The 71,606-nt window shown below is 46.3% G+C and overlaps 2 protein-coding genes and 1 pseudogene across 4 annotated transcripts; 1 reads left to right on the top strand and 2 right to left on the bottom strand.

Annotated features, from left to right (window-relative positions):
- Positions 1-25,162: 25,162 nt before the first annotated feature.
- On the bottom strand, positions 25,163-56,558 carry LOC146206101 (uncharacterized; annotated as a pseudogene). Its single transcript, XR_014708413.1, has 8 exons — positions 56,298-56,558; positions 53,333-53,506; positions 49,425-49,527; positions 29,655-29,738; positions 29,335-29,570; positions 29,060-29,231; positions 28,855-29,003; positions 25,163-28,606 (listed from the first exon to the last, which is right to left on the bottom strand). The product of XR_014708413.1 is annotated as an uncharacterized LOC146206101 (transcript).
- Positions 56,532-67,258, bottom strand: LOC146206099 (uncharacterized). 2 transcript variants are annotated; one of them, XM_084590746.1, is made up of 5 exons: positions 66,787-67,249; positions 65,458-65,529; positions 64,839-64,947; positions 63,923-64,182; positions 56,532-56,658 (listed from the first exon to the last, which is right to left on the bottom strand). In XM_084590746.1, the coding sequence occupies exons 1-4, from the start codon at positions 67,066-67,068 to the stop codon at positions 63,986-63,988; spliced, it is 660 nt and encodes a 219-aa protein (XP_084446872.1). In that variant the 5' UTR covers positions 67,069-67,249; the 3' UTR covers positions 56,532-56,658; positions 63,923-63,985. The 2 variants fall into 2 exon arrangements, with proteins under 2 accessions (XP_084446872.1, XP_084446873.1); XM_084590747.1 differs by lacking the exons at positions 56,532-56,658; positions 63,923-64,182 and adding an exon at positions 64,193-64,766 and having other exon boundaries at positions 66,787-67,258.
- Positions 57,713-61,782, top strand: LOC146206100 (uncharacterized). Its single transcript, XM_084608505.1, has one exon. It carries the CDS (start codon positions 57,907-57,909, stop codon positions 61,780-61,782), a length of 3,876 nt encoding a protein of 1,291 aa, XP_084464631.1. The 5' UTR covers positions 57,713-57,906.
- Positions 67,259-71,606: the final 4,348 nt, after the last annotated feature.

Genomic DNA, 71,606 nt, shown 5'->3' with positions numbered 1-71,606 from the left:
TGCCAGGTTGTCTATCACCTAACAGGGCAGCCTACGACCGTATGCTAATGAGTATATCTGAGATAACAGACATGAATTAAGGAATTAGTAATTATGTTTGTAGCAAAGGGCATGTAAATTAACGGGAATCCACAGTGGGATCTGCAGACAAGAACCTTTAATGCTGGCACACCATACCCCTACAGGTGGAGATTTGGAGTCTCCCCAATTTTTTTCTGCTCAAAGCTTGTCATTTCCTTCGTTCTTCCAGATGAGGAAGATGTGAAAATGATAGTATCGAAAATTCCAGAGACCATCGTTAACAAGGATGCTGATCCCAACAGCGTAAAAAGGAACTTCAGAAAAGATGGGTGACTAGTAATGCTGGCAACAGTTGAAGCTAAGTGGAAAGGCATGAAATTGAAATGCAACATATGCAGAGATATGTTGCGAGACGACCAGTCTGTGGTGTGCGACATCTGTCTCCGTTAGTTTCATCAAGTGATTGGCCAAAGCAGATGGGGCTTGTGGTTTTGTGATAAGTGCAGTGTAGTAGCATAGATGCAACCTTGCCCATTAATAATTGGAGTGGAGTAAGTGCATTGTTTTGTTTTTGTAAGATGTTCATGGTTTCCATGCAAACATTATGAGAAATTTTTTTCTAGAGAATGTTTGCTGAAATGTGAATATAATGTGCAATAAAACTAGTGTTTTCTTGCTATTTACTTTTCCTTGTATACATTAGTTCTGTGAAGAAAACCACCAGCTAGAAGGAAATGTAATGGCATGCATTTTGATACTTGGCCCCGTTGTGCTGGCTCAGTAGTTAGAGTGCTTGGCTACTGAACCGAAAGATGCAGATTTGGTTCCAGCCACAGCAGGGCCATTTCAATAGAGGCGAAACAATAGGCCGTCATGCACCGTGCGGTGTCAGTGCATGTAAAAGAACCCCAGGTGGTCGGAATTATACCGGAGCCCTCAACTATTGTGTTCCTCATAGCCGTAGTTATTTTGGGATGCTAAACCAGATATATATCACATCATACTCTGAGTAAGATGCTATTCATGGTCAGTTAATCATACACTAAATGATCAATTTTTTTCTGCATGGTACAGCAGCTGTTGTACAATTTTACTTTAGCCTTCATGAAGAATATCACACTTGCTCCACATGGCCTTCTGTTGACCCTTGATATGCGTCACAATCACACACCCGACTATGTATTTGTCTTCCTTGCATGCACCTATGCATGCAAGGAAGGGGCCGTTACTATCCATTTGTCAGAACTGAAATGCACGATCCACATCATTCCTGTAATTCAACTGCCTGCTATTTGAACTTTCCAGCATTGATGCAAGTTTCAAAGAACTGCAATTAGCAAATTAATCCAAGCAGGAAACCATGCCAAGAACTGCTTCGGTTTCATCTTTAACAACTGTTTGAGAACTAAAATTAGCCAAATGTTGCAAAACATAGATGAGAGGTTACAAAATCTAAAATCAATGCAGCCTACCTGTGGCATGTAGGGTTTCACATCCTAGAGTGACATATGTAGCTATGAAAAATACCGTAGTGGAGAGCTCCAGACTAAATTGACTGCCCGGGCTTTGTACTTTGCGTTGACATCTTGCAGGAAACAGAAGCATTTGCATTTCACCTGCACCAAAGTGTGACTGCCATCACTGGCATTAAACATCACGACCTTGGGGCAAGTAGCCGAACGTGCCACTAAGATGTCGCAGCGTCTACGTACATGCTATACACGTCAACCTTTCTAGCATTAAAGCTGTCACATGCATGGCAGATATTCATGTTCAGCTTTGGACTGACAAGTTTAAAAGTGTACTATTTGTTTTTGTCTAGCATGAAAAACAAAGGAAACTAAGGAAAAACGAAAAAAAAAAATGAACATATGTTGAAAAAGCACTGACATGCACGTGCAACATCGCCGATCATAAACGGACACACTGATGTCCGTCCGGACATCGGCGCACTCATCACAGCACTCTTCGTAGTCTCACACAGCACTCTAGTAGGCAGTAATCCGTACATCACAGCATCTCACGGCAAGCACAAACCACACCTCCAACAAACACGAATGACGCGATGCTTGGGCTAGAAACACTCCGGCGGCACCCAGCTTTTTTAGCGCCGCTTGTATATGTACTACGTAGAACTTGCAGCACCAAACCTCAATGCGAGCAGAAAGCGATGCGTTACGTGACGCATCTCATCACAGATGGAAGGGACGAAATTTTGAAGAATCAAAACTACATAACGACCGTCATAGACGTTAATCCACATGATAACGAGGACCAAATGAGCGGGCGTGCGGGCCGCGGGCTGGCCGTCAACACCGCGATTACATGCGCTTGCGCTCTGGTCGTGCTTGCCACCCTGCCGCGGTCCAACTCACGCAAACTCACGTAAACCTATCATCATGCCATCACGTAGTATATCACCCATTCTAGGCACTATTCTTGCCACTGTACTATTCTTTGTAATTTCACATTTCACGCATGCAGTATGTAGAACATACTTCTTGCACCTCCGCACACCTCATACCAACTTCGATTTGGCTACATATGGCTACCATGTTGTTGCCAAGGGACCTAAAAACGTTGGTTGTTGCTACAACCACATCTGTGAATCTCGGATCCGTCCGGCTTTCCTGACGGATCCCAAGGCCCATATCGGAGAAAAATGCGTTGGGTCCGTCGGAAGAACCCTACCGATCGGGTCCGTCCGCCGTACCTCTGAAAAATGTTTCCCGGATCCGTCCGTCGTATCCCGAAGAAAAACGCACCGGATCCGTCGGACGTACCTTTAAGACCATCGATCGGGTCCGTCCGACGTACCTTTAGCCACAGCCATAACACAAACACTGCAAGCTGAATTACAGTTTAGGACGACGGCTAGGCGACTATGAAGAGCTGAGACCTTGTCAAGGTCGCATCGTTAACTCAAGGCGAAACCGACATGCGGATCGCTGTGGTGCAAAATGTGGTAGTTTGGCAGCGCAACAGTGACGAAAACCAGGAGCATGAGAAGGAAGGGCGTCCAGGACGGGACGCCCGGTCCTGGTTGTGTGCTCGTCGCCTTTATTTTGTCGCTCTGCTTCGTGAGTGTGTCTTAACCCTGACCGAAAAGCGTTAACGGCTTCGTGGAACACACTTTGTGTTCTGGGATAGAAAAACTTCAGTTCCCACCCCCAATTTTGGCGCTTGTCTTTCTTCTTATTATTTCTTTCTTACGCTTTTACCGGCCTCTCTTCTGTTCACGTTCAGCAGAATTTATTGAGACCACATGTTGCTATTTTCCCGACTGCGGCCTCTAGTTGCGGCGCTGCCGCTGCACCCAGAAATCTCCCGGTTCCCTCCTTTTTGGGTCTTTCTTAGTTAGCTGACCCTCGGTTTGCTGTGTACGATCCCTGCCATCCACCTTCCTTTTCTTCTCCTCCTCCCTTCCTTCCCGCTCTTGCGCCCCCCCCCCCCCCCCCCGACACGCCCGCTTTGGTTCTTTCCAACTCCACATGACTCTTCAGGCATCCGACCGTATCGGCTGTCGCATAGGTTCCCGGCCTGCGCACCCTTCTTTAACATGCGTTCGGACTCCCCTGCTTTTTTCAAACGATGTCCATACTAACGAGACAAAAATACATGGGCCGAATAGGCTGTGTGCATTCATCCCCTGTCAATTGTTCAGAGAGCGAGTTTCTATATTAACGAGGCATAAACACATTGAAAAATCTTCGCCCCCAGAAAACTGTCCATAATTCGGGTCCTCCATATTAACGGATGTCATATTAACGGGGACAAATTTTCCATAATAGCCACTCATGAAACGTGACTTGTGAAGACTAAATCCCCAACGAAACAAACAAAAGAGGAAAAGACAGCAAAACACCAATTAATCATAAAACTCGACCAACGCCGAATAAACCTTCAGAAAATTTCGAAGAGGAATGCTGTTTATCTTATGAGGTCCCAACCGGCCACTCCTGGGCGTTTGTTATAATTCTGTGATCCCGTGGCGTATTGCAAGAATTAGCGAAATTGCTTCTTCGAACACCACGCTGACATCAAAAAATTACAAGGGTCGGAACTGCTAGGAAAGAGGGTTAAACGTGAACCACTTTGCTGTCGCGAACATCGGCTCGCCCGTCAAATTTCGCCGGAGCAAAATGTCCAACTCCCACCCACCTAAAATAAAAAAACACACGATATAAATACTTGTACGTCCGAACTGAGTACTGGATGCCATTTCGCCAACAATTCTGAGACGAGCTTCTTTGTGGTATTCACTTGTTTTCCTTTGAAGACTGAACTAATAAATTGCACGGTGGTGTCTCCGAAGCTGCTTCGCCGCATGCACCGTACGTGAATCTAGAGAAACCGTTCCCCGTTAGTGTCGTATAGTTACAGCATATAAACGTAAAATAAAGACAAGAACGACAGAAAGGAGGCGAGCAAGCAGCCCGGAGGGACCGCGCCCCTGCAGTGCACGCGCTCCTCCCTTCGCTGTCCGTCTCCATGGCATCTGGTTTTGCCCATGCAGTGAATGCCGAACTGTCACCAATACACACCAAAAGGCAGTGGAGTATGTGTGCCAGCTCCGCTTTCAGAGACTAGATCGCGCTTTCCAATACTTGTAAAAGAAAAAGAAAAAAAAAACTAAATGACCTCGCCGGTAAGTGGAAAGGAGGGTTGTGCTATGGGCCTCTGAAAAGATGCCAAAGAAAGAGCCTAATAATGTGAGGGAAGAAGCCTGTTCTCTTTTCTGCAGTGTACGAACTTAATTGACATACAAGAAAATATATATAAAGAAATACCATGTTGACGAAAGTAATAACAAATGTCGCACACTAAAAACAGAAGAGAACTGCGCTTCCCAGAGCGTATAGAAGGTTTGAGAAATCGCCTTAGTACTGCACTCCTCAGTGCTAGCATGTAATTGGCTTCATTCACGTATATATTAATTGATTTTTAAAGAAAAAAACAAATGTCTGAAAAAATTATTCCGACATCTGGCCACAAAAATTTTCATCCGATTGATTTATCCGTCTCGAGCAGACGGGAGTACAAAAGAGACACGCTCAGTTCGCCACACCAATTCGTCCGTCTAGACACCAAAATGTCGAGCCGGAAACCATCTCAATACTTTTTAGCTGATAAAAAACATGTAGGAGAACGCTTTTCTCTTTTTTTTTCTGCGCCTGAATAAGAAATTTCAAGAGAAACAAAGGGCCTTAGCGGAGCGAAATCTTTTTTTTTTTTTTTTTTCATTGGGCTTTACTGTATGCAAGTCCCATATAATTTTTTTTGCCTCTTCTATCTCGGCAAATAGTTAACATGCGCAGGCTTCTTTCCTGTATACCAGCAGCGCCTTATAAGCTGTGCCGTCCGTTTCATCCTCTTGCATGTTTTACCGCTATATTGGGTATGTAAGGAACGCTAGCACCTTCATCCCATTGCAGTTGTTCGGGGCCACCAGTGGATCTGTTAGAAGAAACAAGCAGCACAAGATCAAAGAGAGGTTGTTCTGGAGAATACAAGAATATGAATTTACAGGACCGGAATATAGAACGATGACGTACAATTCGAAAGGGAGGACTTCGATAAAATGCCCAGATGGTATTGTGCCGGTTTTTCTAGTTTGTTTATGTTTTTTTTATCTGTCAGTATCATCAGTTCAGTTCAGGCGTTCAGTCGTGTCCGACTCTTCGTGACCCTATGGACCATGTCACGCCACGCTTCCCGGTCTCTCACTATCTTCTTAACATCGCATAACTTCATCTGCAGTGCCTCGAGGATGCCATCTAACCATCGCGTTCGCTGCCTACCCCTTCTCCGGCGACCCTCAACCTTTCCCAACATCAAATCTTTCTCCAGCGACTCCTCTCTTCTCATCAGATGACCAAAGTAGCTGAGCTTTAACTTTAGAATTTGACCCTCCAATGAGCAGTCAGGGTTTATGGTCGACAATATCGACTGATTTGATCTTCTGGCAGTCCAAGGAACTCTCAAGAGTCTTCGCCAGCACCACAATTGAAACGCGTCAATTCTTCGGCGGTCAGCCTTTTTCACAGTCCAACTCTCGCATCCATACATCACAACTGGAAAGACCATAGCACGAGTTATACGGATCTTGGTTGGCAGACTAATGTCTCTGCTCTTTACTAGGCGGTCAAGGCTAACCATTGCTCTCTTTCCCAGAAGCAAGCGTCTCCTAATTTCATGGCTGCAGTCTCCTTCCGAGGTAATCTTGGAGCCCAAGAACAGAAAATCTGTCACAGCTTCCACTTCTTGTCCATTGATGCTCCAGAACTTGATAGGGAAAGACGCCATGATCTTTGCCTTTTTAATGTTCAGTTTAAGCACAAACTTCTCACTCTCTTCTTGTACGCGCATCAGAAGTCTCTTGAGTTCCACTTCACTTTCTGCCATTAAAGTGGTATCATCCGCATATCTAAGGTTGTTGATACGTTTTCCAGCAATCTTCACTCCAGCTGAAGACTCGTCCAGACCGGCCTTCCTCATGATGCACTCTGCATATAGGTTAAATAGGCAGGGCGACAGTATGCAGCCTTGCCTCACCCCTTTCTCAATCGGAAACCAATCAGTAAGACCATGCCCAGTTCTGACTGTGGCCTCTTGCCCTTCATACAGGTTCCTGAGGAGACAGATGAGGTGAATTGGAACTCCCATATCTCTTGGAGAGCTTGCCACAATCTGCTGTGATCTACGCAGTCAAACGCTTTCGCATAATCAATAAAGCAGAAGTAAATGGGTTTCTGGAACTCTCTTGCTTTTTCCATGATCCAGCGAAGGTTGCCAATTTGGTCTCTAGTTCCTCTGCCCTTGCGAAACCCAGCTTGCACGTCCGGAAGCTCCCGATCCACATACTGCTGCAGCCTACCTTGGAGGATTTTCAACATCACCTTGCTAGCATGCGAAATAAGCGCGATCGTGCGGTAGTTGGAACAATCTTTGGCACTGCCTTTCTTTGGAATGGGGATGTAAACTGACCTCCTCCAATCCTGTGGCCACTGCAGGGTTGTCCAAATCTTCTGACATAATGTATGCAGAGTGTTAACAGCGTCGTGGTTGAGGTTTTGAAGCAACTCAGCTGGAATACCATCAATTCCGCTAGCTTTGTTCTTAGCAAGGCTGGCTAAGGCCCCTTCAACTTCACTCTTCAGGATGCCCGGCTCGAGATCAGTAATCACTACCGTCTTATGTTGGGTTTGCACATTCGGGTCCTTCTTGTACAGTTCTTCTGTGTATTCCTGCCACCTCTTCTTTATCTCTGAGGCTTCAGTGAGGTCCTTGCCTCGTTTCTCCTTTATCACGCCCAGCTTAGCACAGAAGCTTCCTTTGATATCTTTGATTGTCTTATACAGAACTCTTGTGTTCCTTAATTGGTTGTTGTCCTCAACTGCTTGGCACTGTATGTTCAGGAAGGCATTCTTATCTCTCCTTGCTATTTTCTGAAAATCCGCAGAGAACCTTGTATCTTTCTCTTTCCCCCATAACTTTTGCCATCCTCCTTTCCTCAGCTATTTGCAAAGCCTCTTCAGATAACCAGTTTGCTTTTTTGCATTTCTTTTTGCTTTGGAACTACCTTAGTAGCAACTTCTTGTATTATATCACGATCATCAGTCCACATCTCTTCGGGCTCTTTGTCCTCTAGATCTAATTCTTGAAATCGATTCCTCACTTCCACAGCATATTCTAATGGAATTTGATCCAGATCATACCTGAAAGGCCTTCTAGTTTTCTGCGTTTTCCTCAATCGAAGCTTAATTTTGGCAACAAGAAGCTGATGATCGGTGCCACAATCGGCCCCAGGCCTTGTTTTTACTGCTTGTATAGCGCTTCTCCATCTCTGCCGGCAAATAATATAATCGATCTGATTCCTGTACAGACCATCCGGTGAAATCCATGTGTACAGGCGCCTCTTGTGCTGCTGAAAATGAGTATTCGCTATGGTCAGGTTGTTTTCTTGACAAAACTCTACTAGCCTCTGCCCAGCTTCATTTGGCTCGCCAAGACCGAACTTGCCTGTAATTCCGGATATTTCTTCACTCCCGACCTTAGCATTCCAATCTCCTATGAGAAAAACGACGTCTGATGATGGGGTGAGGTCTAAAAGGCATTGTAGGTCCGCATAAAATCTCTCAACGTCAGCTTCCTCAGCAGTAGTGGTCTGTGCATAGACTTGGATAACGGTTATGTTCAAAGGGTGACCTTGGATCCGAAGTGACATCATTCGGTCGTTTTTGGGGTTGTACCCTATCACTGCTTTGCCCATTCTTCTGTTTACTATGAGAGCGACCCCATTCCTTCTCTTGGATTCGTGCCCACAATAAAAGACATAATGGTCGCCGGAGTTGAATTCTCCCATTCCGGTCCACTTGAGCTCGCTGATACCTAAGATATCAATGTTCAATCTATCCATTTCTCGCTTGACGATATCCAGTTTACCTTGCGTCATAGATCTTACATTCCATGTTGCTATGTGATATATCTCCTTACAACATCGGACTTTCCAGTCGCTTCCCGACACATCCACAACTGAGCGTCCTTTTCCGTGTAATGTACAGCGGGGTCCTTTATCGAATGTAAGGCAGCAGCCGTGACGTTAGCGCCTGGAAACGGGCATGCATGCGACAAACAGTTCTGCTCGCGCCGTCTGCGCAAAGACAGTTTGCTTCGCTTTTTAGTTTGCTTGTTTCTTTGCGGCATCCGAAAAAAAAAGCACCGCGGGTCAACGTGAGTTACATGCTTTGCGCTCTCGTGGGTGTTTGAGCCTGGGGCAAGCATCGGCACAAACAAGCCAGAGGAAACGGGGGTGGCGGGCGAGGGGCATGAGGAGTTCGTGAAGTAAAAAAAAATATTTCCTTCCAAGAAGACCAGAGGGAAGCGTCCTCGGGCTGCGGACATTACGGTGGAATGCCGAAAGCTGGGAAGGGGCTGCGGCATCCGGTCGTCCGAACGGGGTGTAACCAAACACCCGAGCTCCGCGTCAAAAGGGGCGCTCTTCGAAGAAAGCCACGGCAACAGTAAAAAGCCTGGACCTCACAATTTCGACCTCACACAATGACGACCTCACTCAACCTCAAACTCACGCGTGAGGTTGAGGTCCAATTTCGTGACCTCACTCAAAAAATTTCGAGCTGTCACCGACCTCACCTCACTTCGTGAGGTTGAGGTCATTTTGAGGTTGAGGTCGACCTCATGAGGTTGCCTACCTCTGGTCCCTGGTTCTATTTGCGGATACTGTCTCAAGTGTTTCTTTTTTTTCTTTTTAGGCAATGAAAGTACCGATACAACAATTTTTCAAAAGTATCGATAGCAAGAGTTATGGGGCATGTTTGAATTTTTATCGGAAATGTGTGTACTTTGAAGATATTATTCGCATGATATGCAGATACTATTGCGGCTAAAAACAAACAATGACAGCTTCTCTGGGCACCGACATGCTTACCAGCCAATTGTCGCAGGGTTGCTTCACATTGATCAAAGCAGCGTAGCAACGAGGTTCACTGCAGCAGCAAGAATTGTGAGCACGCCCTCGCACTCCTGCATCTACGGCGCAGCAGCGCCGGGCAGTCGACGGTCACATGGTACTGTTAAAACATTGGCCAGGTGTACACTGCCTACGGTGGTGTCCATTTCGTAGCAGAGGCAATGCCTGCCTAAAGTATATCCTCTTCACTTAATTGACGAGCAAAGAAGCATTCTAGTTTCCCTTGCTGAGAACGGGGAATGCAGCCCCTCCACTCCATCCACTATCTTCTTGCCAACATCGAACACTTTCTTTCCGCTCATCAAAGAGAGAGAGATATATATTTTAATGGCAACAGGAGATGTCTGCCTGGTGGTAAGCCTAGCATGCTACTCCTGATGAGGGTTGAGGGATGAGGGTGACAGATTGTGGGAGGGGAAGGGGAAATAAATGAGAAAAAAAAGAGAATCGGTGTCGCACACTTTCACACGCACATAAGGACACACAGATGAGTTTTAAAGGGTATTGATCAACCCTGTGTCCTTAAGAAAAGTTAACTTTCATACGCACATAATCACACACAGATGAGTTTTAAAGGGTATTAATCAACCCTGTGTCCTTCAGAAAAGTTAGTAAGGCCTTGGTAGCTCGCGCAGCAGACGATCCGTCGCACCAAGGACCCAGGACATGTTCAAGGCGCAAGGCTGTTTCTTTAGGTAAGCTTAAATTATTGCGCAGTGTCCTGCGATGTGCAGTAAACCGTTGACAGGAGGTTACCAAATGTTCAAAATTTTCACACACATCACATGTAGAGCACAGAGGCCTGCTCGCTATGCCTATTTTATGTAGGAAGTAGTTTGTGTATGACACGTTTAAGCGGATTCTGTGTAGACAGTTTCGATGCCACCTGTTCAAATTGTGAGGAATTCGAAAGACGCAAGTGGGATCTATTCGGTGTAGATGTCGATATTGATGGTTCGGGTCACACCACAGAGAGCGTTGCAATCGCCACGATTCAGTTGCGACAAGTCTTGCTGCATCTCTTCGTGAGAATGGTATTGAAATTGTCCTTGTGGAATCTTTTAGTTCTTTTGCAGCGGCGTCTGCGAGGTCGTTGCCCGCGATGCCGCAGTGAGCAGGTAACCACTGTAGCACAATGCTGTGACTCAGGTCATAGGCCTGTGTGTGCAGCTTATTTATGTCAATGACGAGCTCTTCCTGAATTCTTGATGATTTAAGCAATTGTAGTGCAGCGCGACAATCGCTGAAGATAACCCATGCTGCAGGGCGTTGTTGTAGAATATATATAATTGCTTCTCTCAGAGCTGTTAACTCAGTAGCCACAGCTGAAGTGCGATGACTGAGTGTTGCCGAGATTGTGGTGTGCATTGATGGTATCCACACGCCGATGGATGAAGAAATAGCTGTGACAGAGCCATCAGTATAGATGTGGCAATGATGACTGTAGCGTGCACAGATGTGCTCAAGGGCGAAGTATTTAAGTGCGGGTCCTGGGGTGTGGGCTTTTCTTTTGATGCCAGGTATAGTTGTCGAAATTTGCCATGAAGCAAACCTCCATGGTGGGAAAGATGACAGTACTGCACGTTGATATTGCGCAGGCAGTAGATTGGAGAGTGATGTCATGCTTTGCTCTGAAAACGGGTGGGTAGGTTCACGTGCAAAGCGCAGCTGGGCGCGAAGCAGCTCCTGCGGTATCAGCACGGTTACAGATAGACGTCTGCTCTCCGCCAGAGTGCCCACTGTAGAAGTGTTTTTTGGAAGACCAAGGCACACTCTCAAAGCTTTGGCCTGCATGGCTTCAAGTAGTTTAATGCTTGACTGCGAGAGGCCTTGAAGAACAGGGAGGCTATAACGCAGAAGACCTTCACAAAGTACTCCATAAAGCCGTAATAAGGAATCGGTAGAGCAGCCTCTTCTGGTCGTTGAGAGCATACGGAATATAGATACGTATGAAGAGAGTTTGGTCTTAAGTTGTTGAACGTGTGGTGACCATGAAAGGGACCTATCAAAGGTCACACCTAGAAATTTTTGATGGTTGACATACGATATAGGAGTCCAGCAACTTTCAGTACATAACGGGAGAGATCACGTCGTGAAAATGAAATTGCTGCGCACTTTTCTGGAGATATAACAAGACCTCGCTTGTTTAAAAATAATGCAATGCCAACTATTGCTTTTTGTAGCCGAGCATGCACAATGCGCCTGTTTCTTCCGGAGCACCATATGCAGATGTCATCTGCGTAGAGGGAGATTTGAACAGTAGGTGGCAAGGACCTGTCCAAACCAAGAAGAGATATATTGAAGAGGGTTGGACTTAAAATCCCTCCCTGAGGAACGCCACGAGACACATGATGTAAGGACGTGTCACCTTGATCCGTTGACATGTAAATGGTCCTATCCCGAAGATAGTCAGAAAGCCAGTTATACATTCGTCCAGCAATGCCAATTGAACGCAAGGCTGAATGAATCACCTCGTGCGTGACATTATCAAATGCTCCTTTAACGTCAAGAAAAACAGCAATAATTAGAGACCGCTCAGCTTTGCTGCGCCTGACACAGTTCGCAAGAGCAATAACATTATCAATACTGCTTCGGCCTTTTCGGAAGCCAGACATTGATGGAGGGTAAATTCCCCTATTCGTCAAGTCCCAGGTAAGGCGTGAATGAACCATTTTTTCCATCAATTTCCCAACACAGCTTAGCAGTGCAATAGGACGATAAGCGTTTAGATCAATTGATGGCTTACCAGGTTTAAGAACGGGTATTACGTGCGCAGTCTTCCAGCTCTCTACAAGGCTGCCAGCTATCCAAGAGTTGTTATAGATGGTAAGCAGCTGAGTTTTGGCTTTTCTTCCAAGACGCGACAGCGAAGTGTAGCTAACATGGTCAGGCCCTGGGCAAGATCTTTTGTTGGTAACTGCTAGCGCAGCTTGAAGTTCTTCCATAGTGAACAGTTCGTCTAGGAAAGAAGTGTTGGGCGACGGGACAAAGGTGGGGAGCACATTTTGCAGTGAAGGAGCTGCTAATGGAGCAATCATCTTTGAACAGAAAGTCTCTGCTACATGAAGACAAGTAGTATTGGCATTTAGAGCCACGCACTCGAAAGGATGTAGTTGTGAAGGCTGACTTCTTAAGCTTCGCACAATACTCCACACTTTAGATAGTGGCTTTCTAGGATCTAATTTTGCACAAAAAGATGTCCATTTCCTTTTTTCTAGCTTGTCCAAATGGCGTTGAACGTGTTTTTGTGCTCGCCTAGAAGTCCGGATATCGTCTCTAGAAAGTGTCTTGCGCGCTCGTCTTTCTGCTCTGCGACGTATTGCTCAAAGTTTTTCATATTCGGCGTCAACAGCTGAGTACACCTTTGGCAGGTGGAGGACTCTCGTGTGCAATGTTTGAGCATGTGCTACTGCAGCAATGAAGGAGTCATAACTTAAGTTCGACAGATCCTGCTTTTCTACGGCATCAGCGAAAGCTTCCCAGTTCGTGTAGCGAACTTTATGCCGCTGAGAGGCGAGAGAAAAGCCACAAACCTCAATATATGTAGGTAGGTGATCGCTGCCATGAGTCTCGATGTCCACAGACCAGGTTGTTGAAGCTGACAGATCAGCAGAGATCATGGAGATGTCAAGAGCACTGGACCGTGCTCCTTGATAGTAAGTTGCTTGGCCGTCGTTGAGAAATAATAAATTGTTGGAAAGTGCGAAGTCGAATAGCTGCCGGCCTCTGGCTGTCGATCTGACGCCTCCCCAAGCAGGATGATGTGCGTTGAAATCTCCCGTTATAATGTGTGGCACAGGGGTACTTCGCATGATATCTTGTAGGCGTTCAATATTGAAATTAGCACGAGGTGGTATGTAGGCAGCAATTACTGTAAACTGCATGTTCATGCACTTTAAAGTGGCTGCAACGTACTCATTATGTGGATCAGTTGGTATGGGATGCTGGATGAAGTTGACGTCTTTCCGGATAGCCAGAAGAACTTTACTGAGGTCTGTACCAGTTGTTGATTGCAGTACTGTGTAGCCTGAGAGACGGATTGTAGTATTAAGCCGAGATTCTGATATAGCAATTATAGGGAAACGATGCTTGAAGACGAAGTGTCGAAAGTCAGAGAGACGGGGGCGGAGGCTGCAGGCATTCCATTGAAAGATGGTGGCCTTATTTCGGATGGCTTGCACGCTGGGTGGAGCAGACGACTGATTGTCTGCTACCGCCATTGTGCCAGGAGAGGAGATATGAAATCAAGAATTGTAAGCATGGCTTTCGCCACCGGCGAGGAGAGTGGTATAAGAAAAGCACGAACAGCCTCAACAAGTGAGCACAGTTGGGAACTAGAAATGTCAGAGTTTCTGCGAATAGAGGTTTCGCATGAGCGGTTCCGGGATGCACTCCTCCAATGAGGCTGCTGTACAGTAATTTTTTGTGGGCTTGGTACAGATGGTTGTTGAACCTCTGATTGTTGTGGAAGAGGAGGAAATTCAACCACGTCATCAATTCTCGGATGACCAGCATCATCTTTCTGTGACTGTCCTTGTGATTTCTTTCCCGTCAATGGTTTTTTTCTGTGATGACTACTCCTGATTTGATTTTGGTCAATTAAAGCAGCTTTTGCTGACTTGTAGTCGGTATTGTTGGATATCTTGTACTTATAGATTAGTTTCTCCTTTTGGTAGGCAGTGCAGCTGGAAAACGTTGCCTCATGCTGCTTTCCGCAGTTGGGACAAATGGGGATGTCACTTGGGCACGTGGTACGGTCATGATTTCCCCCACAGCGTTATCCTTTCAAAGGTTATCCTTTTATGCCAGGGGCCTTGGCGCACGGCCCGCGGAGCTGCGTGACGCAGTCCGCCAGCTCAAAATTTTCAGCTGACATTTTGAAAGCATTACCACCAGCCCTAATTTCCAACTAAAATAAACTCAGACTTTGTACCAGTTAGTACGCATTCATTTTTGAAAAGGCGTTGACCACTTAATCTGCGTCAACTTTCGTTTGACATCACTATGCCTTCAAAGCAAGGAGCCAGTCATCCTTGCCTTTTCTTTTATTTCCAAGTGTGCTTTTTTTTTTTTTTTGAGGATTATAAGTGTGGTAGTATTTATTAAAAGGTGTACCATTTGAGTACCTCTCTCCGAGCGATCTTGAAGCGGCTTTTGTCCAGCATTGATGTGGAAAGGAGCATGACATTGCTTTTCTTTTGCAATAATAGGAGGAGCTTGGTCTGACAAAACGAAGTTTTGCTAATTTTTGTTCATTTTATTGTTATTTATTGTACTTTGTTTACTGTTGTTTTGTTAATTTCTGGCTCCTGGGTCATGAGAGAAAAAGCTTTCTCAATTCAGCCCACGTAGCAATATGAGTTTGAGACCCCCTGCTCTATGCCCATAATGGCGGGGGGTCAATGGATAATTCATAATGAGTTTGTCTGAAAGGTAATTGTTTAGCAAAAAGCTACCATATGCCGCTGGTCGGCCCGGACCCACAACCTCCGCATCATGGTGTTAGAAGTGTGTGAACAGGCCGCTCCGCACCGAACAGCAAGTGACGATACTGATGCTCTGATTTCCGTAGGCTGCCGAGAGACTGCGTTGACTTGCTGTTGGTGGCCGCGGGTTCGCTGGGTGCGGTTAAACTCTTCGGGCGAAGGCGTGGGGAATAGATGGTCTTCCCTATACAGCAGGTGTTTCTGGCTGTTTCTTCTGCCTTCGATCGTACCGAGTGGTGCTTGTGACCACCGCGCTGCATCCGTGGCTCAGCGATACATTGCGGTGCGGAGATGAGGACTTCTCTTCTCGACCGTACACATTTATTTACACTTGTTTACAAACTATTTACAATAACGTTGTAAGATGCGACATCAAAACATAGAGGGCTAACTGCAACTGGGTGCACGATCGGAGGTCAGAGGCTAGCAGAATCAGGCCTTGGCCTTCTGCTACACTTTAGGCCGGAGTCCCTTGAGACCTCCGTCAGCCTAACCTCCCTCCTCGAACAACCAGTCTGCCCTCGTCCCTCGTCTGAGCCCAACCGTCCTCCGAGCCCAACTGTCCCAACGCTCCTTCCATTAGCGCTCAAAATTCGAGTCTAGTCCGTTGACCAATCGACTAGTCACTCTGTGGCTAATAACATGCAGTCCTTCAAAATGGGCTGGCCAATCGCTGTGCCACATATACCCCTCTCCTATGCATGTTAAGCGATACAAACACAAAGCACGCACTACGCGGCGAGTGGTTGCGCACACAAACACACACATCTGCGATTTCTCCCTATCCAAAATCCTCACACGCAAGAGGCGCCAAGCAGTCGCAAAGACAAACGGCGTCGACGGTTACACTTCCGAAAACACACACATAAACACACACACGCAAACCTCAGGCCCAAACATTCCGATCCCTGCCCTTGGTCGGTTGCGGGACGTACAGGCGTCTTCCCGTGAAGACATGTCAGTGGCGCGTTCTCCCCAGGCCCGTGTTACGCCGCGTTTCGGGATTTATGTCCTCCGCGCCCTCTCCACTCGAACCGGGAGACAGCAGTTAGCGCTGAATCCACAACCACCGCGTTAATGCTGTGCCTTCCACTTGCACTGCTCTGCCTCCCTCGCGGCACTGGACGGACAGAGCCGGCAGCGTCGCCCGCTGCCGTGTGTTCTGGGCTCACTTCCGAGAAGCGGTCGCCTGCGCGACCGTCATAAATCAGCCCGCGTCAAGCTCCCCCTTGACCTTTGTCGCCCCTTCGGAATCTCCTTCTGGGCGGCTGCACCGGTTTTAGAATTTGATGCGCTTCTGAGGGTCGAATCTGCAGGCTTTGTATGTTAAGTATACGAAATATTTTGGCTTTAGCTTTTGAAATAATGACGTAATCATCGATTAAAGTTGCTAGCGCGTTCAGGCTTCTCCGCAGTGCACAGCGCTGGAGGGGGGATGTCAGTAGCAGACGACAGGAGTACGACAGGCGGTAGTGACGTCAAGAACGGCGTCTACCTCTCTTCCGCTTCTATTGCCCGAGCAGGCCGTGCATCACTTGTCGCTTGCAGGCTACGCAGTGCAACCGTTTTCTTGTCTCGCGCTTGTTTTCTTGCGAACGTTACCGCAAGCTTTTTCAGTGCATCTTGTACCGTTCTTCACGAAAAGAATGACCATGTCGTGGTTCTGCGCAGCCTATGGCTGCACGAACACTGGCGGCCGAGAGGATCTCGCGTTTCATAAATTCCCAAAGGAGCCCAAGCTATCGGCGCAGTGGGTTGCCGCGGTCAAGAGGAAGGATTTCAAGCCTACAAAATCGTCAGTGATCTGCTCAGATCATTTTCGCGACAGTGACTATCACCAAATCACCAAAACTTGTCGTTGATGCGATCTTTTGGGATACCGATCAAATCTGCGCGATTGAAAACCGGTGCTGTGCCTTCTGTCTTCACCTCTCCGCCGCCACCTCTCCGCACCTCTCCGCCGCCAAGAGCTGCTTTCGCAAAAAGAAGAAAACTCGAAGTAAGAGGCCCAATACATCATATTGCTCTTCTGTTCTGTTTCAGTTTTTGTTCTGTGGGGCAGATGGGTGGCCGGGCAGATGAAGGCACAGGTGAAAGTAAAACTATTCAGCATTGGCGCCCGCTGACACGGCTGGAAAACTGTGAGAAGTAATGTCAGAGAGTAGGACTTTTTTTTTTTTTTTAAGAGGAGGGAGTGGGTAATTAGTGGAATGTGAGGAGCGCCATACCTTCTCCACGCGCTCATGCATAGCCAGGAACCCCAACGCCGCACCCAGTGCACGAAGTGCGCGCCGTGCTTCGTAACTTGAACCGGGAGAACGCGAACGCCCGCGCTAGCCGCGCGCGTCGGACTGGGGCGCGTTATATATCTCTGGCAGTGGAACGAGGACACACGCAAGACTTGCAGCTGAATTTTACTCCGAAGAGGATGCGTTTATGCATTTTTTTTTTATCTTCCTTGGTTGCACCTGGATAAAGATAAAAAAATGCGTATAAACTCGTTCTTTCCGGAGTAAAATTCAGCCGCAAGTCTAGTGTGTGTCTTGTCCCCCTGCCTTCTGTGTTCATCTTTCTTTTGAGCTACCCACTGTCAGACTCATTTCAACAACTATCCCAATTAAGAAAAGAAGTCGGGGCAGCTTGATGTCTGTGGTCGAAGTCGCGATGTTAGGCGCAGCTAAATGAAGTGCGCTAAACTCGCGACATGGCAGCGCGTGACTGCCGATAGCTGTCCTAGCATTTCGGTATTTTTACCGGTGTTCTAAATGGGATTACGCGTGCGCAGCAAGGCAGCGGCCTGGCTTCTCGTCGATACCGCGCTCCCGCGTTAATTTGCTAAATCCCGCCAGAATAAAATGTATGCGTACTCGAGGTTGCGGGAGCTGAGAGCATGACTTTTGCTGCTCTTGCTGACATATAAATGACTAAATTCACGCAACAAAACTGGGGCGGCGGCTCGTCTGGATGAGTTCATTTGTTTACAATCGGCACATCAAGCGCATTGATGTGACACTGCTTCGTTCGAGTCAGACAGGAGATTTAGGACACGAGTAACGCAGATATGTTCAATTGAGAGCGGATCACAGGCACATACAGCAGTGCAGCGCAGCGGTACGTACCAGTGTCAATTTCCCATGCGGGAAAAGGTTAGCGCTGTCTCCTCGCTCGTCATGTCGCTGCTGCCGCCAGTGTCACCTTGTTCCGAAGCCGCCGCTGGTTCGAACAAGTACGGCTCAATGTCATATTCCGCTGAGCAGCGTGATCGTTGTATGTTCAGCGGCATACATCCACAGAAAAGCGCGGGCGTGCATGTACAATCGCTTGGACCGCCGCTACCACGCAATGGCACACTGTCATTGACGTCACGGCGCTCTTGACCAATCAGAGGCAAGAGCGCCACTTTCAAAATGCTCCACGGCGTTGGTGCACGTTTTTCTGATTAAAAAAGTAGTTTGCGGTCACTTATGACTAAATTTAACGTCGTATTCATGTTAAGGGGGTCGTAAACTATATATCTGCATTCCGAACTCTTTTTTTTTTTTTTTAAGTGATGCAGCTGCCCTTTAACTGGTGCCGCAAGGATTGCCAGTCAGTTCTCAACTTGTATCGGTGCGCATTTTGTTTTTCTCGCTGACGCCCCCGCTCCACGCCTTTCTTCGATCATGGTATATTCTAAGTTGTAATGTAATGTAATGTGGAAAAAAGTGCATTGTTCACCGCTGCAATACAGGCTACGTATTCTGCAATGAAAAATGTCAGCTTTCTTCGGTGCGAAAAGATGTCAAACAACTTCAGCTATGGTGGCCGGCATACCAAGAAAGGAACGAGCTATACAATCACTGTTTGTGAGGGACACTTTGAGCCCAGGTTTGTGTCCAAAACATGGACGACAGAGTTAAGTGGGCATATGCTGCAAAACTTTGAAAGAGCGCAAACACACACGACCACTAAAGACAAGAGACGAGACACAAGCTTCCAAAAATGTACCAACTCGCCCAAAAAGAAGTGTTAATGAAATATGCTGCAAAGCGTTGTGCGTTGCTAGCAAAGGAAGCGGTCCCTGCGATATTCTCTGCCTGCCTTGCCTACCTTTCAGACATCGAAAAGTAGAAAGTGACCCACTGAAAAGCAGCCCCAGGAACCGAAAAAATAGAAGATCGTCAAACCTTATGTAGAAGCGTCAGGTGAAGGTAGCACGTGCTTCACACGACACTGCGTGGGCAAGGACAGGCCCAAAAGCTGGGTGCGGCTCAACCCACGAGCCGTCTGGGCCGACACATGACATTTTTGCTGGACTCGGGGTGGGCTTACGGGTCTGAGCCGAATTCGGGCTTGTAACAGAGGGCCGATGTCCTTTATAGTCACTTTGTCAAAGTAAAATACACATTCGCGGCGTCGCTGCAGCGAAATGGATGAAATAACCATGATACGCTCCGAGAAAGAAGTTTAGTCTTCTTAGCTTATTTATTTACTTATTACGGCACCGCGGTGGCTTAGTCATTAAAGCTCTCGAGTACTGAGCTGGGATACCCTAGTCTGATCCTAATTGGGAGTCAGCATTTTGGTCGAAGCTGAAAGCATGGCAGGCATATACTTAACGATGGCAGTTTCATTGAAGAATCCCAGGTGGCCGAAGTGATCCGGACGCCTCTGCTACGGCGTCCTCACACTTTGAGCCGGTTTGGGATCATTGCTTCCAGAGACATAGCCCTTCTGTTGTTTTTTTGGCGTCATGTACACTTTTTTTTCTCCACGTGAGAAAATTCAAAACCAAATGTGGGTATGGTTTTCATTTTAATCTGTTGATTGGAACGTCTCATAACTGAAATAGCAGCAAAGACTTGATAGAGTTTAGAAATCTCCTTGACTATGAAATAAGATAAGTCTTGAATGAGCAATTTTTAAATAGAGTCAATCAGTGCCGTAAACAATTAGGCGCGCGCCGGCCACATTGAACGATACAAACGAATATATGAAATTACTCCCCTTGGTGACTAAAGAGCAGCAGTCAGACACCGCTCTTGCATGTTTTAAAGCATAAAATGCCATGTGCAGGTTACGCTGGTGTGGTGTAGCTTGGAGTTCGCCTAATAAACTAGAGTAGCGCCAGATGAGGCTGTTTCAGCTATCAGCGAGCACAGACAGTCTGGTCTGCGATAAGGCGCTTCCACATATGGTCAGTTTTATATACCACTGGAGGCTAGGAACTGGAAACCTCATACAAACCACTGGGAAGGGCCAACATTCGAACGCTTGATGAGGTGCGATCTTTTTCAAGGTTGGTTTTCAACACTCATGACACCTCAGCCACAGATACAGTCTTGCTGCCGCAGCGGCGCCATCTTTCTCAACAGGGGAAATTGAGGGCGGGGGGGGGGGGGGGGGACCTTCTACATGCAGAATCAGCAAAGAGCATTGCAGCCAGAACACGTGCCGGCCCTGGCGGCAGTGCTGTTGTGAGCTATGATACAACGGCACCTCTCGCACACCACAGGGCGGGCACGCCGCCTGAGCTTCTTGTCCTTCGTCTACCGCCGTCGCCTCCAATTCACAGATACGTTAAATCGATAAGAATATTGGCTTTCTCTTTCTTTGACGGGGTGGTACCTACGCTTGACGAACGGCAGTTTTGGCATGGCATGAAGGCACATACGCACGCTATTGGCTACTTTGCGTTTCCTCGAGATTTTAATCAGTTATATTTTGCTGCACACGGTGTCTAAATATTAAAGCATCCTCGCAAGAAGTCCGATGACAATTTTTTTTCTTTCTAATTGAATGCGATTTCACGAATTGAAATCATGGCCAAACTGGTTGCTTTTAAGGGGGACATGGCTCCTAAAGCTATTTTTCCTACGTTTTTCAACAAATTTTATTAAACCTCGTATTCTGATTTAGTTTCTTGCCCTGATTTCAAATATGTAATTATGTTTCCAATTGGCCAATTAGTTTAAAAGATAAATGAAATTGGTCATGAAAAAATAACCGCACTACAAAAAATTCACATGAATACTTTGCTAGGTACTAGAAAGCATAACGAATATAATGTTAGGTGCAATTTTGTATAACAAATATTAGCGATGTTATAGCAGTTCACTGTTCCAAATGTGAGGGCCTTCCTGTCTTATTTAGAGCAAAATTGAAAACTTTGAACTGCTATAACATCGCTAATATTTGTTAAATAAAAAAAATACACCTAACATTGTATTCATTACGCTTTCTAATACCTAGCAAAGTGTCCATGTCAATTGTTTGTAGTGCTGTTATTTTTTCATTATTTCTGCAAATTATGAACAATTAATTTCATTATCTCTTGAACTAATTGGACAGCTGGAAAAATAGTTACATGTTTGAAATCAGTGCAAGAAACTGAATCAGAATGTCAGGTTTTATCAAATTTGGTCAAAAATTGGAAAATAGATTTAAGAGCCATGTCCCCCCCCCCCCTTAAGCAGAAGCGAAATATTTCGTGGTGTGTTTGGAGACTGTAAACAGCCTAAACTAATACATTCTTTTTCAGCGAATTTCTAACAGTTTAGAATTGTCGTGGGAAGACAAAAGAGTCACACTGGCCGTACTGCCCGAATCTGTGAGTCTCACTGCCTGTTGGAGGTTGGGCACACTACGAGCAGTGGCGCGCCGCGCCGGCGCGGCTCGTTCATACACAACCCTTCAGACACCACGCTCCACATCATGTTCTAATTGGCACTTGCTGTATTTCATTTTAAACCAGCCAAAAAACGAGACAGAGAATAGAAGCGAACGAGATGAGGCTGGCTTCTCTGTGTCGTCTTTTGGCTGGCTTAAAATGAATGATTACCAACTCGCTCAGTCATTAACCTTGTTGCTGTATTTACAGGGCATTCCCACGTCTGCTGCTGCGGTTTAGTTGAGCACTGGTGAACGCTGTCTATGTTGGGATACATGCAAATTAAATAGCTTGCAAAAAAAAAGATTGCACAGCCATCATTGTAGCTAGTTTGTAAAGCATTGGATGCATAATGTGCAGGTCTCGGACCTCAACGGTGGCATGTTTCTTGTTTTTGTTTTGTTTTTCTAGTTTGCAATGGGAAGTTATTTTTCATTTGACAGTAGATACACTGGTTATTACCGTTATCACCAAAGCAGATTTTTTTAAATTAGTTAATTATATGCTTTCCTCAGTTTCATTCTGTTGGTTTCCATACCTGTGTCGTAGCAGGGCCTTTATATATTTTTCCTTTTCTGCTAAATAGAAGAGCATGAGCCTCTCATAGCCTGTGTTGCTTTGGGACAATAAATCCCATAAGCCAGACCAGCATGAGCCTCGTTTCTGGCAGTCGTAGATCTATTTCATTGAACCTCTTTGTTAATAATAAGCTTGTCAAACATACGTCAGACAAAAACATACAGTATTATGGGTGTGACACCATGAAGGTGTCAATCATTAGAAATGTCGCAAGTGTTGGGCAAGCATGCAGGGCCCATCATTAACGTGTTAAAATTGAGGAAGCTCCGGTTCCACTAAAGCGAAAACGTGAGAACCCACTGACAGAAGGCCATGGAGAAGGGCATCTGAAGGGGGAAAGGGTTACCCTTGAGTGCAGTCTATCCTCACTGAAGGGATTACTGACCAGTGCCTTGGAAATTTTATCAGAACAGGCATGGATAAAAAAAATCATTTGCACAAGGTAGGGAGTGGAAATATGCTGCTTATTGATGTGAACTCCGAACTAGTCCAGTGGTGCTTGAGCACATCATGGTGGTATAGTCCACATTTCTCAGGCTAAAATAGTCATGTTTTTAGCCAAACTTATCGTTCGGGCATCAAGTATGGAAACAAGCATTGCATTTTCAGCTAGTTTGTTCCAAATTGTTGCTAAGGTCATTTGTGTTATTTTAAATATCTGCACATGTTTTGGCTGTTAGTCTTATATTTTCAGCAATGCATTGATCTTTGAATAAAAAAGAATCAAATAGGTTATTTTGGTATAAAATATTCAGCTAATAAAATCATTTGACTTTAGAAACGTGCTCCAAAACGATTTGAATGCTTCAAAACTTCAGTTTTATAGCTTCAAAATTCTCGAGTCTGCTTCCACCTCTCCAAGTTGGTTTGTGGTTCAAGTCATTATTGACAGTTCTGCATGACTGAGTTGATGTCTTCAGTTTGGAGTTTTGGGGAGGGTTGCATCCATTGGGAAGAGTGAAAAATGCTGGCTGAAGAGAAGGAACGCAGCATTATGAAAATTACAATTGCTATTCGGCAACCATCTCATGGATGATGGCACTTGAAAGCGTTTTGACTGGAGGTACTTGCACTGCTTGGGCTAGGACAGTGTAGCACTTCGTCTTACAGGAGCATATGCACCTAATCTTGGTCGCATTTTGCTTGTTAACGACATGCAAGACATTACTCTGTACAGATCATCACCTGATTTTTATCTTCAACCGCTAAATAATTTATAATTGATTTTTTGTCTTATCTCTTTCAGGGTGTCTATACTCCATTAACACACTGAATGTTAGTAGTGCTGCTACTGCACTTAAAGTCAAGTGTTGGTCTCTGCAATACTTTTAGCTGCTTTGAGAAGTAAGATGCTCATGGACAGCCTCCTTAACAACATGAACTGGTGTATTTGTGGTGAGGACCTTATATCAAAGACAGCCAGAGGTTTTATGATGCTGGCATTGTAGCAACTGTTGTGGTGCTGCAGTTCGGTGAGGGATTTGGCCATTTTGTAGTTGTTGCCTGTTTGCTGTGGCCACTCTCAAAGTAAATAGCTATGGTCCTGTTACATAGTTTGAGAACTTCTTGTTACTTGTATGGAAACTACTGTTTGGCACAAAATGACTTGTGGCTGCCATCATGTGCATTATAGAGGGCGAGCGACTACATTTGGGTGGTACAGTTCCTCATTCTTTTTCACAGCCCATAGGAAGGATTTTGCAAGTTTAGAAAATGAAAAGTCCACAGCTGAATTAGTCGCGACTCTGGAATCATGCTGTGTAGTCGACAAACGCTACAATCTGAGAGCAAAGCATGTCGTCTAATGAACAGTGCAAGCAAAACTTCTTGGATGCAGCAGCAAATGAAAATGTGCACACATGGTTTTCAAGATGTCTCAACGTTTTTTTATATGCTTCACAACCTACCAAAGCCCGCTTGCTTGCGTTATACCAAAGCACAATCACCTGTCTGTTCTGATGTCTGCGGTCAGCGTTAACTTCATATCAGTTCTTTACCACCCACGATGTCCATTTCTGCTGTGTATGTGCACTGCAGCGATTCATTGTCGCACGCATGCAGAGAGCACTAGTACTGGCCTTACTTAGGGTAACCTTTTTGCTGTTTTGGCTTTTCTCATTCTTCAGCTATGCTACATGGTGCACTTTTCTTTTGGTCTGGTTCCTTTGACGAGTCATGAATTCAGCATTTGTGCTTCTTTCCTTTTTGAGGGTGTAGTGACCATATGCAAATCCACTATTAGAATATATGAGCTGCTGCATAGTCTGCAGTCCTGTTATCTTTTTATTTAAATTTGGTACGTCACTGAATTTCTCTGAGTGTTTTGTTGTTCTGAGCTTGCATACTTTTTTTCTCCCCATGACAGCCGATCCTGCACGTGACTGATGCTAGTCGAGAGATCACAACAGCTGCCCACCTTTCAAAGCATGGCATTCCCTGGTCCAAGTTGACTGCTCCCTGTGCTACTGGCTCAACAGTGTACTCACAAGTCTGCACTTCACTTACACAAGTTGGCCATAGCTTGTGTGTCAAAATAAAGTATTCCTACCTATGTGCCTTCTCATTCATTAATAACGCACATGATTGGAGTAATAAACACTCCAGTGCCAAAACACCATGTTGACACACACATTTATGTTTAGACTGCCTACCTTCTGCATTACTTCCCTTTCGTAGCCTACCTAGAAAGGTATTTACTGTATGTGTCATAGAACCACATGTATTTATGTTATTCCTTTTGAGACAGGAAATAATCTGCAAATAATCTGCATTTAAGTGTTCTCACTAACGCTTGTTGCATGACAGAGTACAACTTGTCCTTACCTGTGAACAACATTCAGTGTATGTGGAGGTCAAGAGAGAGTGAATTGTCAATGGCGAATGTGTTGCCTACCACATGTGTAGAAATGAGATGTACGGAAGCTGTGAATACCTCTTTTTATTGAGAAAGTTTACAGCAGGCATCTTTTATTTACGCCTGCTCTTTTCATTTTTATTTTGACTTTGTCATCAATTTTCTCAAGTTTGTGCATTACAGACGCTGTCTGGCCGTCTCGTCAGTTTACTAGTGGTCCACAATGAAGAGAAGTCATGATCAAGGGCAGCATTTTTAATGCTGTTCAGTTCTTGCACCAAAATGTCATTCCGTGGTTCAATATTTAACCTGTTTTTTAAGGCAAATTTCTTCATTGCTTTATTGTTCCATACTGTTTGGCACTTTGGGGTGACAGATATCGTTGCGGTTCTTCATCGCACCCAGTGTCATACTGTCTGACCCCTACCAATCACCAGCTGCCAAGACTAGTTGCTCGGGAAGCCACACAAGTGCAAATGGTGCTAAACTGAGCAGACGAATAAAAATTTCACGCTGTCAAAGGTTAGCAAATCAGTGGTACACGCTAGAAAAAGAGAATCACAGCAGGGAGCAGTTATCATCTGTCAGCGTATAAATAATGTTATGTACACAAGAAGTCCAGTTGCTCGTAGCCATCTCTTTTTATTATAGCTATCAACAGCCCAGTTATGAGAAGTGACACAAGCAATGCCCTTACTTGCAAGCACACATTGTGCGCCCGCTCATGCCAAAATAAGCTTGCATTACTCTCCTCCTAGGCAAATATGGTGTCTTTCTGCTTACCGCCATTTACTCGTTCACTGTATTTTTTTTTTTTACTGCACTTCCTTTGTCTTTTTCAAGTGTTCCTTTTTTTCTTTTTTTTTTATTCTCTCCTGCACTTTCAGATTTCCTCAGTGCTCACATTGCCTTCGGTAATGCTACTATTATAATGTAAAACTGGTTGACCTTCAAGCTCGCCTACTTTGCTGCAGATATACTCGCTTAGTAAATTACTTGGTAGTAGCAGGCCAGGGTGACATGTGCCTGCCGACCTCTTTGCCTTCCTTTCCATTAAATTACTTTCTCTTTCTCTCTTTACTTAGTGGTGTTTCCACTCTTCTTGTCAGCATGTGTATTGGTTCTTATAACAAGCATCGCCAGTGACCTGTCTGAACTCCAACTTGCTCCGCTACGCAAGCTGGTCTGGCTGCAGCGGCTGGATCTATCCATGATGGCCCTGCAGTCCCTTTGCTTCTTGCTTTGTTATTGCTGCCTGCATATCTGTTGCTGCTGGGTGCAGCGCAGGTTCAGCGAAATAGACTCCTGTCACAACGAAAGGGGATGACTTGTTGATGCAGTGGACATGTAGTGGAGATGTTACCTGTTGAAACGGCTTGGCATTCTACAGATGAATACCCTCGGATCACCTTTTTAACTGGCTGCCACGCATGAGGATTCTAGTACATTTTGCACACCTGTGTTAAGGTGTCTTGAAAGCAAGTGTGATAAACCTGCTCGTGTGTCTACAGGATGATTAGTCTGGAAAAATGGGAGTTCTTCGGCAAAAGGATGAGATTCCATGCTCCATACACGTCATCTGATTCGCAGATACCTAGGACTCATAGCAGTCCATCGTTGTCAAAATACAACCAAAGCTGCCATACTCAACTTCCTAGGGAAAATGGGGCTTTCTTTTTCACGCAATTTTTTTTATGTATACCTCAAATGCCCCTGTGTAGGGGTTTTATGGCTTCAAGGCACAGCTGTTCGTTATGAACAATGTGACGTTCTGCTTTTTAAATTTCTTCTGCCGAAAATGGTCTAGTAGCCTTTACCTTGTTTTTCAAGTTGTTAATGTAGCGGAAAACATACGCATTTGCTCTTAAAAGCCTAGTAAGGGAGCTGAATATCTCAGTCATCTTTGTACGTCACCTTTCGCTTCGGTCCCACGGCAAAACTGTTTTTTTGCTAAAAACTTCAATAAAAAAAAAACGTGTTAATAGGAAGTTTTGGCCGAGAGGTCATATTCACGACGTGTGAACTGCTCGGCAGCTTCTGTGCAGAAGCTGAACATTATCTAATAAATTAATCTAGGGGCAGTCAGAATTATGTAACTCCATGTTACCTTGCATTCCTGCACCTAGAAACCTAGCAATGCTGAAGTTGTAAAGTGGCTGCTTCTACATTCCATTCATGAGCATCAGATCTTCTCCAAAGGTGCCAGCAGTATCTCATCCCAATCAAAGTCGGCTTTCTAGAAGTCTTGTAAAAGGTCTTCGCTCATACCAAGAGTAGCGAAAGAAACCCTAATGGGTCATTGTGATGATGTGGATTGTGGCAGCTCATGTGGGCAAGATTAGGTAGTGAGTCAACGGAGCAGAAATGGCTCTCCAAAATAGCAGTAAAGACTTGAAGTCGCTTCGAAAGGAACTCGAGTCACCCACGAAGTCTTGTTGGTGCGCCATCTGGGTAGATCTTTGGGTCCGGAGCCTGAGACGGATTCTCACAGTAGTTTTTACTACCTTGTCATATGTAGCAGCATCTGAGGAGTTGCCTTTGATTAATTTGTCTAGAGTCTCCTCGAAAAAGTTCTCTTCCATGTTCTTTATCTGCTGATACAATGCTTCAGTTCTGTCTAGCAGAACATTGATCTTGAGATCGGTGAATTCTGGTTCCCGTCTCGGCTCTTCCTCCACTTCGGCAAGGATACCATCAAGATGGGTGCGGAGATTTTGTTGTGGTTCCAGGCAGCATTTCATGCTCACAGCAAGAGACCTCTCCACCAACGTTGCAAGCTTCACCTGTATTCTTTACTAGTACCAGGCCTTGTGTCACTGTGGGTGGCATTGTCCTGCGAGATTCCTGGGTTTCAGCACCATGTGATGAACCTCATGATGCACCTGTTGCTGCGTGGATTGTCTAAATGGAGTAGAGCCGAGGCGGCCGCGAAAGGAAGCAATGAAGCTTAGACTGTATACCACTTGAACTTGCAATGGTCCTTGTAACTTGCAATCTTCCTCTGTCGATGAAGAAGTTCCAACATAGTACAGGTAGTGTCCAAGCACAGAGAATTGTGAATAGTGCTAATATATTAAATGATGAATGATCAATAACTTTTCTTTTGCCCCGCCATAGTGACTCAGTGGTTAGGGCACTCGACTGGCGAATCCAAGGATGTGGTACCAAATCTTGGCCGCAGCTGCCGTTTATCAATGGAGGCTAAAAGCAAGGCGCCCATGTACTGTGCGATGTCTGTCAGTGCACGTTACAGAAACCCAGGTGGTTGAAATTTCTGTGTAGCCCTCCACTGCGATGTGTGATTCATGAACCTGTCGATGTTGATGGTAGTGCAGGCAGCAATAGTGGAGGTGGTGGTGGTTTTGAAAACCTTGAATGCCTGACAGTGATGAGGTCCTGCTTTTCAGGCCTGTTGTAGTGGCTCGTCATGTGGTGCGGAGTTGGCGGCAGATTCCTTAGGAAGCTTTCCTTGTAGGAAGAGCCCTCGCAACTTTCCAGAACACTGGCCAAGAGGCTGTCAACATAGCCTGTGGGAAAAAAAAGCACCAAGTTAGGTATGGTTTGACTGTACAACAGCAGAATTAGACGAAATATTTGTACAAGTTTGCACGATCCACGTCAAGATGATAATAATTTGGTATATCTATTGTCTTTGAATGATAGACTAGTAAGACTTTTAATAATACTGAAAGGCTGGTGACCTTGTGACAAGGCTGTAATTATTAAAAAATGCTTCTAAATACAGGTGTTTGTTAGATGTACATTAATTGCTTACTGTATGTTGGCTCCTCTTTAATTGGACAGACAGTGAAGTGTCCCTTCCTCGCTTTGGACGTTCGAATCTTCCATCGCTGCTCTCCGTCTGCTGTCTCCGCTTGCATTCGCAGGGCATTTTCATTGAAGTGCATCACAGCCAGCCTTGTCCTATGTCAAGGGAAATTGCTGATTTGCTTGCATGCCACATGTCAAAACATACATACCTTGCTTGCATCCCTTCCTCTGAGAAGGCATTTGCTTTGGGAGCAAACTGGATTAGCAGGCTGTGGAAGGACTCCAATGAAAAGGTCAGCACGTCGGGAGACAGTTGACAGATGTCACGCAGGAACAGACGATTGGTAACAATTTTCTTCGCATGTTGGAAGGCCTTGGAATCTGAAAGATATCGCATTTGGTCAAGTCCAGGATTCTATTACTGTGGACTAAAATTCAAAATGGAGTAATTATAGTACTAACAGCATTCTACAACAGTACTTACTTTGTTTCAACCACTGGCGTTTTCCAAGAGGGGCATGCACGCATTTTTCATAGGGCCCCTCGTGGCCATCGTGCTTGTCGCAAACATGGTTAAGCAAGCTGTTCCACATGCTGACCACGAGGTCTCCATTCCCTCGGCCCATAGCGGCCACCCAGTAAAGATGATAAATTATGCTTTCGACCCATTCCTCTATATGGGGTGCTTGCGGCTACACAACTGCAGTTTTTTCTTGAGGCCTAGAACAAAACAAGAAATTGTTATTCTTGCAAAGCATAACCTTGAGTCTCTTGTAGCGACAACACAGTGCCATATTTACTTACCTTTGGCAACGTGCCATACATCAAACCAGTGTTTAATACCTGGCTTTTCTGCTCGGCAGAAACGCCTGACACCAGGATGCCTGTCTGAAAATAGACAGCGAGGACAAGCAAGACACTGTAATTACTGAGAAAAAATATTAATTTACAGGAGCAGTGGAACATCATGACTTATAACTCATTGCACTGGCATTCTGAAAGCTCTTGGACAAATAGCCCGCCAACCCAAAGGTCAAATGAATGCTACTATGAACACCGTGCAGGAGTAGCTCGCTCCGCAGTGCGAGCGCCCCTCACGGCGGAAAGGAGTTTTTTGTAGTGGCTGGTGTGCCCGGCCACACCGTGGAAACACAGCGGATCTGCTGCGCGTGGGTCGCATTCGCCGTTCATTCTTTCTATGGACACAAATGAATTTCTAAGTTGCAGTCGCTGGGTTGCTGGGTTGTACCACTTTCACTGGCCTGATTATACAGTCGAAACCCGCGATAGCGAAATCTCGAAAATACGAAATTCTCGCCGCAACGAAATATTTCTGAGATCCCGGCAAATGCCCATAGGGGCCAATGTATTTCGTATCTCTCGGTAACGAAACATTTTTGTACCGCAATCCCACGATAACGAAATTTGCTGCAGCGTCGGTCCGCATACTGTCTCCCATATTATGAATAACAGCGTCAAAAAAGCACTCAAATTGAGCAAACTGCAATAGCGCGCTTGCGTGGCTACAGCGAGAGCATTGGCGCCTGGCAACCTTGCAGCCGGAACAACTTTAAAAACTTTAGCCACCTTGAGCCGGTGCTAGCCACCATACCGGCGCAGCGCGTGTCCTCTGTGATCGGTTCCGCGTGGTTGTTTATCTCGGAGGCTATGTTCAGGGAAGGCAGCCTCGCAGCGACACCATCAGGGGGCGACACTAGATCATCAGCGCTGCACTTTTAGGCCTGCGAGCGGTGCACATGTGTTCGTTGTGTGTGGTGGCGGTGTGTATGAGCAGCAGTCCGCACGTTTGCGTTTGAGATGTCTCCGCCAGCCAAAAAACGAAGATTTTTGTCTCTGCAAGAGAAGGCTGCCATCATTGCTCAAGCAGAAAAAGGCAGGAAAAAAATGGATATCGCCGACGAGTACGGGATTGCGTGCAGCTCACTGTCGACAATTTTGAAAAGCAAGGCAGCCATTCTCGGTGCGCTTGAGAATGGTGCTCGAGCACAGCATAAAACAGTGACGGCTGCGGTGCTCCCGGACGTTGACAAGGCGGTTTTTGCCTGGTTCTGTGAACAGCGCGCAAACAAAGTGCCTCTGTCTGGCAAACTGCTGCAACAGAAGGCTCTGGACTTTGCCTGCATGCTCGGGCATGACCAATTCAGAGCAAGCGCTGGCTGGCTGGGCCGCTTTAAAGCCCGTTACGATATTGTGGCCAAGGTGATTTCGGGCGAAGCAGCAGGAGTGGACCCGGTGGCAACATCGTCGTCGGTGGCAAACTAAGCTGACTGACTTTTGGCAATGAATTTTCTTTTTGCGGGCTGTTTTCTATCTTTTCTGTCTCATTTTCGCGGCAACGAAATTCTCGCGAAAGCGAATTTTTTTGCTGTCCCCGGCGATTTCGTTATTGCGGGTTTCGACTGTATATATTTCACGTCCCCAAATAAGCTTTACGAATCGCTTCTGTCCAATGAGCAGTGAGCTGGCATCATGCCTGGATTTGCCGCGCCTACATTTTGCATGAAGCGTTTTTCCCAAAAGAGGACACACTACCTTCACCTGCGTTAGCAGTCTTTCTCAACTCGTCAAAAAAAAAGAAAGAAATTGGGCAACTCCTAGGCATCTGCACTATCTGCATAGTGCCATTTGGCATGCCCAACAAATGGAATGCACATCTACTGGGACCGCAGTGCACGCCCAGTGGGCCGCGCATGTGGATACAGTGATCATTGCATAATTTTCACTTAAGGTGGTCTATATTTGCCTGTCTACGATACCTTGCGTGAGCTCCAATCTTATACGGGGTCCTTCGTCAGGTGTCTATCCTCTCCCCCAGCTTTCATTGCTTTTGTTATGCAAAGCAAAGAAAAATGTGTTCTTTTATTCACCCCCCCCCCCCCTCCTTCGTTTTTTGCTCGGCCTTTCCCAACTGCACGCGTTTCTCCTCCTGTGGTCTTCCGTTTCTCGTGTTTCCAACCTAGAAATAAATGCCCAGCAGGCAGCCAGGGCTCGTCCCTGTCCCTTTGTCATGTGGCTCCTGATTGTTCATGCTTCGCTACATCCCTCCAGCTGGTCAAAACTGCCATCATTTCACTGCACAGACTCTGATTACATTCCCCACGGCCGCCACTACAAAAATCCTCTGGCACCCACTCGTGGCGCTGACTGTTTGCCCCTGGGGGAGTGTAGTCTGGGAAGTGATCATAAACGTATTAGTCTGCAGATGGGGCCCTTGATGAAAAGAGAAAGGGAACTTAGACAAAAAGTAAATGCAAAATTAAACGACGATCAAATAGCGCAGATAGCAGCAGACATAGAAGAAGCAATAGAGAAAAGCCCCATGGAAGACTGGGATTATGAACAGGTAGAACTACTCATAAGGAGGAAAATTAAGGAGGTTAAAGTAGCAAACCGCTGTAATGGTAAGAGGAAGCGACGGAGCTGGTGGGATAAGGAAATCAGGGAAGCAATTGAACAACGACGGGCTGCTTCAAGAGAACACCGAATGGCAAAGAAAGCACAGGTATCTCAGGAGGAAATCGACCAAAAATGGGAATCATATCGACAAAAGAAACTTCAGGTGCAGGCCCTCGTCCAAAGTAAAATAAGGCAGTCCACCGATCGCTGGATGGCTGACATACATGATGCCTCTAGAGGCGGAGCAAGAAAATTCTGGAACCATATAAGCTGGCTAGGGCAGAAGGATCAAAGAAAGCAGGATCGGATTCAAGATAACGAGGGAAATTGTTTAAGGGGGGACACGGGTCTTTCGGACCAAAAAATTGCGAAAAAATCACTTTTTAGAAAATGTGATTTGCGAAATCAGTAGCTCTTTATCTACCTATCTGCTAAGTTTTTCATCTCTAGGGTCGGTATTTTAGTCACAATGCCAATTTATATAATCGATGTCGCCCAAATTTGGGCCGAAAACGACTCCCGAAACAACCATTTTCCACGAGGCGTAGCTCCCATTTTGTGCGCGGCACCGTAGCCATCTTGGTCTCATTCGAAAGAGCCGCCTTTCGTCTTCAAATTGCCGCCTCTGCTGTTTATATTCGGCCATTGGTCGCATAAAAAATAGCAAAAAAGAAAACGTGGCATTTGCAATCCCATTGGCTTTCGGGGTGCACGTGACGATAAGGCGTCCCCGCATTGGTGGAGCTGGCTGACGGCGTCTGCTCGGCGCGCCCGAGCCGCGGGGAGACGGTGGAGACGTGACGCCGGCCGCGCTTGGTTCCGAACCGCGAGGTGCGTTCATGGCAAGAATTTGTGAAAAAAGTGAAAAAAATAGTTGAATAATCATCTCAAGTGATGCCCTGCCCCGGCTGTGCGCGCTCAGGCCGACGAAAATTATGCGCCGAACAATCGTGTGTACAAGCCTGAAGTAGGCCTAGCGTGTTCCCCAGCACGGGGGACTGCTACTGCCAGCGGTCGCACCCGCCGCGACAGTGATAACGCAGGCCGCAGATGAGCAGAAAGATAAGCTCAAAACAGGAAAAGCTTGAACTCGCGCCAACTCCAGCAACGAAGCGGTAGACGGATTGTGTTCGTAACGATGACGGCAGCGCGGCGGACAGTCCACTTGGCGATGCGGAGTTCACGATCGTCAGATCTAAACAGTTTGCCGAGATTGGCGAAGCGTAAAACATACGGCGGCGATACTGGCATTTAAAAAAGTGAACGGGGATAAGGAATCGCCGTCAAACTTATTCTCCAATGCGTAAACTGCGGGACACGTCGTCTTCGTAGAGCTCGCCGCGCGTTTGCGCCGATCGGACCTCGTTCATAGTCCTTAGGGAATTCACTTGCTTCCAGTGCAATGCAGAGCACTGGGAAGCAGCAAACAGCTCCAAATTACATTTCTTTTCCGCAATAAACGTTCCTCATCGCGGTCTTGATGAGAGGACGTAGCAAAACGACGTACGTTAAAAAAAAAAAAAAATGAAAAAGTGACAACTGAATGTGCTGCAACTGCAAATCTAAATGAAAGAGGCGACACCTGAACGTTGGAAAGCAAAGAGACTACATTCCTGGAGGTTTATAGCCATTTAAATTGTAAACGTGTGCATTGCACCAGTGAATGTCTGAGAGCAGAGAGGAAGCGTGCTTCCTCTGCAGCTTTTCAGACTGCAGCAAAACGAAAACAGAAGGGCAAACCCAATGCAGATTACTGTCCAGGAGCCTTCTAGGCCACAGTGGCCTGCATTTTTACAGTTTTTGTTTGATTAAATTAGTGTTTGACATTGCAATTCGTTTTTTCTATTTTTCTCAAAATGAAAATTTTGCCTACCCTTCTATTTTGCGGGTGGCATTGTGGCTCTCCTACTCGTTAGATTGTAATGATTTTTTTTTACTGGCTCGTGAGTGTTAAAGGAACACAATAAAGCTATTATACAAGGTCTCAACTGCATGAAAAAGTTTTAAACATAAGATGTAGAAAGGGGGTGGTTGCACCTGTGAAGCTGAAACTTAAAACTTCCATAACTTTGGCTTGTAGTAAGGCAGGAGCACAAAACTTGTTTTATTGTGTTCCTTAGACATTCAGGAAGAACAGATCCATGTGCATTTTAGCAAAATCCCTTCAGTAGATATTTTTACAAGCTTCCCGCCTGGAACAAGCAAGTCTGGAACAGCAAAGTTGCTGTAACTACTCAGCAAATTTATGTAGAAGAAAACTAACAACATATTTGAAACCAGCACAAGAATTTACATAAACCCTACAAATTTCATACTGACAGGACAAATATTAAGAAAATTTTGCTCAAGACCCATGTCCCTCCTTAAAGGGAGACAACGCAGTGAACTACATTACATCAGTTATAGCTGAGTCATTTAAGGGCGACGATAGGGTAATCTCCGCAAATCAGGAAGCAACACAAGGTAGCAGAATACAAAGCAGCTTAGAACTGACCAATCTAAATTGGAAAAAGGCAGAAAAAAATATTCCTAAAAAAACATCTACAGGAAAAGATGGAATTCCGATCAAGCTGATTAATGAACTCGGTCCAAAAAGTAAGGAAACGTTGTTAAAAGCTCTGGAAATACAGTTGAATCCCGCCACAACGAATACCGCCACAACGAAATTTCCGCGACAACGAATAATTTTTTATTCCCCGCGAGTATCCTATAAGAATTAATGGCCTAAATTTCTCTGCACAACGAACCATTTTTGCAGAGCGTTTCCGCTTCAACGAAATTTTCGCGTTCAAAATCGAAACCGAAACTAGTTTTATTGGCGAGAAGTCCAAGTCAAATCCAAAGCCACATTAAGCATGAAATCACGTGATTGCAGTTCCGCCATTTTGGCTTTGTGTCGTGGTCGCGTTGTTCACTCGCTGCCTTTCTCTTCGACAACGACGAGTTTTCATCCGCAGGACACGATGGCAACGCAAGTGAAAAAACGCAAAACTCTTTCCCTTGAGCAAAAAGCTCAAATAATCGCCCAAGCAGAAAGCGGAAGGAAGAAAGCGGCAATTGCTGAAGACTTCGGAATTCCTGCAAGTTCGCTGTCAACGATTCTAGGCAATAAGGACAGCGTGAGAATGGCACTTGCTTCAGGCACATCCTCGAAGCACAAAAAGGTGACGCGGCCCCTCCATGAAGAGTTGGACAAAGCAGTGCATGCGTGGTTTGTGGAAGCACGAGCCAGCAACGTCCCCCTGTCCGGAAGCATCGTCCAGCAGAAAGCCTTGAACTATGCATGCCTACTTGGCATTGATGATTTTAAAGCCAGCATTGGCTGGCTAAACCGTTTCAAGGCCCGCCATAACATCGTTGGAAAAGTGTTGTGCGGCGAGTCAATGTCAGCAGACGTGGACGGAGCAGCTGCTTGGAAGGCGAGTAACATGGCCGGAATTTTAAGCAACTTCGCGCCTGCAGACATTTACAACGCCGACGAGACCGGGCTATTCTACGAGATGTTGCCGGCTAGGACGCTTGACTTCAAGGGGCAGCGCTGTCACGGCGGCAAACACAGCAAAAAACGCATCACAGTGCTGCTTTGCACAAACATGGATGGCTCGGACAAGCGTTCGCCGTTAGTCATAGGCAAAAGTGCCAAGCCGCGCTGTTTTAAGGGAACTCGTAGCCTACCTGTGCAGTACAAGGCGAACAACAAGTCATGGATGACCCGCGCTATTTTCACCGAGTGGATGATGGCATTCGACCGCGACATGAAAGGGAAGCTGCACCGGTTTTAGAATTTGATGCGCTTCAGAGGGTCGAATCTGCAGGGTTTGTATGTTAAGTATACGAAATATTTTGGCTTTAGCTTTTGAAATAGTGACGTAATCATCGATTAAAGTTGCTACCCCGTTCAGGCTTCTCCGCAGTGCACAGCGCTGGAGGGGGGGATGACAGTAGCAGACGACAGGAGTACGACAGGCGGTAGTGACGTCAAGGACGGCGTCTACCACTCTTCCGCTTCTATTGCCCGAGCAGGCCGTGCATCACCTGTCGCTTGCAGGCTACGCAGTGCAACCTTTTTCTTGTCTCGCGCTTGTTTTCTTCTTGCGAGCGTTACCGCAAGCTTTTTCAGTGCATCTTGCACCGTTCTTCACGAAAAGAACGACCATGCCGTGGTTCTGCGAGCCTATGGCTGCACGAACACTGGCGGCCGAGAGGATGTCGCGTTTCATAAATTCCCAAAGGAGCGCAAGCTATCGGCGCTTTGGGTTGCCGCGGTCAAGAGGAAGGATTTCAAGCCAACAAAATCGTCAGTGATCTGCTCAGATCATTTTCGCGACAGTGACTATCACCAAAGCTTGTCGTTGATGCGATCTTTTGGGATACCGATCAAATCAGCGCGATTGAAAACCGGTGCTGTGCCTTCTGCCTTCGCACACAAGAGCACCTCTCCGCCGCCAAGAGCTGCTTTCGCAAAAAGAAAACTCGAGGTAAGAGGTCCAATACATCATATTGCTCTTCTGTTCTGTTTACGTTTTTGTTCTGTGGGGCAGATGGGTGGCCGGGCAGACGAAGGCACAGGTGAAAGTAAAACTATTCAGCATTGGCGCCCGCTGACGCGGCTGGAAAACTGTGAGAGAGTAGGACTTTTTTTTTTTTTTTTTTTTCATGATTAGGCTATCGGTGCGATGCGGAAAGAGTCATCACACTGCTGAATCGACGAATGGAAAGGCAGCCCTTATTTGCTCATGAAAAGTTTTGTTCAGGAAAACGAGCAGTTTTGGACCTCTAGTATACGTTTTGCACTTGGCGATCCGATTCTGCTTGCACATGCCAAGTATGAACTTTTTAAAATGGAAGTCAGAAGCCTATGTCATAAAGGAGAACGCACATTCTAAACTCGCCTCTGCTTTGTTAAATTAGGTTTCTTATGTCATGTTTATATCTTATGGCCATTTTCTTATTTTCAGGTTCTTGGAGAGCTCCTGGAAAATTCAACTATCCCAATTAAGAAAGGAAATCGGGGCAGCATGATGTCTGTGGTCGAAGTCGCGATGTTAAGCGCAGCTAAATGAAGTGTGCTAAACTCGCGACACGGCAGCGCGTGACTGCCGATAGCTGTCCTAGCGTTTCGGTATTTTTACCGGTGTTCTAAATGGGATTACGCGCGCGCAGCAAGGTAGCGGCCTGGCTTCTCGTCGATACCGCGCTCCCGCGTTAATTTGCTAAATCCCGCCAGATTAAAATGTATACGTACTCGAGGTTGCGAGAGCTGAGAGCATGACTTTTGCTGCTCTTGCTGGCATATAAATGACTAAATTCACGCAACAAAACTGGGGCGACGGCTCGTCTGGATGAGTTCATTTGTTTACAATCGTCACATCAAGCGCATTGACACGTGACACTGCTTCGTTCGAGTCTGGCAAGAGATTAGGGCACGAGTAACGCAGGTATGTTCAATTGAGAGCGGATCACAGGCGCATACAGCAGTGCAGCGCAGCGGTACGTACCAGTGTGGATTTCCCATGCGGGAAAAGGTTAGCGCTGTCTCCTCTCTCGTCATGTCGCCGCTGCCGCCAGTGTCACCTTGTTCCGAACCCGCCGCTGGTTCGAACAAGTACGGCTCAATATCATATTCCCCTGAGCAGCGTGATCGTTGCATGTTCAGCAGCATACATCCACAGAAAAGCACGTGCGTACATGTACAATCGCTTGGACCGCCGCTACCACTGAATGGCACGCCGTCACTGACGTCACGGCGCGCTTGACCAATCACAGGCAAGAGCGCCACTTTCAAAACGCCCCACGGCGTTGGTGCACGTTTTTCTGATTAAAAAGTAGTTTGCGGTCACTTATGACTAAATTTAACGTCGTATTCGTGTTCAGGGGGTCGTAAACTGTATATCTGTATTCCGAACTCTTTCTTTTTAAAAAGTGATGCAGCTGCGACATGAAGCGGCAGGGCCGTAAAGTTTGCTTGCTTTTGGACAATTGTTCAGCGCATCACTCCGACGAAGTCAAGCTCACTAACACGGAGCTGAGGTTTTTCCCTCCCAATTGCACGTCTGTCTTACAGCGTCTCGATTAGGGCGTGATTCTTAGCCTGAAGCGCGCTGTTACGACCGTGCATCCGCATTTGCGCGCTCTATTGTTCGCCTGTGGGCATGGAAAAGTATTGTGAATATGTGGTGATGGTCCAATGGCTCTAAGTGAGCCTGTTTCCAGGAATCCTGTTTTGTAAGCCTGTTTTGCTTTGTGGACAACCTGCAAATGCCAAATTGACCCTGTCAAGAGAATGTCTGGAAAAACACAAAGAAACGTCCCCCTGCGGGAAATGCAGGAAGTGCTTTCTTTCTTTTGTTCACCCTTCCAGTCGATAAGCCCTATCGTCCAGTGAGGAATGCCTACTTTCCAAAGGAGACGACAGAGTGACATGTCCGCTGACGTGCAGGACAAGAAAGGAGCATGACGCATACAGCCATTAAGTGATTTCCCAGGAATGCAGGAAAGATTTGCAATTGTCGAAAACGGACAATGCTGGGAGCGGATGCGGCGCCACGTGCACTCGGGTTTCTGAGAAGTAAAACCACTTGTCAGAACCAGCCTGTGGTTTCTTTGCTGAAGAATAGAAATGTACCTCCTCTCCTCGCCGTTCCCAAGCTTTTCCCGCCAACAAGTGATCACGCCCAACGAATGAATGCCGGACCAGTCAGTGCTTCAGACCATCAGTGCAGTGATGTGTTCGATTGGATGCCGATACCTGAGGGGCGTGCCCTGGATTTGGTTGGTCAGCATCTTCAGAGAGGGGCTGGACATAGGGGGTTTTAAGGACGCTGCAGAGCACGAAATGTCGCTCTGGGCCCTGGGTAAACGGCTCATCCAGTCGCTTCTCGCTATGAACTCTTAACGCTTGCCATTTTGATGATGTACCCTTCTTTTTCGTGTAAATATTCTTGTAAATAAGTTTCTCAAAGTGCCATTAAACCTGCTTGTACATATTTCACCAACTTCGAAGATTCAATCCTACTTCAACCCCGAGTCTCTGCACGCTACCAAGTGAAGGCCGGGTCGACGTAGCCCCAGCGTCACGACAACTGGTGACCAGCGGTGGGATCTGAATCTACAAGCCAAAACATTTGATGACTGGAGGTGGGATCTGGATCTACAAGCTACAACATCTGGTGATTCGAGGTGGATCAGAATCTACAAGCCACATCTTGTGATCAGAGGTGGCATCTCAAGCAGCAAGCAGGCGCAACAATCGGCCAACAAGAGAGCAGCTCGGAACATCGATCGCATGTGTGGGTGAGTGCTTGGCTTTTCTTCTGATGTGGACCAGGTTCTAGAACAGGGTTAGATTTTAGAACTGGTAAAAAGTGTTGAAACGCCTTTAGGTTTGGTAGTTTGCACTGTTGTTTTGGAAGTAGCCGACACTCGGAGCGATCATGGACCTACAAAAGCTGCAGAAACCGGAACTGTTGCAATTGTGTGAGGAATTGGGAATTGATACAAGAGGTTTGGCACGAAAACCTTTGATTATAAAGGCAATCACAGATTTGGGAGCCGATGATGAGGAGCTCAGTGAAGCATGTAACCTCATCGGTCAAAAAAAGGAACAGCTCAGACAGCAGAAAGAGCGGGAAAAAGAGGAAAAGAAGCGTGAAATTGAAAGAGAAGCAAAAAAGCTGGACCAAGAAATTGAGCTCCGGAAATTAGACTTAGAGTTGAGCAAGAGGTCGGGCAATTGTCCCCAGCTAGCGGTACCTCTTCTCAACAAGGAGGCAGATTTCAAGATGTCAAAGTACATGCAGCCATATGTGATAACAGGGGATATCGGTCTGTATCTGGCTAACTTTGAGCGAACTTGCGAAAAACTGTCCTTCCAGCGAGACACTTGGTCTCAGAGATTATTGACGGTTCTGCCCTGCGAGGCAGCGGAGGTTGTCGCGCGGCTAAGCAAGGAGGACGCGGACAACTACGAGAAGGTCAAAGCTTGCCTTCTGAGAAAGTATAGGCTTAGCGCCGAGGCGTTCAGACAACGTTTTCGGAACGCTACTAAGTCCAGGGACGAGAGTTACCCTGAATTCCTGTACAATTTAAGAGTTAATTTGGGCGAGTGGCTAAAGAGCACTGATTCCTACAGTGATAGGGACGCTGTAGTCGAGCGAATTCTTTTGGAGCAGTTTTATAACTGCCTCCCAGAAAAAGAAAGAAATTGGTTACAGGACCGAGGCGAAATTAAGTCGGCAACTGAAGCTGCCGAACTTATTGAGGAGTATGCTTCGCGCCGACAATTCAGCAGCCCAGCAGTGGATAGGCCCCGCAATCCCAAGTTCAGTGTGAAAAACCGTCAGGAAAGGCACTTTGCTAGAGTTGGAAACGAAGAAATGAAGGTTTCTTCAGGCAAATTCCCTAGAAAGGACGGCAGTGAGAAAAGTGGGGAAGTGACCAACGTGCAGAACACAAAGAATAAGCTTGAGGCTAGGAAGCCGCTCACATGCTTTAGGTGTAATGAGCAGGGTCACATTGCCGTCAACTGCCGGAAAGAAAAGATTGCTTTCTCGTATGTCAGGGACTGCGATGAAAATATGCAGCTTTTAGAACCCTACCTGCATGACCTAGTAGTCAACGGGAAGCCTTGCAAGGTACTGCGCGATTCGGCCGCAACGATGGATGTTGTCCATCCGGCGTATGTATCGCCTTCCGACTATACAGGACAGTGTGCATGGATCCGACAGGTAGTTGAGGAACAGAGTGTGTGCTTGCCGATCGCGAACGTGGTCATCGAGGGCCCTTTCGGCGAATTAACAACCGAGGCTGCCGTTTCAGGAAAGCTTCCTAAGTGCTATCCGTATTTGTTCTCCAACAAATCGGACATGCTGCTGCGAAAGAGGGGCATCCTTTTCGGAGACAGAGTTGTGCAAGCCTTAACACGTTCAAAGGCGCGAGAACTAGCTACACTGCTCATTCCAGAAAAATCCACAGTGGAGGAAACGGCAGTTAAAACAGTGGTCGATGTAGAAGATAGCGGGCCAGAAAACTTTGAGAGCGAGGCATCTCAGATAAGTCAACTTGAAAGTGTGTTTGATGAGACGCGGAATGAGGACGTTCTTGAGAATAACCTCTTGCCGCCAGTGTCTAGTAATCTCACGAGACTTTTAAGTGGAACCCGAGAGGACTTAGCTATGGAGCAAGCCAATGATCCCAAGAATAAGCTCGAAGTACAGTGGGAAGGACCTGCTAAAGTCGTTGCAGAGCTTTCTGACACTAACTACGCAGTGAAAATCCCCGATAGGCGTAAAGCAGTGCGCATTTATCATTGCAATCTTATGAAGCCTTATGAGCAGGGGGAAACCATGGTAAATCTAACGTTAAACCTTCCTGAGGAGATTGGGGATAACTTGATTTGTCTCAGCGGAAAAGGAAGCAACGCTCAGGAGCTTCTCAAAAAGACAGAGCAGAGAGGAGAACTAAAGAAATCCCAGCTGTCCGATCTGGGCGAGATAATAACAGAGTTTGAGGCCTGCTTCGTGGACAGGCCAGGCAGGACTGATTTGACTGAGCACGATATTGAGCTGACTTCAGACGTGCCAGTGCGATCAAGGTGCTACCGATTCTCTCCAAGGCAAAGAGAAATTCTGGATAGGGAAGTAACTCGCATGCTGGAATTGGGAGTAATAAAACCCTCGGAAAGCGATTATGCTTCGCCTATGATCTTAGTAGAAGCTCCAGGTAAAGACCCTAGGCCTGTGGTAGACTACCGAAAGCTAAATTCTCTCACCAGGGATCAAGTGTATCCTATTCCGAATATTGAGGAGAGAGTAGAACAGGTCAGTAGAGCGGCATATGTGACTACGCTGGACCTTACTCGAGGATACTGGCAAGTACCGCTCACTGAACGCGCCAGCAGATACGCGGCTTTCGTCACTCCGACGGGCAGCTACCAGCCAACAATGATGAGTTTCGGGCTCAAAAATGCTCCATTTTGTTTTTCCCGACTCATGGATAGGGTTTTAAAGGGGTGTGAAACATTCGCGGTGCCTTATTTAGACGACATTGCGGTTTTTTCCGACTCATGGGCGGACCATATGGTACATCTAAGAGCTGTACTGAGCCTTTTGCGTCAAGCTGGACTAACCGTAAAGGCCGAGAAATGTTGCCTGGCAAGGGCGACCGTGGACTACTTGGGTCACAATGTAGGTCAGGGTTTCAGGAAACCCAACGAGATTAAGATTTCTGCGGTAGCAGACTATCCGCGGCCGAGCACGAAGACGGAAATTCGAGCATTCCTAGGTCTGACTGGGTACTACAATCACTACATCCCTAACTATTCAGCTTTGGCTAGCCCTCTGACCGACGCTCTCCGCAAGACAGAACCGACAAATGTAGTCTGGGACGAACAAAAGGAAGCCTCCTTCGTAAACCTGAAGGCTGTGCTGATTAGCCGTCCGGTATTGCGAGCTCCAGACTATGGCCGAGAATTCACGGTCCAGTGTGATGCCAGTGATCGAGGGTTAGGTGCTGTTCTCTGCCAGAGAGATGACGACGGTAATGAGCACCCCGTGCTCTACTTGAGCAGAAAACTGAGTTCTAGAGAGAGGGCTTATTGCGCGTCAGAGAAAGAGTGCGCTTGCATTGTATGGGCCATTCAAAAATTGCAGTGCTATCTTGGAGGGGCCAAATTCACCGTAGAGACGGACCATTGTCCCCTGGCTTGGCTGCAAACTGCGACATCGAAGAACAGTCGCCTTCTTAGGTGGAGCTTGATTTTACAGCAGTACAATTTTGAAATAAGGTACAAAAAGGGGAAGTTAAATGGGAATGCGGACGCGCTTAGCCGCTCTTTCTAAGCGGTCCGAGATGTTCCTCACCATGTATCCAAATTGATAATCAGGTTTTTTTTTTTTTTTTTCTTTTTTTTTTCGTGCGCTTGTATATGTGTGGCTATGTAAAGCAGCACGTTTGGTTTTCTAGGAATACGTGGGTCCTGAACGTCTTGAGAGTGGGCTTTTCTCGAACAACAATGGCAGTTTTCTTTTGACCTGGTCTCTTCAGACGGGAGCCGAGTGCTTGCTTCGACATGTGGTTGAGTTTCAGACAGCTCGAGCAATTTGGCCTACGACAATCAAGACAACGCGACAAGCAACAGCGAGCTTCAAGCGTTCACGTGCAGGCCATTAAGTCGTCTCTTCATGCAGCAGCTGCGGCTGCTGCCCTCCGAGTCTCTTCTGGCGGGGGAGGAGGCTGTTACGACCGTGCATCCGCATTTGCGCGCTCTATTGTTCGCCTGTGGGCATGGAAAAGTATTGTGAATATGTGGTGATGGTCCAATGGCTCTAAGTGAGCCTGTTTCCAGGAATCCTGTTTTGTAAGCCTGTTTTGCTTTGTGGACAACCTGCAAATGCCAAATTGACCCTGTCAAGAGAACGTCTGGAAAAACACAAAGAAACGTCCCCCTGCGGGAAATGCAGGAAGTGCTTTCTTTCTTTTGTTCACCCTTCCAGTCGATAAGCCCTATCGTCCAGTGAGGAATGCCTACTTTCCAAAGGAGACGACAGAGTGACATGTCCGCTGACGTGCAGGACAAGAAAGGAGCATGACGCATACAGCCATTAAGTGATTTCCCAGGAATGCAGGAAAGATTTGCAATTGTCGAAAACGGACAATGCTGGGAGCGGATGCGGCGCCACGTGCACTCGGGTTTCTGAGAAGTAAAACCACTTGTCAGAACCAGCCTGTGGTTTCTTTGCTGAAGAATAGAAATGTACCTCCTCTCCTCGCCGTTCCCAAGCTTTTCCCGCCAACAAGTGATCACGCCCAACGAATGAATGCCGGACCAGTCAGTGCTTCAGACCATCAGTGCAGTGATGTGTTCGATTGGATGCCGATACCTGAGGGGCGTGCCCTGGATTTGGTTGGTCAGCATCTTCAGAGAGGGGCTGGACATAGGGGGTTTTAAGGACGCTGCAGAGCACGAAATGTCGCTCTGGGCCCTGGGTAAACGGCTCATCCAGTCGCTTCTCGCTATGAACTCTTAACGCTTGCCATTTTGCTGATGTACCCTTCTTTTTCGTGTAAATATTCTTGTAAATAAGTTTCTCAAAGTGCCATTAAACCTGCTTGTACATATTTCACCAACTTCGAAGATTCAATCCTACTTCAACCCCGAGTCTCTGCACGCTACCAAGTGAAGGCCGGGTCGACGTAGCCCCAGCGTCACGACAGCGCTTACCGCGGGAGGCTAATTCAGCGGCTGCTTTTTAACACTGAAACCGGCCGAGACACGAAGGTGGACTTGTACGTGGCACTGCAGATTATGTCTGCTGCCTGGAGCACACTGGGGCGCTCAGTAATTGTGAACTGTTTCAGGCACGCCGGATTTGCCGAAGGTCGACCCGTACACTCTGCTGGCCTAACACCAGGCGTTACAGACGACGACGAAGAGGCGTCACCGGCTCCGGGGATCGCGGCCGCCTGGAAAACGCTAGGAGAAATAGGAACCGTGCCGCCTAATCTCGAGCTCGACGAATACATCGGCGCTGACGCTTGTGTTGTTGTTCACGAAGATGTGAGTGATGAGCAGATCATAAAAGCTGCCCGGAATGATAAGGACTCTTCCGATGAAGAAGACGACGACGTACAGGAAGCGCCGGCAGCGGCAACCGCCGTACAGGTGATGGACGCTTTTGATGTCATCAGGAATTTCGTTGCTGTCCGAGACGACGATGTTGCAATGGGTTTGCTGACCGAGTGCGAAAATCGCGTGACGGCGTTGCTCGCCGTGAAGCGTAAGCAAACCAAGCTTACAGATTTTTGGCATTAAACGCCTTTGCTGCTGCTTGGGCAATTCTTTCTGCGTTTCACGTCAAATTTTTGCGATAACGAAGTTCCGCGAGAACGAATTTTTTTTCGTGCACCGTGAATTTCGTTATAGCGGGATTCAACTGTAGTCATAACGAATAAAAAAATTTCGGACAGCTGGCGGCAGAGTAAAATGAATTTGATTTATAAAGAGAAAGGAGACAGGATGCACATAAAATCCTACAGGCCGATTACCATAACATCTTAATGTACAGGTTAGCCATGTAGGCGGTGAAATTAAAGGTGCAAGCATGGGTAGAAAGTAACAAGATACTCGAAGAACTTCAGAACGGCTTTAGAAATGGTAGGCGCTTAGATGATTGCCTGTTCGTGCTTACCCAATGCATCGAAATATCTAGAGTGGAAAATAGACCTTTGTATTTGGCCTTCCTGGACATAAACGGGGCGTACAACGTAAACAGGGAACTCCTGTGGAACATATTAAAAGAAGGTATCAGTTATGAGATAATAGAGTTCCTACAGGAAATATACCGGGATAACAAAGTAGAAATTACATGGGAAGGGATAAGAAGTACGGAAGATGTCAAAGTATGCAAAGGAATAAGACAAGGCTGTCCTCTATCACCGCTGCTGTTCATGCTTTATATGATAAACCTGCAAATGAGGATACAAGAAAGACAGTAACCTAGGTTTTAACCTGTCATGTAGATTAGGTGGAAAGGCGGTAGAGCAGCGCCTCCCCGGTTTGATGTATGCAGACGATATTGTGCTGCTAGCTGAGAGTCTGGAAGAATTGCAAGCTCTAGTTAAGTATTGCGGAGACGAAGGGGACGCTCTAGGCTTCAGTTTTAGCGCAGTTAAGTCTGGTCTGATGATTTTTAACGGCTCAACTGATTAGAGTTAAAATCAAGGCTATGAAATACACGAAGGATTGGCATAGATTGGGAAGCATGAGCAATCACTTAAGGCCGAAGGGCGAAGAAATGCCAGGATAATGAAACATAGGGCATTGTGGGGATACAACAGGTATGAGGTTTTGAGGGGTATTTGGAAATTCCATGGTGCCCGGACTTACTTTCAGAAATGCGGTTTTGTGCCTAAAATCTGAGATACAGTCGACATTAGAAATAAATCAGAGAGCCGTTGGATTAGCACTAGGTGCCCACGGCAAAACCACAAATGAGGCGGTACAGGGAGATATGGGCTGGGCATCTTTTGAAGTACGGGAAGCTCAGAGTAAAATATTATATGAGAAACGCCTGAGGAAATTGGACAGTAACAGATGGGCAGATAAAGTATTTAAATACCTATACCTAAAAAGCGTTGACTCACAATGGAGGAAAAGAACTAGGAAACTAACTAGTAAGTATGCTAGTCACAAGGACGGAGAAAAAAAGACCATTAAGCAACAGGTAGAAAACACAGAAGGTAAAAATTGGATAAATTCGATGGAAAAGAAACAGAGCGTGGAATTATACCGAAAGTGAAAAATGCAGATCAGGAAGGAAGCTTTCTTTGATAACTCAAGAGGCAGCGCCCAACTTTTTGAAGCTAGATCAGGGTGCCTTATAACACGCAGCTACAAAAAGAAATTTAACAATGAAGATGACGCATGTGCTGTATGTGGTAACTCCAGTGAAACAGTTGACCATATTATACTCTAATGTAATGGTATCCATCCGGAAGTTGATGTAGGCGCAGTCACTGTTCCTGAAGCTCTGGGGTTTAGAGATACCAGTGGCCGGGTGAATAAACTGGCGGTGGAAACTAGCAAAAAGCGACTGGAAGATTGGTGGCTTAAAAGCAGAGAAGTGACATAATGTTAGTAATGTAGAAACAAAAATTTAAAAAATGGGATGATGGTTTAGTTAACCAATCTAAATTAATAATTAAGATATAGGGAGAAAAATGAGCATGACAGCTACTGCTACCACCCCGTTTCAATCCATCCTTCCATGGGTTTCTGCACGGAGCCCTTATGAGCGGCTCCGATGACCATAGAATCTACAGAGAAGCATCAAGATTTCAATTACTGCGTCGCAATCTTTACGTGAGATTTGATAAACTGCTCCACACACAAGTTGCTGCCGAAGCTTGCTAGAAGGCACATAGCATACTTGAACATTGTAGCTAGTGAAAAATCTTTCCATTGTTTTGCTTACGCCTGCTGCATGAGGAATGGTGGCCTGCTTGAACTCTTTCTTTGGTACTCTGAGGAGGGTCGCTAATAGTTGCAGCAAGTAGAATACCTTGGCAGATGATCTCAAAAATAGATCACACTGTTGTGCAAAACTCTGCCACAATCACTGCCAGAGAATCAACATTATCATTGCACCTATTCCTAGAGTCCTTCCACAACCAATGAACTCTGCACACACTTAACCGGACACATTAGCCCATGCCAGAAGCTTAAACATGCTTATTGCGGTGGTCATCGCATGTATAAACATGGCCGAACTGGTTTTCATTTCTATATCTGAACTCATTTATTTCCTCTTTTCCTTCAGCTGATATTTGTTTCAAAATCATGCCTTTTCCTCGTAAGACAAGCTTTTTTTCAACCTTGGACTACATAGGAGATTGCCTTTTCATGTTATAGCGAAGTAAAGAAGCCTGGAATTACCGTAAAAACCCGCGTATAATACGAGTTTTTTTTCCAACTTTCAGCGTTCCAAATTTCCGCCTCGTATTATTTGCGGATCCCAACCAAAATGTCAAAGTTTTGCGAGAAGTTTTGGTTTCGTTGTTGCCGCGTGGCTACGGCTTGGCTTTGTTATCGATGTGCGGCTACGGCTTGGCTTCGTTGCCCTAACGTGGCCGCACCCCGCAGTGGCCACGACGTCGAGGTGTCGTCTCTTCGTTGTTGGGTCGTCGAGTGCGCACAGCATCAGCGCATGTGCTCTCGTGCAAACCACGGTTCGCGAAAAAGTGCACGCTTTTTTCTTTAAGTGAACGAGCAAGATGCCAGGGTCTCGGAAACAGTACTCGGCTGCTTTTAAGAGAAAGGTGATTTTAGTTGCTGAAAACATCGGCAACAGTGCGGCCGGGAGGCAGTTTGGCGTCACCGAGGGAAGCATTCGCTGATGGCGACGACAGAAAGAAGCCCTTTTCGCGTGCAAGGGAATGCGAAGAAGCTTTCGCGGGCCAAAGAATGGCGCATTCCCGGAAATTGAACTCGCTCTGACGGAGTTCGTACGAGAACAGCGAGCATCGCATCTAGCTGTGAGCGTAGAGCTTATGCAGGCAAAAGCTAGGGAGCTTGCAAGGGAAAAGGGAATTCCGAGCTCCGCCTTCAAAGCAAGCAAGCACTGGATACATCGCTATATGTGCCGTGCTGGATTCTCGCTACGCCGGCGAACCTCGATTTCACAAAAGCTGCCCGAATCCTTCGAAGAGCTGCTGGTGGCTTTTCAGCGCCACGTGATTTCTTTGCGAAAGACCAAAAACTTTCAGCTGGGGCAAATAGGCAATGCTGACCAGACGCCGGTTTACCTGGACATGCCATCGCCCCTCACCGTCCATGAGAAGGGCTCTAAACAAGTTTGTATCCGGTCTACTGGAAACGAGAAGACGCGGGTTACAGTCATGCTATCGTGCACGGCAGACGGCCGCAAGCTCCCGCCCTATGTCATCTTCAAGCGCAAGACAATGCCGAAAGGTGAGGAGCTGCCGAAGAATGTCATCGTGAGATGCCATGAAAAAGGTTGGATGAACGAGGATTTTGTCCTCGACTGGGTGAAGTCAGTGTGGTGCAAACGGCCCGGTGCACTGTTGTCCTTTCCATCCATCCTCGTGCTGGACGCGTTTCGTTGCCATTTGGCCGACTCGGTGAAGAGGCTGCTAAGCGACTGCCGCACAGAACTTGTTGTGATTCCGGGTGGGATGACCTCACAACTTCAGCCTCTCGACGTTTGTGTCAACAAACCCTTCAAGGACGCAGTCAAGCGATGCTACGCGGAATGGATGCGGTCAGGTGAGCCTGCAGTGACGCCGGCCGGGCGGCTGAAGCGAGCATCGCCAGCCACGCTGTGCAAATGGATTGTGGACGCGTGGGCAAGCATCCCAGAGGAGCTTGTGCGCCGTTCGTTTAAGAAGTGCGGCATCTCAAACGCCCTCGATGGCACAGAAGATGAGTACCTGTGGGATGATTTGTCCGACAAAGAAATTTCCGAGGAAAGCGCTGCTGAAGATGAAAGTGATTGAAGTGTGAGGTCCGATTTCAATAAATGTCTTGTTTTTTCTCTCTCGTATTATATGCGGTAAAAACTTTTTTTTTCCATTTCGCGTCTCCAGAATTTCACCTCATATTATATTCGGGTTCGTATTATACGCGGGTTTTTACGGTACCTGTTGTCAAAGAGCATACTGTGACTCCTGCATCCTCAAGGCCCTCCAGGCACTTTCTCAGTCCTTCTTTCTCCATTGCTACGCTGTTAGGCACTGCATCTGACTGTGAAAGAAACAAAAAGCACAATATGAAAAACCTTTTGAAGCCACTTTTTTCTTTCATTACAGTTATTAGCTTCCACATTTATTCACTTCTAATTATCCCCAGCACCAGCTGTGGCTTTTGAATTTCCACATCTCGCCAGCTTACTTTACTCCGTTCCACCCTGGTGCATTTGCCTTTGTTTGGAATCTTGTTTGTTATGTGAAGTGACTTTCAGTTATCTGTCTTCCATGTTGCGTGTCCTCGGCTTCCTCATAGCAATGTTATTATGGTGCGGCTATTCACTTGAAGGGGCTTTTAAGCTGCCCCTCAGTTGCTCCTTATTCCACTGGTAACTTCCTTCTTTGGTTCCTAATGAGCAGTGCTACTTAACATAGACAAGTGAATTTTCTATTTCTCGTACCTTGTTAACTTACTTCAGTTTACTTGATGTCACTTTTCAGTCCTATTATCACCCTATACACATTCAGGTTCTCTTGTGTGCATTACAGTTCCTCCCCTAAATTACTCAGATATCCGTCATCAGCAGATCAAAAGTTGCTAGTGTGGTGCAAACTTTTATAACAGGATTTAATTTCTTATGAGGACATGCCGTGAGTAGTGAAAGCATTATATCACTTTGTATGAACCCGCTCCTGATTATCATTTGAACATTTTCTGTAAAAAGTATCTTCACTAGTGGCGTAGCCAGAAATTTTTTTCGAGGGGGGCTGACGTTGCTGCTCAGCCACCTCCGTATCGAGATACCTGTCACCAACCTTTAACTCTCAACTGCGCCATAAATTCTGCATGCCGGGATGCAAAGATTGCACGGAAAAATAGTACCATCCGGGAACAAAATGTAGCGCACCAAGACAAGGACAGAGAAAGAAGACACACACAGCACTAACTTCCAACTAATGTTTATTCAAGGAAGAAAGCATGGTTTTATACCACCGCGTATCACATGCGCCAAAAGAACATGCACTAGCAAGTCATATCAGCCAGATACGCAATCTCCTTTGGCAACAACGCGACAGAAGGATTACTTATACAATCATCTTTCAAGAGAGTAATCCATTCAGCTTCAACTATTTCACGCGTTAACCGGTTTTTGTGCACTTTTTAAAACCGTACTTTTTTTGAGGAGAGGAATACAATTGCAATCACGGCAATGAGCCGACAAACCTTTACCACACCTGTTACTGACATCCCGGCCATGCTCACGAAGCCTATCATTGAGGCATCTGCCCGTTTGACCAATATATTGCTTGCCACAGGATAGGGGAATTTGATAGACTACATTTTGGATGCAATTAACAAATTTTTCTTTGTTTCTTTGTGCAGACTATCACCTTCTTGGCTTCTGACGAAGTTTTAGTGCATAGCTGACTCAACTTATTCGGAGTAGAAAAAACCACTCTAACTCCCGATCGCTGCGCAACTTTTTTGAGATTATGGGACAGCCTGTGAATGTAAGGGATGACGGCAATTTTTTCTTTCTTACACGGGGCCTGTTGACTGGCATCCGCTTTTTTCTGGCATACTTTCTTCAAAATGCCTTCGGCCACGGACACAAGAAGATGGGAAGGGTACCCTGCACATTCTAGACGCTTACACTGTTGTGAAAAACTGTCATACATGAGGTGCGGGCAAGATTTCTTCAGAGAATTAACAAATGAAAGGCGAGCAATGGAACGTTTCACAAGTTTGGAGTGCGATGAATTGAAAGGTAACAATGGTTTTTCGCCACGAGGTTTAAACATCCAGCACCTCCGATCATGATGAAGTATGAAGTTAATATCTAGAAATTGAATACCACCTGTTTCAGGTAATTCAAATGTTAATTCTAGAGGTTTGAAATGGTCACGAAACAGTGCGAGGACATTAAAAGCGTCATCCATGAAGGAACCGTCATTTCTGTTAAGTACAATGAGGTAGTCGTCAATGTATCTAAAAATCCTTATAACATTGGTATCAGTTACTGTATCAGCAAAAGACCTGTCCAGCTGGGCTAAAAATAAATCGCTTAGGATGGGGGCTATGCACGACCCAATGCAGATGCCTTGTTTCTGAAGGTATGGTTTTCCATCCAAAATTATGAAAGTCGAAGTCAGGTAAAATCGTAATAGTTCTAAAAATCCATTCACTGAAATACCACAAGCATTTTGCCTTTGGCCGATTGCCTTTCAAAATCCGATTGCCATAATCTCAAAAAAGTTGCGCAGCGATCGGGAGTTAGAGTGGCTTTTTCTGCTCCGAATAAGTTGAGTCAGCTATGCACTAAAACTTCGTCAGAAGCCAAGAAGGTGATAGTCTGCACAAAGAAACATTAAGAAAAATTTGTTAATTGCATCCAAAATGTAGTCTATCAAATACCCCTATCCTGTGGCAAGCAATATATTGGTCAAACGGGCAGATGCCTCAATGATAGGCTTCGTGAGCATGGCCGGGATGTCAGTAACAGGTGTGGTAAAGGTTTGTTGGCTCATTGCCGTGATTGCAATTGTATTCCTCTCCTCAAAAAAAAGTATGGTTTTAAAAGTGCACAAAAACCGGTTAACGCGTGAAATAGTTGAAGCTGAATGGATTACTCTTTTGAAAGATGATTGTATAAGTAATCCTTCTGTCGCGTTGTTGCCAAAGGAGATTTCGTATCTGGCTGATATCACTTGCTAGTGCATGTTCTTTTGGCGCATGTGATACGCGGTGGTATAAAACCATGCTTTCTTCCTTGAATAAACATTAGTTGGAAGTTAGCGCTGTGTGTGTCTTCTTTCTCTGTCGTTGTCTTGGTGCGCTACATTTTGTTCCCTTCGATCATGTACCAACAAGCCCAAGTATCTAACCATCCGGGACTTTCGTTCCATCGAGTATCCTGCGCATGAATTGTTTCAGACTAAAATCATTTGTTTAATTTAGCAAATGCAGAACTGAAAATTCATCATAGGCAGTTTTTCAGCCATACAATTAACATTAGCTCGACTACGTAGTCTTCCTGACAGACCCGCAGATGGAATGATTGCCTGCACTCTCTAGTGTGCTTATAACTTTGATTATAATGCAGCATCTGCATTCTAACAAACTGGAGTGTTACGAACAGACGAGGACTCTCAGTAGACCACTTCGACATAAAAACTCAGAGATTCAGTGCGAACAAGAGGCCCGAGAGGGAGAAGACAGCGCGGCGTCAGAAGATAGAGTTTGGCCTGTGGAGGCTGTGCATGTGACGTCACGCTCCTTTCTAAGTTTTTTTTTTTTCTTTTTAAATTTCTGCATGCATTCCATCTCTGCGTGCTTTGTCAGCTTGTCTGATAATATGGCTTGTCTCCTTTGTATGGTCCGATGAACGATTTCAGAAAACTAAATGCACCTTTCGCTTTTTTTATTCCCGCAGAAATCTCTTTTTGAGTGTGAAAAAGACATACTGGAGACAAAGTCCAGATTGATTTCCGGCTCTAGTGGTTGTTTTGGTCTGCGGTGTATGACAGTACAAAACAATTTCGTGGGGGGCTAAAGCCCCATAAGCCCTCCCCCTGGCTACACCCCTGACCTTCATTATGTAGTCTGTAGTCCTCTTCTATGTTTGTATACAACTCGCACAACTGATGACATTTGATTTCAATTTAATGCATTTTACTTATGTAACTTCATTCTGATTTGTCAACACTCCTTTTTTTTTTTTCTTTTTTCTTTGCTGGCACAAAATTGCGGTGGCACTGGGACGTCAACCGAGGGCCTGTACACACAAGCCAGGTAAACCACCTACATAATGTTGTTATGCCATCAGTACATTGCTCCTTGTTTGCAGGTAATGAAACCTCACCTCTTTAACCCCAACCTGCTCAGTGCAGACAATTTTGCCAAGTTTCGTGGCAAGCAGGCTGTAGGTTAAGTACTTGGCACTGTACCCAGGTGAGTCGCACCGACCATCGCCAGCAAGGTCAAGCTGTATGCCTTGAAGGTCAGCTACCAGAAGTGCCTGCTGCTCCTGAAAAAGCTGCATGCAGGACAGCATGTTTTCACTTGTTGTGCCTACATAAGATCTATACCTTCTATATTTAAGTGCCTGATATAAAATATGTGAACTCTATTTTAGGCTTTTACAATCATAGGTAGCGCACACATGCTGTTAAATAAGGCTTGAAAAGGTAGTTGCATGAAGTGTTAAAAACAATTTTCTAAATTTAGTGCCAAAGTGAGGGGCTGAAAAAGTTTGCTCTTTTACTGTTTATCTCTTGCAGCTTAAAGGGACATGTTTGGCTCTGATAATATGAACCTTGTTGGGTGAGTCCCCTAGCTGCGATCAGCTGCCCATGAGCTTAGCCAGCTGTAGTTCACTAACATATCGTGCATTCACATGCTTTGATGGCTGAGAAATACAACTGAAAGCGCATGGTACTGTGCAGATTATTTCAGAAGACATAAAAAATGAACTTTATATTGGAGGAACTTTCACGGTATTATGGATCTAGACATTGGTTTGCTGAGAATAAGTCTGCCTTATGCATCTCTTCCCTTCGGACAAGCGGACTTTGTGTGGGGAAAATGTTTTTGTTGTTTGAATGAGCCGATCATGGAATTGTTGGAGTAATTGGGACCAGAAGAGACTTTCCGTCCCTGAAAAAGCCACTGTTGAGAGCTATTTAACGTGGAGCAGTGGTACCAGCAGGTACCAATGGCAAAAAGAGGGAGTGCAAGTTTAAGAACCCCAGGTGGTCGAAATTTCCGGAGCTTTCCACTACACCATCTCTCATCCTGAGGTGCTTTGGGACGTTAAATCTCACACACCAAAACCAAACCGATTATTCTGCATTAGGACAGGCACTTCCAAAATATATTCCAAAAATGAAATTAGGTTTGATATCTATCTTTTAGGTTGCTGCTAAGTTACAGTAGGCTGTGTTCTCGCTATGACCGCTAGAATACTTACAGGTGGCTGTTCGGACCAATAAAGTAAGAACAATAACAGCAGCAACGGGTGCCTTGAAAGGTGCAGCTCTGCTCCAGAAAGCGTGTGTATTGGGCGCCCTGACACGCTATCGATGGGGTCGCATGTGTGGCTGAGAGTTACTCGAGTACTCTGTTTATGAGGGCACTCCCATTTAAGCGCAGTAGGGGCTAAGGTTCTTGAGAAATGCCGCTAAAGGCTGCAGCCGAAACACACGCAAGTGTGCACATCCTGATGAATAGAAATAATCTAACGAGTTGCTTGCACAGCTTGTCTTGAGCCACAGACTGTTCTGGCACCTGTGAACTCAATGCACCACTGACGTAGGTGGTCTTAGTGCCTTTCTGAATGATGGAATTGGCAGCTGCATTTTTGCTGTTTTCCCTCAATGTTTATTTTTTTTTTTTTCTGGAAAGGAGCGAAAGATTGTGATATTCCAAACAGAATTTGGCGGGAAGGTAAGCGCATCTGTGCACTCATGAGAGGTTTCTGCAAAAGTTGGCGGGAATCGCCAGTGGGGGCCTGCTGAGACTTGCAGCCGGCAAATGTTTTGTGCCACTCGACTCTTCTGCTTGATGCACTCCTTTCGCTCGTGGGTGAAGTCAATGCTTCAACAATTTCAGCTTACTACATGTTCTGTTTATGTGGCTTGGTGCAGGATGCGCATCCTTAGAGGAGGCAAGCATTGCACTGGTAGGCATAAAAGAGCGAGCGCATAGGTTTGAGCAAGTAAGCAGGAAGACAAAATTAATATAATTAAAGAAGGCTAGACCTTTTTAGCCCAACATTTCACTAAAAACCTGTCACTGAAAGAGTAATTCGCAGTTCTTTTCTGTTCACTGACCACTCAGTCACCTAAAGTTGGGACTCAATCCTTCTAATCCACAGCTTTAGTCAATGCAATGAACGTGCCAACAGGGTTATATTCACTACCTTTTGAAGTCTAGAAGTACATTAATAATGCCACAGAACATGCATATGATTGGGCATGTTCTGAAGCATCATTTGTTTTGGTTGGAACGAAATTTAATATGGCTCTTTTTATGGTAAATCATTTTCTGAATTTGGCAACATAAATGTCTTGACTGCAATTGCACACATTTGCAAACATGAAGGATACTTAACAGGCCTTCCAAAATCAGTATGGATGTTGTCAACAAAATGCATTATCATATCCCAAAGTTACTGGATTTTGGGTTTCATATTTTGGGAGCTATGCCCCTCCACAATTTGAGCATTTTTTTTTTCAAGGTTGCCGCGTTTAATTATTTTTTACACGATAGCCATCCTGGGAGAAAAGATCACAGCTATGACCTCATTGGGCAGTATGTGGAGTGTTGACAGAAAAATAGCTGGACAGCTAGCTGCAAGAAATTTTTTATAGCACTTCAAAATTGAGGTTTGGCAAATTGCAGGATATACTGGCCCCTCCACTAAGTTGGCTTTGTAACTTTTTTTTTAACATTTTTTTTTAAAAATCAAACTCTGATATGTTGTTCCGGGTGAGCATACATTATTACATTATTTTCGTTGAAATAAGTGTCGAATGTATGTTTCATCTCTCTTGAAGAGACCCAGTTTCCACTAGGTCTCTAGCCATGGAACGCTTCACTTGCTACTGTACATAGCCATGCATCCTTAGTGCTTTATGATATGGACAGCTTAAATATGTTAATGCACTGCACTGAATCCTAAAAATGTAAATTTGCATCAAATTTCTTTCATATATGCCTAAATTATTACTGACAGATTTGCCATTCTGGTTTATCTTATGAATGAAAATGAGGCTTCTGCCAGGCTTTTGAAGCTTCAGAGAGCTTTGTAGTTCATGCAGTCATACCGTCTTTGCAGCAGGCAGCAGGTAGGCCTGCTGATAATTGTAGTATGTCCGCTCGCAGATGGTCTGCACACTGATGGCCTTCAAGCAACGAAGCGTTGCAGCCACTGGACAGCCGGAGAAAAGTATGGCTGCAGCCAACAGAAGATTGCCAGCTACGTTGTTGCCCACTTGTGGCTGGCTCCGCCAGGTAAACTCGTGGCCGAGTGCACATGAAGCACGCACTGTAAGCAGCGTGCCTTCCACAGTAAAGCGACTGCGGCAGGGTTAGGAGCAGGTGCGGCACGTGCCTACCAGCTCTCTCAGACACCCCTCAAATACAATGAACTTTTGTTCATTTTGCAGAGGTATCTCCGAATGTGAACTGCAAATAAAAAGCATTCCATTGCATTAGAGTTGTCATGGGCTCATTTGAAACTCCTTTCTAGCAATACAAAAGGTTTGGCCTTTCACAGCGTGTCACAAAAGTGGCCGCATTTATGTTTCATAATATGGCAATTAACCATATGTAGTATTCTAGAAGAGTTTATTGAAATATTTCAGCGTATTCTGTGTGTCTCTGCCTTGTCGGTAATGTCAAGAGCACGCATACGTGCGCGTTCTCCTCGCGGAGTAGTTTCCGCGCAGTTACAGAAACCCCCTCGCAGTGCGCGAGCGGGGGCGTCCTCCAGCTTGTTTTGCAAAGTGACCCCTAGCAGTGCCGAAGTTGTTGGCGTACGTGCATCCGCTTTTGGTTGTTTTGGTTGTTCCTTACGTTTTTTCATCCGCAACATGGCGGCCATGCAGTGTGGAAGTTGCGGGGCCTACGTGCCCCTTCCTGCGTGTGCACTTGTGCGTGTTGTTTCTACGGGCCCTGACTTGGGGAGGGAACTGTTGTGTGGGCGTGTCTTACGCATTGTCAACCGAAGGCTAGAAAAGAAGCCGACTCGGACCCAACGGCAGTGCGCCTCTCGTCTCCAAGCACTCCGGGCTCCCCGAACCGCCGCCGCATCGCACCACGAAGACTTCGCCCCAGGGCTCCGGAAGGACCATCGCCTTCGAGAGCTCCCCATCTGCGCCGTCTTTGTGAGTGGAGTGCCGCCGCGCTCGTCGGACAATATGCCCGTTTCCTAGTTTCTTCTGAACTTTTTCTACACTCGTCTTATCTTGTTTTAAACATCTGTGTTCAATTTGCATGTATCTTGATAGTGAGAATTTTGACTGATGTATTTGTAATTGCTAGTTTTTTTTGTATGCTACCTTAACTGTGTTGTTTTAAATGCTTGTAAATGCTTTCGTCGTATCATCCTGTGTATAATACTGAGAATATATAGTTGTTTTTCCATCATTGACTTCGTGGCTCTGTTCTCATTCGCAACGCTGAACATAACCGGCTAACGCTGGGCGCCAAAGTTCCAACTACCTTTGCCTCGGTTCGAGAAGGTGTTTCGCACCCCTTCCGGAGCCGTGACAAATTCTGGCGTCCGCGACAGGTACTTTGACGTAACAAGTAAGCGTTGTGGAAGGAGACCGAGCCTCGAACCATGAAGTGATCTCGAAGGGTGACATTTGAGAAGTGTGCATTGCTGATAGATAGTTTTCGGTTTTTTGGTAGTTTTTATGCACTTGTGACATGGATCTAGAGAAATTAGTATCCATAGGTGGACAGTTGGGTCTCTCGGGAGTGGAACTGAGAAAATGGATAGAGGATGAGCAAGCTAGGCAGAGGGAGGAAAGGTCTCTCGCTAGACAAACCGCGGAACAGGAACGCGCGGCAGCAAAAGAGGCTGGTGAACTCGAAGCCAGGCTTCTTCAGCTAAGATTAGAGCTGCGACAGGAGGGAGATGAGTCCGTAGTAAGAGCTGATGGTCGTGACGTAGTAGCGGAACCCAGTTTCCGACTCAACCCCAGCAGATTGCTTGTTTCATTTGACGAGAGAAAGGACGACCTAGATGCTTACATCAGGCGGTTTGAGGGCATAGCCCGTAGCCAGAAGTGGCCTGAAGATCAATGGGCGACGGCATTAAGCACATGCCTAAGCGGTGAGGCGTTGAACGTTTTCGGGCGACTCACACCGGAAGACGCCTCCGATTACAAGAAGGTGAAGGCGGCGCTCTTGAAGCGTTTCAGGTTTACAGTCGAGGGTTTCCGTGAGAAATTCCGGGGTGGCAAACCAGCCGACGGCGAGACAGCCGCACAATATGCAGCGCGTCTAAGCCATTACTTAGACCGCTGGGTGGAGCTGTCCGAAATCCCCCTAGAGTACAAGTCGCTGCGTGAGCTATTCATTAAAGAGCAATTTCTGAGCAGTTGTCACGCCAGCATGTCGCTGTACTTAAAAGAACGGAACGCAGAAAAATTACAAGACATGATCAACCTCGCTGATCAATTCCTGGACGCGCAAGGCGGTGTCAATTTAGCGAGGGGAAGGAAAGAAAGCCGGGAGGAAGCGAACAAAGCAGGAGGCGCCGAAAAGAAGGCCGTCGAGAGGGGAGCGTTGAGATGTTATCTGTGCGGCCGGGCGGGACACAATGCCGCGCACTGCCGGAGCAGCGACTCCGCCAACCATGTCCCCCACTGCTTCAAATGTGGCCGAAGAGGGCATAGAGCGAATGTGTGTCGGCAAGGGGCGCCTGACAAAACCCAGGCAGCCTGTGTGTATTCCCCTCCGAGGGAAGTAGAAGAAAATATCTGCGACGGATACGTTCAGCTGAGGAATGGTAGCCGTATTCCCGTTGTCAGCGCGGTGCGAACGGCGCGACACAAGTTTTTAGTAGAAGGGTTGCCCGTGGTTGCGGGAAGTTTGGACGGGAAAACAATCGCTGTGTTGCGTGACACCGGTTGCAACACCGTGATTATCCGGAGAGATTTGGTAGCTGAGGACCAGCTAACGGGGACGAGTAATCCCGTATACCTCGTCGACGGAACAGTGAAGATGCTCCCCGAAGCGCAGGTGCAGGTCCAGACCCCTTATTACAGCGGAAATCTTGTAGCACTGTGCATGCAGGATCCAATATATGACCTGATCCTGGGTAATATAGAGGGTGCCAGGGCTCCTGATGATCCCGTTGAAATAGTCGAAAATACTACTATTGAAACGGATCTGGTCGTTGAAACCACCGCTGCCGTAGTGACTCGTGCTCAGGCCGCAAAGAGGCCTCAGAAGTTCCAGAAACTTTGCACTCCGGACGCGGAAAGGCAATTAGGGGATGGAGAAAGCTATGCGGCCGATCAAGAGAAGGATCAATCATTGCGCTCATGCTTCACACAAATTGGCAAGAATTTAAAGTGTCGAGATGGGGAGAGCGGCATCTTGTTCAAGAAGGAAGGCGGCCTTTTGTACCGATGCTACACAGAGAAGGACGGACGGCAGGTGCGACAGCTAGTCGTTCCCGAACGACACCGAGAAACGGTACTGAAGATGGCGCATGACAGCGTAATGGCAGGACATCTGGGTGCTCAGAAAACAAAAGAGCGGATTTTAGAAGAGTTTTTCTGGCCTGGCATCACGGCGGATGTTAAGAGATTTGTGGCATCATGCGATATCTGTCAGCGTACCACGCCGAAGGGGAGAGTGCCACGCGTGCCCCTTGGGAAGACACCAGTCATTGACACCCCCTTCAAACGGGTGGCCATTGATATCGTCGGGCCAATCTACCCCCCATCTAAACAGGGCAACAGGTACATCTTGACACTGATTGACTATGCCACACGTTACCCGGATGCAGTAGCCTTGCCAAGCATAGAATCTGAGCGTGTTGCCGAAGCTGTGGTGGCGATGTTTTCGCGATTCGGTGTCCCTCACGAGGTACTCAGCGATCGTGGCACAAACTTCACCTCAGAATTGATGAAGGAAGTGGCACGATTGCTCTCCATTCGTCAGCTGCACACAACTCCATACCATCCCATGGCTAACGGGCTGGTGGAGAAATTCAACGGCACGTTGAAGCTAATGCTGAAGCGAATGTGCGCTGAGAAGCCAAAAGACTGGGATCGGTACCTAGCCCCTCTTCTTTTTGCCTACCGGGAGGTTCCCCAATCCAGCCTCGGTTTTTCGCCGTTTGAGCTCCTGTACGGTCGACACGTGCGTGGGCCACTGGCCATCCTAAAGGAGGTGTGGACGAACGAGAGCTTAGATGAAGAGGCAAAGATCACTTACGAGCATGTACTCGATCTCAGAAACAGATTGGAAGAAACATGTCGTTTGGCGCATGAAGAACTTGAAAAGGCAAGAACCCGTTACAGGAAGTTCTATGACCGCAAGGCGAAGGACCGAAACTTCGAACCTGGTCACAAGGTGTTAGTTCTGCTGCCAACTGATAGCAACAAGCTGTTGCTGCAATGGAAGGGCCCATTCGAGGTCACCGCCAGGAAAGGGGACGCCGATTACGTCATCGACACGGCAAGCGGGTCAAAGATTTTTCACGCAAACATGCTGAAAAGATACGAAGAGAGGGGAGACGCACCCGCCAACAGACAGTGCCTGGTGATCAGCAGCATGACTGAAACTGAGGAGGACAGTAAGCTGCCTGTTCCAGAGTTTGAAAAAACGGAGGGAGTAGCAGATGTGAAGCTATCGCCGCACCTCGATGCCGCGAAGAAACAGCTCCTTTTATCCACGATGGAGAGGCACGCAGCTATTTTTTCCAATGTCCCTGGCAAAACAGAATGGATGGAATGCAGTCTACCGCTCACGACAACCGCACCCGTTCACGTTAAACAGTATCCTCTACCGTTCGCAACACGGCAAGGTATCGAGAGCGAAGTGCAAGAAATGGAGAGGCTGGGAATTGTTGAAAAGTCAGTCTCCCCATATAACTCTCCCGTACTTCTGGTGAAAAAGCCGGATGGAAGTAATCGCCTCTGTATCGACTTTCGGAGGCTGAATGATGTTCTGATTGGAGACTCAGAGCCCATGCCCAGAGCCGATGCTGTTTTTGCCACAGCGGGAGACAAGAGATATTTTTCAAAGGTGGACTTCGTGAAGGGATATTGGCAGATCCCGCTGTCTCACGACGACAAGGCTAAAACGGCTTTTTCCACTACGTCCGGACTCTACCAGTTCCGCTTCATGCCGTTCGGCATCAAGACAGCGCCCGCAGTTTTCACCAAACTGATGCGCAAGGTGGTAGGCGGCATTCACGGAGTAGAGCACTACTACGACGACATACTCGTCGCCAGCGCAACCTGGGAGGAACACGTTGCTACGCTGCAACAGCTATTTGCAAGAATCGAAGCGGCCGGGCTTACAGTGCGACCCAGCAAGTGTGAACTCGGGATGACGGAAATTGATTTCCTCGGTCACCGAATCGGAGCAGGCAAGCTGGCACCCCTGGGAAAAACTCTGGATAAAATACAAGCGGCCGAGCCACCAAGGACCAAGCGCCAGGTGCGAGCTTTCTTGGGATTGACCGGCTATTACAGAGAGTTTATACCCAACTATGCGGAGATAAGCGCACCCCTCACCCAGCTGACCCGGAAGGGCGGAAGGGCGGAAGTAATGCAGTGAAGTGGGAACCCATACATGAGGAAGCCTTCCGCCAGCTCAAACATTGTGTATCCAATCCCCCTATTTTGCGGCTGCCGAACTTGAACGAGTCCTTCGTTCTGCGCACCGACGCTTCCGACACTAGCTTAGGCGCTGTGCTCCTGCAGCCATACAAGGGAACGCTGCACCCTGTCGCGTATGCGAGCCGAAAGTTGCTCGCTAGGGAGGTCGCCTACAGCACTATTGAACGAGAGTGCCTCGCTTTGGTTTGGGGCGTCCAAAAGTTCTCGACTTATCTATATGGTGTCGAATTTCTTGTGCAGACCGATCATCAGCCGCTAGCATATATACAGAAGAGTAGGCAACTGAACAGCCGAGTTCTGCGCTGGAGCTTGCTCCTCCAGGAGTATAGTTTCCGCATGCAACACATTAAGGGTAGTCAGAACGTCGGGGCGGACTACCTTAGCCGACTGTAGGGTTCATATGATTTTGCATGCATTATGGATTAATGGTTATGTTCCTCTATGTTACCTGAACTTCATTTTTGCTATGTGTTACTTATTGTATAGTGCATGTCCATGAGTTGTATCGGCCTGCGTGCCACGTTTTGTTTGTTTTTAGAATATTATTCTATAATATTCTGAAAGTGGGGGGCCGTGTCACAAAAGTGGCCGCATTTATGTTTCATAATATGGCAATTAACCATATGTAGTATTCTAGAAGAGTGTATTGAAATATTTCAGCGTATTCTGTGTGTCTCTGCCTTGTCGGTAATGTCAAGAGCACGCGTACGTGCGCGTTCTCCTCGCGGAGTAGTTTCCGCGCAGTTACAGAAACCCCCTCGCAGTGCGCGAGCGGGGGCGTCCTCCAGCTTGTTTTGCAAAGTGACCCCTAGCAGTGCCGAAGTTGTTGGCGTACGTGCATCCGCTTTTGGTTGTTTTGGTTGTTCCTTACGTTTTTTCATCCGCAACATGGCGGCCATGCAGTGTGGAAGTTGCGGGGCCTACATGCCCCTTCCTGCGTGTGCACTTGTGCGTGTTGTTTCTACGGGCCCTGACTTGGGGAGGGAACTGTTGTGTGGGCGTGTCTTACGCATTGTCAACCGAAGGCTAGAAAAGAAGCCGACTCGGACCCAACGGCAGTGCGCCTCTCGTCTCCAAGCACTCCGGGCTCCCCGAACCGCCGCCGCATCGCACCACGAAGACTTCGCCCCAGGGCTCCGGAAGGACCATCGCCTTCGAGAGCTCCCCATCTGCGCCGTCTTTGTGAGTGGAGTGCCGCCGCGCTCGTCGGACAATATGCCCGTTTCCTAGTTTCTTCTGAACTTTTTCTACACTCGTCTTATCTTGTTTTAAACATCTGTGTTCAATTTGCATGTATCTTGATAGTGAGAATTTTGACTGATGTATTTGTAATTGCTAGTTTTTTCTGTATGCTACCTTAACTGTGTTGTTTTAAATGCTTGTAAATGCTTTCGTCGTATCATCCTGTGTATAATACTGAGAATATATAGTTGTTTTTCCATCATTGACTTCGTGGCTCTGTTCTCATTCGCAACGCTGAACATAACCGGCTAACGCTGGGCGTCAAAGTTCCAACTACCTTTGCCTCGGTTCGAGAAGGTGTTTCGCACCCCTTCCGGAGCCGTGACACAGCGCTACCCTGGTCTGAGGTTTGCACAACTGCATCCCTATACTGTAAAATGAATGTCATCAAAGTAAACAGTTATGCCAATTTACATGTTTCATAGGTGTGTGTGGAGGTGATGCTCAAATTATTAACACTCCAGTACCTACTGAACTGACATGCAAACTCGCCCTCAAACGTTATCAACATTTACTTTAGGGAGCACTGCAGCATATACACATAAATTTGTCGTACGCAAAAATAAATGCGCAGTTGGCATATCGCTTTCAAAGAGTAACTCATTTGTAGCATTAAGGAAGGAGTGAAAAAAATAGAAAGAAAGAGGCACTACAGTGGAGGGTTTTTAAGTATGCACACTCATCAGTCATTGCTTTGCATTTTTCGTGCATTAAACTGTGCACATTATCGGTAAGAGTTATTTGCTCACTCTTGAGCTGAGCAGTGACCATGAGCCTACTGTAGTGTACATACTCATGTAAGCATTATATTAGTATTAATCGTACACTTCACACACCTGCCAAAACTTGTCTCAAATGACTGCATATATGTGGTGTCATGCTCTGCAGCTGGCTCTCTCTTAATCCCAGTCCAAGCCGTCGTCGAACACCAAACTCTCTGCTTCTGGCTGTACTGTATGAGATGGTAGTTCCCGTGGCTGTGGGGTTGATGCACCCTGTGCTCTAAAGCATTTTGGTATGGGTGATAGTGGGGCAGCAGGCAGTTCAGTTTGAGTCCTGGCCGCAACAAGGACTCTCTTCAGGTTGACCTGCGTAGCTGCCACAATTTTTTGCCCTTGTTACAACATGCAGAATGAGGTAAGATGCGTGCACGAAGTGAAAAGAAACTGAGCAAGGGTTGAGCGGGAGTAAAACACGTTGGTTGGGCTAGTTGGTGCATTGCATGAAGAAAGACTAACCAGCCTAGAAGACGCACAGAGGAAACAACAGAGAGGCAGAAAGAATGAACCAGTCTCTTTCTTTCTGCGTCTGTTTTTTCCTGTGTGCTTCTTCTTGGCTGATTAGTCTTCATGCTTGAGCGGGAGCCTCAGTCTTCGTCTGGACAGCACAGTCACCCCAACTAGTGACGCCTGACGACCATGCTGCCCAGACGAAGACAAGTCCACTTGCCAAAAGTTGACTTGCAATTTTTAACCACCCAAAGGACGAGACACAGGGAAGAAGAGAACAGGACAAGGCTGGGCTACCAACTGAATGTTTATTGAACGAAAGAAAACAATGAAGACTCGTTCTCTTGTCCTTTCTCTTCTTCCCTGTGTCTCATCCTTAGGCTGGTTTAAAATGAGCCGTTATCAACTCGCCCAGTCGTCAACCTTGTTGGCTTGCAAACTGAGGCTCCCCCTGAACACATATGCAGGCTTACACATGTAAATCTGGCAACTGCTACCCTGTTGTGCAGTGCATCCTACTTACAACAGGACCGATGCTGCGGTGTGCAGTTGGGTGCATCGGGCCATTGCTCTTGGGTCTGTGTTGCTGCATTGTGCCATGCAGCAGAGCATGTGCAGCTCCGAACTGACTCCTAAAAAAAAAGGCAGATGCATCTGTCTGAAAGTTGAGTAGCTAGGACATGTTGAATAGACCAGAATTACTGAAAAAGAACACCGTGTAAAAAAAATATGTATATATATAGGAATGATTTTACCCTTTTCCTATGCATGTTTGTGACAGTTTCTTTCGAAGAAAGGGAGGGATTTACTGTGATTTACTACAACTGACAATTGCCAAAAACAAGCAGTGCTCTCAGTTCTTGGCTATGATACAACAAAGTTTTATGAACACCATCTGCTTGTTATAGATTGTAGTAGGAAGCAAGGGAATAGCATGGATAGAGTTAGTTTCTGGGCAGCATATCAATGGGTCTACCCTGCCTTACACCGTGAAACAACTCTCCACAGCACAGGAACACTGAAAGTTGTACTGAAAGGTAGTTCTGAAAGGTAGTGAAGGTGTTGCATAACTGTTGAGTTCCTTATTAACCAGTTTATATAGAGCTCGTTTCTTGTGGAAGTCAACTTTTGCTACTACTTACTGCATTTCTTGGCTGGCTAGTAGATGCAGTGGCTCCACAGTATTCTGCCGCAGTCTGTGGTTGGGCTTCAGGCTGAAACCAATTAAATTGGAAACTCTTATTGAAATTATAAAAAAAGCACATCACTTAGTCTACTGTGTATATCGAACAAAGCTGGGCTGCCTAACTTTTATTGTGTAGTAAACAGCAGAGCATAAAGCAGGAGGCATAGAACACGCGAGGGAAATGAACACAGAGGCGCGCAACAACAAATGCTCATTTATTTCTTTTATTATAAAGAGCCAACACTATTCGCTTGTTGCATATGGAAGTGACTTTGCAATGTTGTTTAGCTTTCTGCACACTACTGCAATACAAAGAAATGTTTCCAGTTCACTTAATACTGAAAACTTATTTGATGAATGTACCAGTGAACAGAAATTAACTGCATTGGAATGTTCTATTTAATGAGCTGAAAATTAAAAATAGAAAGCAAACAAAAATTCGCAGGCACAGCTGCTTTCACTCTGGAAGCAGCGCAGAGATCAAAATTATATGCCTCACTGTCAATCACGCACACTTAGACGCACAGATGTGGTTACAGAGTTTTATAACTACTTCAACCCCCCCCCCACCCCCCCCCCCCTTCATTTTTTTTTTTTATAGTTCTTTAGACTTGGAACGACATTGCAATTATCAAACCTTTGCTCAAAGAACAATCGTTCCTTAACTGGCAGAAAATAACGGACTGTTGGACGATCGCGTGGGTGCTTTTCCTATGGAACGGCGGCGCAATTTGGATGCAGCACATGTCCGCATGTGTCTTTCTCGTACTGTCTCCGCTGTTCTGCGGTTTAACTGGCAGGGTACTTCACGCATTCCCCTTAGAAGCAAAGGTATATCGTTGCAGCGATAATATTTAAACCACCATTTCTCGCGTGTACACTGAATCATCGCACAAGATACGATCCCATTTGATGCCCATCTCGATGTGTTTACAAGCCAAGGTTAGCATCGAACCCGCGCGCACCCCGAACCACAGACGAAGGCGCGGCACGCGCCGTTCCAACTGCAATTACGCCTTACCTATGGGACATACAGAAACATAACCTGTCCACGAGAAAGCGCACTATAGTATCTACTACCTTTCTCAACCACAGGGGCCAATATGCGTCGGTCATAACTGTTAGAAGACAACAGCATTTACTCCTCTCCGCACCTGCGTGGCAACCGAACCACGACACGGCCCTTTTCAAGCGTTACACATTCTGACTTGCGCCTATCGCAAATGAATTCTATTTTCCATTCATGCGCGTGAAGAAAATTATTCATCTTAGCCGGGAAACTTACCTTCCTGGTAGGAAGGAAGAGTGTCGGCATGGACTTCGGTCGAAGCCTCAGGTGCTTGATATTCATACCCGACTGCCGCACAATTGCCGGATGATAGAAGTACGCATCGGGTGCGAAATGACGACCGCAAACTCGGAAACTTGGGCGGGCGTCCGACGCTTGCAGTCCGACGCGTTCCATCCAAGCAGCCCGTTGACGCGCATCTTTGGGCAGAGTATGCCGAAGTTCAACGCTTCGCCATATATTGGCTTTGCAGCCGACGACACAGCAAGGCGTTTTCATCTAGGACTGACGTGGAAGAAAAAGCGAATGGCTACGGAGCCACCGGCAGAAAGATGCGGAAGCGGTAAATTAGAACCATGTGTGCCATGTGCGTGAAGGCATTGTCTTCGCTCGCACACGCCTGGGGCACCTGAGGTAGGGTCCCTAGAAATATTGCTAGTCTCTCGTCCGCCAGCCGCGACGGAGGCGGCCGCTGAATGATCGCTGCGGTGGCGCTGCGGTGAAGCGGAGTGCCACTGCCGACGGAGCAGACGACGCGCGCGCCCGTGCGCTTCGAAATGCATTCGCTGCATGCTCATTGTCAGGTGCCTTGTACATGCGATGCCGCTCTTTAGTCTTTGATTTCAGTTTAGTCGTAATATTGAATTCGCAGCCGAGTTGTTGGCATAACCAAGGATACGATTTTTGTTTTCTTTCGTGAGTGAAGTTTTGCGCGCATGCCCCTGAGCCGATGTAGAAACGAAGCTGCTTTTTATACCCTATTATCCTGCTGAAGCTACCGCGGTGCCGTATTGTAATGAAGGCTTCTGAGGATTTTGTGCAAACAATTTCGCTTGCATGGAGGACTATACTAGACGCACATTCTAGGCTCCAAGGACCATGTGTGCGAGCAACAGAGCGCTGTCGCCGGCGTTTTCATTCACGCTATAGTTTCATCTCAACTTCTTCGGACGTTTAGCTAAGTTATAACACGTATGTGGAACTAGAAACTTTCGGATGCATGCGCAATTAAAGCACGCAAGATGGGAACCCGAGCCCTTCAAATCGCTCCGCGCTTCAGGCAAACTGCTGATAGGCATTCTTTGGTGCTTAGGAAGCTTAGTAGCCACTCATCAGAGTATGCCATCACTTTTGTTGACTTGCGTTTTGCAACCTCTAAAACATATTTTAACAGCCAGCTGTTAGTTGAGAGGAAGTGCACTAACACTTCTTTCAAACTCTGTCCTTGAAAGGTGTTCATTTTACCTAGAGCTTTTACCAGCTTTGCCACCTTGTCCTTCGTACGACAAACTGCTCGAGACTTAGAAGTCTGTTTCTTGTTTTTTTCTTCTTCTTGACCGGGTGTTCTGAGTTCACTTTTGCAAGTATTTGCAGGCTATATGCATGCTGCATCAGAAATAATGACACACTTCGTCGCAAAGTAACGCCCATTGTAGGAGGGAAAGGTCTTAGTAACATGATTCAATCCGCTGCCAGGACACAAGCTTAATTACCTCTGCCCCGCCGGGGTGGCGCAGTGGTTACGGCGCTCGACTACTGCTCCCAAGGACGCGGGATCGAATCCCGGCCTCGGCGGCAGCTTTTCAATGGAGGCGAAAAGCAAGGCGCCCGTGTGCTGTGCGATGTCAGTGCACGTTAAAGAACCCCAGGTGGTCGAAATTTCCGGAGTCCTCCACTACGGCGTCTCTCATAGCCTGAGTTGCTTTGGGACGTTAAACACTACAAACCAAACCAAACCTTAATTACCTCTTCTGCCGACTTTACAGCTATCTCCTTGACTTTGTTTCCTCGAATGCACACAGCAGCATTCATGGCAGCTTCACCTGTATCACTGCGATGGAACAGAATTAACTCACCGATTTGCGTAGATTGCCTCCGGAGATTCGTCCTCGCTTGAGTGGCACTATGCGAATGTTAATTGCTCAGCATCAGAAAGATCGAAATTTGTCCCCAGTGGCGGTGGCGCAGCTTTCCGCATTCCTGGAGCAGGCTCGCGTCACACGATCCACGCTATATTCTTCAATTGGCTCCACTGATGCTTCAGGATCAGTGCGCTTTTTTTCTTTCTCTGCAGGTCTCCCTGCTGACTGTTTTTGCTCGTACAAATTGCGCTCCTTTCTCTTGAGAGGCAGGGGTTTCAACAAGTATTTGTCAGGAAACAGCGTTGAGATGGTATCCTTCATGAGTTAACGTAACATCCCGGGGAATCTCAATTACCTTTACCTGTCCTAAAACTTCGCTCAATAAAGCAGGGTTTGAAGTGTCGCTCACAAACGTCGACACTAGCTTGTTCGTGTTACAGTAATGTGAGGGCAACCCCAATCCGGATCCTCCGATATTTATATCAACGTCCAGGATTTCCTGTCTGCAACTCACAAAATATTGAGGAAGATATTCACTCCTTGTGGGTTTGCCTGCCATTGAAGCCGACAATATCGGCAGGGCCTTATCATCGTTCTCTCTTGAACTTTATTAGAACAAAGCCAACCTATTTTCTTTCATTTATTACGCCTTTTAATTTTCGTTTTACATATTCCTTTATGTCCTAGCTGAGGCAATAAACAATGTTATTGCCACCGCACTTGATGTTGCGCTCCCACTCTTGCCTCTTCCCTGCGTCTTTCGGTGTAGAGAGGGCATTTCACCTTGCACGACCGCTACCCGCTCTTGCACCCGTGCAAGAAACACGTGCTATCACGCTTACCCCGTTTTCTGGACATGACGCGATCACACATCCATAAAAGAGGCACACTTGCACACATGCTAGCTAATTTGCGAGCATTCCGGCTCGCGAGCGAAAAGAAGTGCATGTGGTGCACGAGCCTTGCCACGGCACCAACGGATCAGCGCGGCGCAGACTCGCAGTACGGCGCAACCGCCACAGCACGACCGCACGACTAACACGACGTACACAACGCGACCACGCTCCGAATAGGGTGCTTCGATACCAGCGCCGCCGGCGCGCTACATCGAGGCACCCTACGCTCCGATAGTGTTCCTGTATATGCTACAGGAACACTACGCTCCGAATGCGTGCAGCGCCCCCTGCGCTTTCATCCGGGAAGCGGCCAACCGGTTCCGTAGGAAACCCCTCTCGGACGGCAGACTAGCAAATACTTCGGCTGGAAACGCTGATTGGTGGACACGCCGCGGCCTGGCGTGACGTTTTTTGCGTCGGGCTCGATGCTTAACCGGACGTGACGTAGTCAAAAACTGGTTTTGCTTGTTATTTTTTCGTCCCTAGACGCTCTATAAGGGACCGGGCAGCTGTACGGGTGGTGCCGCCTCTCGGCGCATCGCTCAAACGCTCCCCTGTGGCGTTGGCAAACGCCTGCCCTGAGTCAAAAGGGATCAGGACTTCTCACTTACTTACTTAGTAAACGTCGGAATGCGCCGGCCCCGGCCGGAGCATTGCCAGCGCATTGGAGCATACTGTTTGTCGTTGGTTTTTGTGGAAATTGGAAATTCTAAGGTTTAGATGACGTTGTGCGTGAATATACTATCTGAGTCAAAAGGGATCAGGACTTCTCACTTACTTACTTACTTACTTACTTACTTACTTACTTACTTACTTACTTACTTACTTACTTACTTACTTACTTACTTACTTACTTACTTACTTACTTACTTACTTACTTACTTACTTACTTACTTACTTACTTACTTACTTACTTACTTACTTACTTACTTACTTACTTACTTACTTACTTACTTACTTACTTACTTACTTACTTACTTACTTACTTACTTACTTACTTACTTACTTACTTACTTACTTACTTACTTACTTACTTACTTACTTACTTACTTACTTACTTACTTACTTACTTACTTACTTACTTACTTACTTACTTACTTACTTACTTACTTACTTACTTACTTACTTACTTACTTACTTACTTACTTACTTACTTACTTACTTACTTACTTACTTACTTACTTACTTACTTACTTACTTACTTACTTACTTACTTACTTACTTACTTACTTACTTACTTACTTACTTACTTACTTACTTACTTACTTACTTACTTACTTACTTACTTACTTACTTACTTACTTACTTACTTACTTACTTACTTACTTACTTACTTACTTACTTACTTACTTACTTACTTACTTACTTACTTACTTACTTACTTACTTACTTACTTACTTACTTACTTACTTACTTACTTACTTACTTACTTACTTACTTACTTACTTACTTACTTACTTACTTACTTACTTACTTACTTACTTACTTACTTACTTACTTACTTACTTACTTACTTACTTACTTACTTACTTACTTACTTACTTACTTACTTACTTACTTACTTACTTACTTACTTACTTACTTACTTACTTACTTACTTACTTACTTACTTACTTACTTACTTACTTACTTACTTACTTACTTACTTACTTACTTACTTACTTACTTACTTACTTACTTACTTACTTACTTACTTACTTACTTACTTACTTACTTACTTACTTACTTACTTACTTACTTACTTACTTACTTACTTACTTACTTACTTACTTACTTACTTACTTACTTACTTACTTACTTACTTACTTACTTACTTACTTACTTACTTACTTACTTACTTACTTACTTACTTACTTACTTACTTACTTACTTACTTACTTACTTACTTACTTACTTACTTACTTACTTACTTACTTACTTACTTACTTACTTACTTACTTACTTACTTACTTACTTACTTACTTACTTACTTACTTACTTACTTACTTACTTACTAAACGTCGGAATGCGCCGGCCCCGGCCGGAGCATTGCCAGCGCATTGGAGCATACTGTTTGTCG

This window comes from Amblyomma maculatum, chromosome 1, assembly GCF_055883805.1.
Source record: "Amblyomma maculatum isolate TAMU_Amacu chromosome 1, ASM5588380v1, whole genome shotgun sequence".
NCBI lineage: Eukaryota > Metazoa > Arthropoda > Arachnida > Ixodida > Ixodidae > Amblyomma > Amblyomma maculatum.
This window is presented reverse-complemented; position numbering and strand designations above follow the sequence as displayed.

Coding starts and splice junctions, on each gene's coding strand:
- LOC146206100 (XM_084608505.1), top strand. CDS start 57,907: ATGGATCTAGAGAAATTAGTATCCATAGGTGGACAGTTGGGTCTCTCG.
- LOC146206099 (XM_084590746.1), bottom strand. CDS start 67,068: ATGAAAACGCCTTGCTGTGTCGTCGGCTGCAAAGCCAATATATGGCGA. Junction 64,948..65,457: donor CTAGCCAGCCAAGAAATGCA/GTAAGTAGTAGC, acceptor CTTTTTTTTTAG/GAGTCAGTTCGGAGCTGCAC. Junction 64,183..64,838: donor ACCGCAGCATCGGTCCTGTT/GTAAGTAGGATG, acceptor AAATTGTGGCAG/CTACGCAGGTCAACCTGAAG.